The sequence below is a fragment of the Coptis chinensis genome, chromosome 3, assembly GCF_015680905.1.
Source record: "Coptis chinensis isolate HL-2020 chromosome 3, ASM1568090v1, whole genome shotgun sequence".
In the NCBI taxonomy this organism is placed as follows: domain Eukaryota; kingdom Viridiplantae; phylum Streptophyta; class Magnoliopsida; order Ranunculales; family Ranunculaceae; genus Coptis; species Coptis chinensis.
In genome coordinates, this window is record NC_141458.1 from 47,157,000 (window position 1) to 47,229,088 (window position 72,089).

At 37.3% G+C, this 72,089-nt stretch overlaps 1 protein-coding gene across 1 annotated transcript; it reads left to right on the forward strand.

The window, feature by feature from the left end:
- Window positions 1–29,670: 29,670 nt before the first annotated feature.
- LOC147509827 (uncharacterized) lies at window positions 29,671–30,771 on the forward strand. The gene is made up of 2 exons (XM_086597928.1): window positions 29,671–30,251; window positions 30,360–30,771. Exons 1-2 carry the CDS (start codon window positions 29,671–29,673, stop codon window positions 30,769–30,771), a joined length of 993 nt encoding a protein of 330 aa, XP_086454054.1.
- Window positions 30,772–72,089: the final 41,318 nt, after the last annotated feature.

Sequence of the window (72,089 nt, forward strand, 5' to 3'; positions counted from 1 at the left end):
TTTGTTAAAGCGTGATTGAGTCGTCTCGAAGGAGGGGGCTTGAACCTTGGAAGTTGTTAATGGCGGGTTCGCCCTAAACACTCCGGTAAAGAGGTGTTAACTGTTTTTGGTTGTGTGGTGGTGGTGGGATGGAACCGGTGGTTGGGCTGTTTTCTTGTTTAATTGGAGTGTGGGGTTATATGTTAGACTCCCCTTGAGTGAGTCTTTGTTGGCGGTTTGAAGCTCGAACATCCGGCCAATGGCGTTATCGCCATTTTTAGCGTTCTGGAGGATTTGGTTGGATTTTAAATTGTTTAAACTGTGTTTTGTATGGTGGGTTGATGGGATGATGTTTGGTGGTAGTGGGGATGGTCATTGTCGATTTGAGCTTGGAGCAAGCTCTAATGGTGGCGAAATTCGTGATCTAGATTTAGGAATAGTTTTTTGGATTGTATGATTTGGAGTTTTTGCCTTTGTTAAAGATTGGAGAGGGTTTTCTTGATGAGTAAAACCGATGGGTTGAAAGGGGTGGTTGTGGTGGAGGTTGGTGGACGGTTGATTTCTTGTTGGTGGAGGGATGATGAACAGTAATTTCAATTTCGATTTGGGCTTGGGCACTGGTCGGTTTCCTTGGGCCAAAACTCAAATTTGATGTGGGCCGGTTCTATTTTTATGTTGGGCCAGTTCATTTCTATTTTGTTTGGGCCCAATTCTATTATTTTGTTTGGGCCCGGTTTGTTTTAGTTGTTTGGGCCAACCCCTTATTTGTTTTGTTGGGCCGGTTTCAGTTAAATTTTCGGGCCGAACTCAGTTGTATTTTGGGCCGAACCCATGTGTATCTTTGGACCAGTTTAATTAAGTTTAGTTTGGGCCCAGTTTAAGTAAGTTTTGGGACCAGTTCTAATATTAGTCTATGGCCCGTTTCATTTGTATTTTTGGACCGAACTCAGTTGTGTTTTGGGCCAGTTCAGTATACGTTTTTGGGCCCGTATCTAATATTGCTTGGGACCAGTCCGTAGGACTTAAAATAGATCTACATGGGTCTTTCACTGTTTAGACTTTCGGGTTCTAAGGTTTGGGGCAGCCGGTTAAGGTCCGAACCGTGATCTTGGTCATGAGCCTATGAGCCATGCACCTTTGACCTTAGCCATGAACCATGGCTATGACCCTAGACTTGTCGAACACGAAAACGACAGTTTGACTTTGACCAGGACCTGTTGACTTTGACCAGGACCGGTTGACTTTGACCAGGACAGTTTGACTTTGACCAGGACCTGTTGACTTTGACTTTGACTTTGACCAGGACATGTGGACTTTGACTTTGACTTTGACCAGGACATGTGGAGTTTGACCTTGACCATGAGGTGTTGACTTTTGACCGTTGACTTTGACGGTTGACCGTTGACTTTGACCGTTGACTGTGAATGTTGACTTTTCCAGTTTTTCATATGTTTGTTTATATGGATATATATAGTAATAAAATACTGTCGGATATTGTATAACTTGGTTGGTAAATTATCTAATTTAGATTTGGCGTGAGTAGTGTGTAAAGCATATTGGGCTTTGATTGTGGGCGGATTGAATTTGTTTAATTGTACTTCACGTTTTATGTGTATATTATATGGACACATATAGTAATAAAATCTTTGTGGAAGCTAGTATATATTTGGTGGTCATTATCTAAGAAAGATTTGACCTTGATGTTGTGTATTTTTGACCGCGTGATGATATTGAGATGTTAGGAGACATTATATTCCTAATCGTTATAATAAATAATGTATGCGATCACGTGGAAGCATTGTGACATGACATGATATAATACGTTATAATATATTGATGCAATATCTTGGAGAAATGTATATACACTCCATTATTTTATATGTGAGATGCTAGTATAGCCTCGGTGAATATTTGCCGGGAGTGTGGCGTTGTGCAATAATATATTGCACGTGAAAAGCGAAAGTGACTATGAGATATAATTGAGATGTTTCTAGATATTATGGCTTAGTGCAATAAGGTAATTGACACCCGCATGATATAGTAGAAATGTTTATGAGTCATTAATGTATGACACTGAATAAATTACATAACGAAAATCCTAGAACGACTACCCAACTCGTGTGATTGGCCCTTACGGCGTTTGAGTTAATCTCTTGGCGATTTTACGGGCGTTCGATTAAAATTTGAATGGGCCCGGTGACCTCCTCTGGCGTGGCCGAATAATTAACTTGATTATTCCGTTCGCAAAATAGAACGATGATGCATAATATTTTATGCCGAATAGTGGCGGTGCTTACATAGATTTGGCTTCCGTGTGAGGATTTACGGTGTCGCGGCATCCCGCCGGGGTGGTGGTTCGCCGAGTGGCTCATTATGTAAGGGAGGCATGTGGATGTACATGTTCCGGGTTTTGCGATTGTGGTAGCCGAGGAAACTAGGTAAGACATAGATATCTGACGTGATTTTAGGGACACACAAAGAAAGTCTAAACTAATATAATTATGGTAATATGTTGGTAAATAATATATCTCTAGATAGATGATTGTATATGTTTGGCTGGTTAGTAGTTTAGTTATATCCTAAGGAGCCTCGTGGAGGAACTAAATGCCTTATTGATGATGCGTATAGTTTGTTGTGTGGTTAGTGGGAAGTTAAGACGCCTCAGTGGAGGAACTACCTGCCTAGATTATTGAACTTAAGGATGTTATATTAGTCGTTGAAAGTTAAAGGCTTCCGGTGGAGGAACTAAGCGCCTTATGGATTTGTGTATATATTTGTATAATTATATGTTGTATTTTAGGGCTACTCACAAAGCATTGTTTATAATCTTCGACCCGATATCATGTTTGCTTATCGGGTGTGTTCGATAAATGAACATAGTTGATAAGTCTTGACAGTTTAGTGTTGAAGAAGATCGGTTCTTTGCTTGTGGTTTCGTTAGCATTGCATCTCAGTGTGTTTTGTTTTCCCTTGAGGTGATATAGATTTTCGGTTGAGATAATATTATTTGCATTTTCATTTGTAAATTGTTTTATAATGAAGAGGACTTTGTTTAAGTTAAAATTTTTATTGGTTTTAATTATCCGCATATTTTAAAACTGTTTATGGGTTTTTGGAGTGGAAGTCGTCACACCTCTGAATCGAAGAGTCGGGGACAAATAATGTTTTCCGAAATTCGAGGTGTAATGATTTGGTATCAGAGCATTTGGTTAGCTTAGACTAGGGTGAGTCTAGGTGATTCTCGGATTGTGGTTTATGGGTAGTGTTTAAGGAGTTTTATTTTCAAAAACTATTTCCGCTAGTTGTTTTATTTTTACAAAGAAAATAAAATAGATATAGAAATAAAGAGAGTTAATATTTTTCTTGATTTGTTTGTACGTGTGATGTGTATATTTATATTAGTTACACTTGTGGAGTGGATATGAAATGATTTTTATTTTTCTTATCATATGAGGAGTGGTTATATGTGTAATATGTTAATTATTAACGGATTTGATCAAAATGATGTGTGTTGTTATAATATTGTTTTATTGTTGGTGTTCATTTTCACGTGGAGTATTGATTAAGTATGACAACCTGTTTGTGAACTTTGTATTTGAGTGTTATGTTATTAGTTAAGAAACAATGATATATTTTGATCTATATTGAATGAGTTGTATTATCTGATGGTTTTGTGACGTACTGAGTAAGGAACTATCTCGCCTCACTCGTACACTTTAATGGATGAATATTATTTTGAAGTATAAGAGATTAATCTGTTAGAGGTGATTAGTTAGAAATAGATTGAATATAATAATAAAATATACGTGTATTCTTTTTGAGACGTGTATACTAGCGTATACCGATGTATTTTTTGAGATGTGTATCTTTTTATATAGTATACACGCGTGTATTCTTTGAGAGGTGTATACTTGTCGTATATACATTTTTATATTATTGTATATAAGTGAACTATTACCGTGCGTATATGATTGATTAATATCGTTAAATTAGTTTCACATGATTTTGGCATATTCGAGTATTTATTCATAATTGTTTGGTTTCAGTATATATGATTTTTATACATGAATATGAAAAATTATTTTTTTGATACGTGCTATATTTGATCCAGTTGCAAGCATGAATTAGGATTCAAGGGTTGTTTTAAAATTTAATATTTCTGAGAGCATGACTAAAGTAATATAAAGTTTATTGTAGTATCAATGACATGAGTGATTTTTATTTTTAAGTGTATCAGGACACTAATTTTTCTTTTATGCATGATAATAAAAGACTCCATAATGTTGTATGCATGGATGAACTTATCCCATATGATTTATTAGTTTAAGTATAATATTAATTTTTCGTAGAGTTTGCTACGTGTCGAGAAACTGCATGCTAATGAGAAATGATATGTTTATCTTGCGTTTAAGTGACAGTAATAATGTGTTTTAATATAGACAGTTAAACTGTAACAGGTTTTGTAATGGCATGAGGATATATATTCTGGAATTATTAAAATAATTAATACCAATATCTTGCTTAAGTTTAATCAACGTGCATTCTTGTATAGGTTCTAAGTTAATAACCAACGTTTTTGTTCGTATAGCTTTACTTCCGAATCTCGGGACGAGATTCTTTTGAGATGTGTATAGCTGTAACGCCCGTATTTTTAAATACGTATTTTTCTATTTATTAATTAATTAATTATTTATTTATTTCCAAAATTCGTCGGACTGGACTCGGGATACGTGGGCCTGGTTTTGGGCCGAAGTCGGTGTTGGGCTTGGGTTTGGACCCAAGTATATAAACACATTTTTTCTAGAAAATAGGGTTCCGGAGAATAGAATAATGAAAAATGGAAGCGCAGAGAATTTGGTTTTTACGGAGGGTGGGGCCTGACTATTTCGGACTCGGAGAAATAAATTGGGATTTCATTAAGACACGTGAGTAGATTAGTTTTCTATCTCCGCATTATAATTATCTTGTTCAAAGTTTTCGTTCATTATTCGGTTATTGTTATTAGATCCGTAGTTGTTACATTGGTTAAACTGTATTTTTGAAACACCGTGATACTCGAACTTAAAACGGTCAAAGCTCGTAAAAGCTTTGCACCGGTTCCTTAATGGCAACAAGGCATTATCGATTTTTTTATATACATTGATTGTTGTGTTGTTTGTTTTGTTAAACCGTGATTGAGTCGTCGAAGAAGGAGAGTCTTTGAACCTTGGAAGTTGTTAATGGCGGCTCTCCCTAAACACTCCGGTAAAGAGGTGTTAACCTGTTTTTCGGTTGTGTGTGTGGTGGTGGGATGGAACCGGTGGTTGGGCTGTTTTCTTGTTTAATTGGAGTGTGGGGTTATATGTTAGACTAGTGTATTGTTGTGGTGTGAGTCTTTGGGTGGTTTGAAGCTCGAGAACATCCGTCAATGGCGCATCGCCATTCTTGCGTTTACGGAGGATTTGGTTGGATCGTTTTTAAATTGTTTAAACTGTGTTTTGTATGGTGGGTTGATGGGATGATGTTTGGTGGTAGTGGGGATGGTTGGGGTTGTCGATTTGAGCTTGGAGCAAGCTCTAATGGTGGCCGAAATTCGGATCTAGATTTAGGAATAGTTTTTGGATTGTATGATTTGGAGTTTTTGCCTTTGTTAAAGTTGGAGGGTTTTCTTGATGAGTAAAACCGATGGGTTGAAAGGGGTGGTTGTGTGGAGGTTGGTGGTGGCGGATTTAATTTTCTTTGTTGGTGGAGGGATGATGAGCAGTAATTTCAATTTCGATTTGGGCTTGGGCACGGGTCGGTTTCCTTGGGCCAAAACTCAAATTTGATGTGGGCGGTTCTATTTTTATGTTGGGCGGTTCATTTCTATTTTGTTTGGGCCCAATTCTATTATTTTGTTTGGGCGGTTTTGTTTTAGTTGTTTGGGCCAACCCCTTATTTGTTTTGTTGGGCGGTTTGAGGTTAAATTTTGGGCGAACTTCGGTTGTATTTTGGGCGAACCCATGTGTATCTTTGGACCGGTTTAATTAAGTTTAGTTTGGGCCCGGTTTAAGTAAGTTTTGGGACCCGGTTCTAATATTAGTCTATGGCCCGTTTCATTTGTATTTTTTTGGGCCCGAACTTCGGTTGTGTTTTGGGCGATTCAAGATAATTTTGGGCCGTGATCTAATATTGCTTGGGACCGATCCGTAGGACTTAAAATAGATCTACATGGGTCTTTCAAATCGTTTAGACTTTTTCGGGTTAAGGTTTGGGGCTTGGCGGTTAGGTCCGGCATTGATCTTGAGTCATGAGCCTATGAGCCATGCACCTTTGATATGAACCACTACTATGACCTGGAAACTTGTCGAACACTTAAAAACGACGGTTTGACTTTGACCGGGACACATTGACTTTGACCAGGACCGGTTGACTTTGACCAGGACAGTTTGACTTTGACCAGGACCTGTTGACTTTGACTTTGACTTTGACCAGGACATGTGGACTTTGACTTTGACTTTGACCAGGACATGTGGAGTTTGACCTTGACCATGAGGTGTTGACTTTTGACCGTTGACTTTGATGGTTGACCGTTGACTTTGACCGGTTGACCGGTGAATGTTGACTTTCCAGTTTTTCATATGTTTGTTTATATGGATATATATAGTAATAAAATACTGTCGGATATTGTATAACTTGGTTGGTAAATTATCTAATTTAGATTTGACGTGAGTAGTGTGTAAAGCATATTGGGCTTTGATTGTGGACTTTTGAATTTGTTTTAATTGTATCTACGTTTTATGTGTATATTATATGGACACATATAGTAATAAAATCGTGGAAGCTAGTATATATTTGGTGGTCATTATCTAAGAAAGATTTGACCTTGATGTTGTGTATTTTTGACACGTGATGATATTGAGATGTTAGGAGACATTATATTCCTAATACGTTATAATAAATAATGTATGCGATACGTGGAAGCATTGTGACATGACATGATATAATACGTTATAATATATTGATGCAATATCTTGGAGAAATGTATATACACTCCATTATTTTATATGTGAGATGCTAGTATAGCACTGGTGAATATTTGCCCACGGGAGTGTGGCGTTGTGCAATAATATATTGGCACGTGAAAGAACGAAAGTGACTATGAGATATAATTGAGATGTTTCTAGATATTATGGCTTAGTGCAATAAGGTAATTGACATGCACGTGATATAGTAGAAATGTTTATGAGTCATTAATGTATGACACCTGAATAAATTACATAACGAAAATCCTAGAACCTGACTACCACAACTCGTGTGATTGGCCCTTACGGCGTTTCAGTTAATCGACCGACCCTTACGGCGTTCGAGTTAAAATTTGAATTCGGGTTCCTCCGGAAAATAACCGAATAATTGGTTTGATTATTCCGTTCGCAAAATAGAACGATGATGCTAATATTTTATGCCGAATAGTGGCGGTTTACATAGATTTGGCTTCCGTGTGAGGATTTACGGTGTCGCGGCATCCATTTCGAGGTGGTTACGCCGCGGGTGGCTCATTATGTAAAGGGAGGCATGTGGATGTACATGTTAAGTTGGGTTTTGCGATTGTGGTAGCCGAGGGAAACTAGGTAAGACATAGATCTGACGTGATTTTAGGGACACACAAAGAAAGTCTAAACTAATATAATTATGGTAATATGTTGGTAAATAATATATCTCTAGATAGATGATTGTATATGTTTTGGTTAGTAGTTTAGTTATATCCTAAAAGCCCCGTGGAGGAACTAAATGCCTTATTGATGATGCGTATAGTTTGTTGTGTGGTTAGTGGGAAGTTAAAAAGCCTCGATTGGAGGAACTACCGCCTAGATTATTGAACTTAAGGATGTTATATTAGTCGTTGAAAGTTAAAGGCGCCACCGATTGGAGGAACTAAGCGCCTTATGGATTGTGTATATATTTGTATAATTATATGTTGTATTTTAGGGCTACTCACACCCGGCATTGTTTATAATCTTTGACCCGATATCATGTTTGCTTATCGGGTGTGTTCGATAAATGAACATAGTTGATAAGTCTTGACAGGTTTAGTGTTGAAGAAGATCGGTTGCTGCTTGTGGTTTGCGTTAGCATTGCATCTCAGGCTGTGTTTTGTTTTCCCTTGAGGTGATATAGATTTTCAGTTGAGATAATATTATTTGCATTTTCATTTGTAAATTGTTTTATAATGAAGAGGACTTTGTTTAAGTTAAAAATTTTTATTGGTTTTAATTATCCGCATATTTTAAAACTGTTTATGGGTTTTTGGGAGTGGAGAGTGCGTCACACCTCGGAAATCGAAGAGTCGGGGACAAATAATGTTTTTCCGAATTCTGTCGAAATTCGGGGTGTGACAGACATCCTTATGTAGCAATATGTGCCGCCTTCTACCACAAATGTTGTTTTCTCCTGATCTGGCCCGTACATTGCAACCTGATTGTACCCGATCGACACATCCATAAATGAGAATATTTTAAATCTTGCTGTCCTATCCACCAATTCATCCACCCGCAGCATGGGGTAACTGTCCTTCGGGCATTCGGCATTCACATCTGTGAAATCCACGCACATCCGCACCTTGCCATTCTTTTTCGGTACCGCCACCACATTGGATAACCAGTCCGTGAACTCTACTTCTCGTATTATTCTGGCTCCCTTCAACCGCGCCACTTCCTCGCGAATGTCCGCTGCATACTTCGGTCTAATACTCCACATCTTTTGCCTTACCGGCTTTGCCTCCTACCTCATGTGTAACCGATGGCAGGCGAAATCCGGGTCTAACCCCGTAACCTCTTCAATGGTCCAAGCAAACACGTCTTGGTTTTCTGACAAGAACTGGATCAATTCTCTCTTCCATTCATCCATCAAACTAGACCCTATCGCGGTAAACCTCTCCTCTTTCCCTCCAACATTTACCACTTCAATCTCATCCAGCGTCTTCGGACCTATTGCCGCCTCCCCCTTCTCTTCAACCGCGGCGTTCTGTAATTGCTATGCCTGCCTCTTCCTCAGATTTGAGTCCTCCTCGTCCGGCCCTCGGATCAACCGTTTAGCTGTACCCCTATGACTGTTTTTGGCCGTCACTTGGTCTCCCCGAAGTTCATACATACCCGTGGGAGAGGGAAACCGTATCACCTGATAGTAAGTTGACGGGACGACCTTCATCTCATGAATCCACCGCCTTCCTAGAATAGCATTGTACTGGGAGGACGAGTCCACCACCATGAACCAGCCGTCGCGAACACGATCCGCGGGGGCCTGTGGTTACTGGTAATAAGAGCTCTCCCATTGGCTCAGTCATGCTCCCATTGAATCCATATAAGTTGGTCCGCGGCGGCCTCAATTGTCTATGATCAATCCCCATCTCCTCCAGCGCCCCTTTGAACAACAGGTCCACGGCACTGCCGCAATCCACCAATACCCGTTTCACCCTATAATTGCCCATCGCCACCGTGATGACCAATGCGTCTTCATTGGGGGCATCCACCGCCTGCAAATCCGCACTGCTAAAGACGATCCTATCTCTATCCTCCACTTTCATTTCTTTGCTTTCGCGATCTATCGGCCCGCCGTTAATATCTTTGAATGCTCGCAGTTCTTTACACTTTGTCCCTATGGGCATTATGGCTTAACACTTCTCCATTGAAGATCACGTTGATGGTTCCTAGGATTCGATCTTGTCGCGGTACCACCTCCCCATTCTGTCCTCTTCCCCTTATAAACTCTCTCATCCTTCCTTTTTCTACCAAAAGTTAAACCATCTATCCATTTTAATGCATAACAGTCGTCGGTCTCATGATTGTGTATCTGACGATAAGCGCAGAAAGGTTTACCCGGCAACTCTCCAGGTGTGTTCCTGCGCCCCTCATATCCCTGCATGTTCTTTATCAGCGGTAATATTTCGCTCAAGGACCTATTCAGCGGTGTAACTTCCACCTCACGGTATGGTTTCCTCTCTCTATTCTCCCTTCTAATCCCTTCGCGGTTTCTCTCGGTCCGTGCCAGTGGTGGGTATCCGCGGTATCCCTCCCTTCCTTTCTCAGTCGCATCCGCCTTCCTAGGTTCCCTGTCTTTCTCCAAAGATAGCACTGCCTTTCCGGATCTCTTGGATTCCTTCTGCATACTATCCTCATATCGGATATATTTCTCTACCTGCGGATACAGCTCGTGCAATGTTGCAATCTCGTTCTTCGCCACCGACTGGTGTACTCCTGTCCCTGGCCGCAGTCCCCTTTCAAATGCAATCACGGCGGTCCTTTCATCCAGGTTTTCAACCTTCAATGTCTCAGCTTTGAACCGACAGGAATTCCCTCACAGACTCGGTGGATCTTTGTCAAACGTTGAATAATGCCGCAATATCACAACCCGCTTTTTCTGATGAATGAAATGGTCTATAAACGCCTGTTCCAGTTCTTGAAAGCTCCATATACCTCCGCCGGTAGCCGATAATACCAGTCCGACGCCCCCCCTTTCAGGCTAGTCGGGAACATCATACATCGCAATCCGTCATATCTAGCCTCTTGCCAGAGTGGCATTTGCTGCCGAAAATGGAGGATGTGGTTTGCTGGATCGCCTTTTCCGTCGTACCTCTCGAATCTAGGCTGGTTGAACCGCTTTGGGACTTTCGTAGCCCAAATACTATCTGCCAATGGGTTGCGACTTCGGCCCGCCATCACGACTAGTTTGCTCCCCCCGACCCCTTCAATTTTGCCGGTTAGCCTCACTGTCGTTGTTTATAATTTCTTGCACCTGCTCAACCGTCAAACCGGTTACCGGATTTTCCACCAGATTCGACTCATTGTTCTCTTCCTCTTCCGTATCCTCACCTGCCTCTTCCTCTATCTCTTCTTCTTCCCTTTCCATTTCCCTTTTTAATTTATCATTCTCCTCTCTTAACCTCCCTATCTCTTCTCTCATGAGCCGCATCTCTTCCGCTTTCTGTTCCTCTTTTCTATCTCCTTCTTCCCCTATCACTACCTTGGGCATCGGTTCCTGTGTAGCCACCTTCTTCGGTCTCCCTACCTGTTTCTTAGGTGCCATCTCTTTCTTGCTTGGTCCCCATAGACAGCGCCAAATGTAAGAACCTCAAATAAGTCACAAGAATAAAACAGAATCAAAGTAAATACACTAAAGACTCAATTCTTTCCCTCTCTTTTCTTCTCTTTTTCTCCTCCCTTTCTCTCTTGAGCGGCCTCCGCTTTCTATCCTCATCCTCTTCTTTATATACCCATTCCTCCTCCATCTAGACCCTCCATGGATCCCTCTATCTGACGACCTTCCTTCGTCCTACATACCTCGGCCATGTCTGCCCTTAGAGTTTCGCAGCACGATTCTGCTACTCCCTAACCTACCCGCTTACCTTGTCTTACCTCGTCATCCTTGACTTAGTCCTGTGGCATATAATGCGCCACTACAATTAATATCATCAGTACGTTAGAATTTAGATAACTTCAGATAAATTTAGATAAGTTAGAATTTAAATAAGTTAGATAAGTTTCATAAATTCTAGATAAGTTAGTAGTAAGGAAAAATGGATGTTTTGTACCATGAACTTTGTTGGTTTTATTACTTTGGGCCAATAACTTTTTTTTTTAGCAAATTGGGCCATGACCTTTCTTTTTTTTTTATCAAGTTAGGCAACTAGCGTATTTCCGTTACTTCAAATGCTTATGTGTACTAACGGATGTCAATGTCGCTTAACAGCAGCTAATGTGGCGCTATTGGAATAGACACCTAGGAGATGTTGCCACGTGTAAACTCAGTCACTACCCGAAACAGACTCTTCCCCCAGTTCTCTCCTCAAATCTCTCATTCTATGCGCCCACCATCATTACTGTCGATAAGAAGAAGAAGACCACCGTCATTAGAAGCATTTTTAGCTCAAGTTCATTTAATTGATATTACACTAGTGAAGACACTAGCTACAATATCGTCGGAGTTGATTTCGTCGTTTTCGGACTATTCGTTTGCGTTTCAGAAGAGAAATTCGAGATCTTTGATTAGAAAAATCGAGATATTTGTAATTTTGTTTGAGTTTTTAAGTGATTGTGGGAAATTTAGACTGCCTAAATCAGCTATGTTATGGTTTAAAGAGATGTATTTACTTTTGTATCGGTCCAAGATGCTACTTGATTATTGCTCTCAGTCGAGCAAGTTATGGTTGCTGTTACAGAATTCTTCGATTTTGGGTCATTTTCATGATCTTAAGCAAGAAATTTCTACACTTCTTGATGTTTTTCCATTGAGGGAGCTTGATTTAAGTCAAGATGTTCGCGAGCAGATTGAGCTTTTGAGGAAACAGTGTATGAGGACTAAGTTGTTTATTGACCAAAGGGATGAGACGTTGAGGGTTGGGCTGTTTTCGTTTCTTGATGAATTTGAGATAGGATGGATACCGGATAGGGGGGAACTTCAGATTTTTTTTGTGGACAAGTTGGGGATTAGAGATGCTAGAATTTGTAGAAGCGAGATTGAGTTTCTCGAAGAACAAATTTATAATCATGAAGGAGATGTGGAACCAACGGCTTCGGTACTCAATGGATTTGTTGCTCTTACTAGATATTGTAGATTTTTGCTTTTCGGGATTAAGGAAGAAGAGGAAGAAATGAGGTACTAGATGTGAATTTGGAAAAGATGAACTCTTTCTTAATGGAAGGAGAAGTATTCCTCTGGTTTCATTCGGAAAGGTAGCGGATAAATAACGAAGATGAACAAGGACGGTCAGATTAGATTAAGTGTTGATGGCCACATTAGTTGGTGGCATTTTAGAAATAAAAAGGCATGGGTTTTTTCGTCACTTTCTTCTAGTAACAAAAAATAAATAGTAAAAATAGTTGGCTTATTAGGTGTGCACTTCAACAGTGCAACATGAGCATTTGGTTGGACACCTATATATCCGCACGCATGTGAAGTAACGGAATGGTAACGGTGGCCTAACTTGATAAAAAAAATAAAGGTCATGCCCCAATTTGCTAAAAAAAAAAGGTTTTTGCCCAAACTGATAAAACCAACAAAGTTCATGGTACAAAACATTCATTTTTTCTAAGTAGTAATTTCTTTGAGTACGTTTTCATAAATATTGTTTCCTAATTTGAATCAATTTACTCTTTAATTGTGCCGGTCTACCGTTAGATGTACTGATTGTATTAACTATTAGTCATCCGATATAGGCTTCAGACAAACCACTTAAAAACCAAGCTGTTTTATTATATAAACTAGAATTTAACCCGTGGCTACGTCACTAGAGTTATTATGAAATGAACACACATAAATTTAGTATTTTACAATCTACACTAACTTTTACAACAGAGTTACCCATGTTTTCTAACATTTAAATTGAACGCGTTCGTGTCATTATGATACCCTCGAGTCCTTAACTAATCCGTGGTGTAACTCGAGTCATTATGGGTAACTTTAGTGATATAAAGGTAAAATTCGTAAGAGTTTTCAATTTTTATCATTAATTTTGTTTTTTCACATTTAGACAAAACTTGGAAAAATAGAGTTAGCATTTTGATTAAAACATGAGCACCATAGCACCACATCTAACAAATTTATTTTTCCATATACAATATAAACATTGTACCTTCGACACATATAACACCTTTAGAAAATATAAGAGCTAAATATTTGGGAAAAAAGAAAAGAAAAAAAAAAACACATTCAACAGGAGCATCTTCTATGGTTCATAATATTTATTATAACAAAAATATAGTTATTGTCTCAATATATGACCCAAAAATCAGGTTATCATCGTTGGCAGAATTGGCAAGATGTGTACATTGGGTGCTCTTTCATAAAATCTGTCACTCAAGTGCTTATAAAAAAAAGAACTATTTATTAGAAATCAATTATACAACACTCAAAACCTCCAAACTATATAAAAAGGAACCCTTTTCTTAATTACTTCAACAATTGGTTTATTGATGATTTTTGGTATATATAGACCAAACTTCTTTCTAGCAGAAATCTAGTAACAAAGTGTAATGCGGATAAACTAAACAAGTGTAAATTGTCTAAGTAAAAAGCTATGACAACACAAATATTGGAACCACAGAGTACCGAATAGAGAAAGACTTCGGTACTTTAGAATTTCATAAAATCGTGAGGTAGAGCCAACTAATACACACAACCTTTCTTTCATCTTAAGCACCAATGAACTCTTAAGCTCTTACTCATACTACTTCATCCACTCTCTACCACCCCGATACACTTGGTAACAATCTACATTTATCTCAGGAGCCAATCATTTACTTCAAGCTCGTATATTTCACTGGCCTCAATTGGCAAGAAAGGAAGTGATGCGATAATAAATAGGACATGTTTATAAATAGTAGTAAAGATGGTAACACTTCATAAAGTAGAATACACAATACAAATCAATATCTCGAATTGACAATTGGTCCATACCATAGTCATCGTTGAAGTTAATGCTTTTACCGATGTCATCTACATTCATCATATATATACCAAAAAAATTATTGAGTCATGCATTAACTCAACATCAAGAAAAAAATAATAATAAGCTTAATAACTCACAATACTTAGGGCTAACTCGCAGAAATGGAGATTTATAATACCTTTCAATTTAACCACCTTTATTTCCTTGGTCTATTAACAATGCCATTGGGAAAGAAAGCTTCATTAAGTGGAAAAAAATAATTTCAGCAAGCAAGTGTGGGACTCATGCCTTGGCTCTCATGCTTGGTGTTTGTATGTTTTTAAGAAATTTCACTTTATGGTGGTTGAAACCCTCTTACTGCACATTCATGAGCTGACTCGCACATATTTGAGCTTTAAAAAATATTGCATGTGCAAAAAATCGCAATCGGAGACAAATATTACCTGGGTGGTTTTATGACACCATTGAAATAAATAAATAAAGAAAAACAAAATGAAATAGTTTACCTACTTGGAGTTAAATGGTTTGAGCTGACAAATGGTTAACCTTAAAAAGCAATAAAGAAGAGTAAGGGGGTTTTTTCTTTGAAGTTCTAAACTTTGAGGCATATAGTTGGGAGGTGGCTTGGTACTAATGGGAAGTGTCAACATGTCAGAATCCCATTTTTTCGGTTCCAATTACATGCAGTAAGGGAAAGATACAATAAAACTACTATATTTACCTGAAAATTTTAATGAAGTACCTGATCCAAGATAATTTAATGCGACTGGAACACTGAAATGGAAACACAAAGTTAACAAAAATGAAAAAAAAACAAAAAAGCTTAGGGAACCAAAAGCTAATAAATTAGCAAGCAAAGGGGAAGTAATAAAGTAAATCTTCCTCTGATCTATATTTCTTTAGCTATGACATATGAGGCATAAACAATACTTAAACATTCCATTGATTAGTTCAATCTTGCAAAAGAAGTGTTGAAGTCTCTGCACTCTGTACATACCGAAATGAATGTAGATTCTTTGTTGTTCTATGCATAGAAATAAATTTGAACAATTAGAAAGAAATGACGTTAAAATGTACTTGCCTTCACAACTGTCGTTTAATCCCGAGGAATCTTATTCAATTGAAAAGATTTATTCACTGATATTTTACTACTCCAAAGGTCCATTTTGTACTCAAGTCAGTATTTTCAACCACAAATTCAACCTCAGATTTTATGTAAGTTTTTTAACAAATTAATCCCATATATAAACTTGAACACGTTCACTTAATGAAAGATCTATACCTTTAACACAAATGTTCAAAAAACAAACAAATGAATAAACCCTAATAATGAAGTAAATACCCACCAGGCGTCCATTCCATTATTAAAACTCTATAGATCATTGCCATTTTTAAAAAGGTCAACCATAAAGGCTTTCCCTTAGTAAAAAGAAAAAGGGGCATTAATCATAGTGTAGTTTAACTGTTTAAGAACATATTTAAGGGTAGAAAAATTGAGAATCTCATTTCGATGTAACTAAGAACTAATTTACGTCATACTTGAGAAAGGGAAGACAGAATAAAGCAATGGTAACAAAGTTTGCTTCATGCCCATTACTTGACAGAAAAGAGAGTTCTAGCAATCTGTTACACTTTAACCATCCAGGCTTCACAAACTATGGTAACTCCAAAAATCCATATGTCGTCATAGCAGCTATAGAGTCTTATTCCACCTGCTGTTGTCTCATGTACCCTTTCTTGACGCCCTCCTCTACACCTTCTAAAATCACCTAACACTCGGCCAAATAGCTTGCTAACACCAATATTCATGCATAGCACTTGAAGTATGGCACTACAGTTACACAGTAATAAGTGTGTTTTCAAAATTCTGATATCTGAGTCCTTTTCTCTCTCATGCCCCCATGATTTTAATAAAACAAAATGGAGAGTGAAAGGATCTTTAATTAGGATTGAAACGTTCCTACTTGGTATACCATTCGTTCGTAATAGTGTGACTTTTGATTTTTTATTCTTTTTTCCCCCTTAGATTGCAGCTTCCTAACCATTTTAATACTACCATCTTGGCACTGTAGTCTCCCAGTAATAAGTGCAAATGGAAAAAATTAAACAGATTAATCTATCTAGATAAGAAATCTAAAAATGATCACAATGACCATACCCATATACACTGATTAAATGGTTCTGGATAGGGATATCATTATATAGTTACCATTACTGTTAATCAAAGCAAACAAGAAATCAACTCAAATTGCAAAAAAATAGACCAACCTTAGATAATCACCTTATTTATAGATGATAAATTTGATCACTTCTGTGTTTTAGAAATAGAGCAGTCGTGTATCACTCAAGTGGATCTTTTGGAAAAAATCAACTAATAATCGTATTAAGTCATGTTATGATATTTGCACTGGAAATACTTTAATTGGTTCCTTGTAGATTTGTATTTGGAGTGGTGGAGAGAACAATGTGTCACAAAAATTAAAATCATTAAAAAGAACGAAGAACAGAGAGGGTACCAGTTATCGCCAGTTAGTGAATAGCAGTTGAAGTCGGAGTATTTGCTTGGGAGTATTTTTGTTTTATTTTTGTGTGAAGAAAAGGGTTATTTTTATGGTGCAAAGAGAAGGAAAAGGCAGGGGTGAAGAAAAGCTTTTCTTTGTTTCGGTGGTTTAGTTTTGTTTTTGTGGTTTAGTTTTTTGGGTGTCTTTGGTAAAAATTTTATTGTAAGTAGGATTCTTAGACTAATGTGGTGTAGTTTGTTTATCGTTAGATCATCCCAAAACTGTTTTCTCCCTGACTGCTTGATTTTTTTTTTTTTTTTTTTTTTTTTTTTTTTTTTTTTTTTTTTTTTTTTTTTAAATAATCTAGAGATTATGGTGACCTCAACCTGTATTAGAAGAAAAACGGGGATACATAGTTCCTATTCTATCTGCCTCTATGATACGATGTAACTTCTCGTCTAGAGGAGGAGAGAATACAACATCACCATCTTCTGGCGATCTATACAATTTTGAAAGATAGTCAGCTGCTTGATTTCCTTCTCGAAAGGTATGGCTAAAAGAGCATTTAGCAAAGGAGCAAGTAATACTTCTAATGTAGGCTACCGTATTAGCACAAGCTGTTTTATTATATAGATATTGATAATAGTTGTCATTCTTTACAACATAACAAACATATCCAAATAATTTAGCTACGAAAATATTGAAACCAATTGAACGGTCCACATAGGTGCCTTCATTTATTTGTTCTTGGATTTAAATTACAGTTCAAACTTCAAAATATATACACCATGTCATGACAACATTTAAATTTTGCCCAAAAAAATATAAACAAAACTTTTGGATTAATTTATCACTAAGAATATAAGAGTGGGGGACTTAAAGTAAGAGTGAAGACATAAATTACATAAAAAATAACAAAAGTGCAACAGAATTTTAATTATTATATATTTTTTTTGGAGCCGAATTTTTTAATCGAATTTTTGAAAAAATCGCCAAAAACCGTATTATACGTTCTAAGGCAAAAAATTGTGAATTATTCCAAATCTTTCAAACATTTGGAAGTATTATACGTATTACCCTTCAAAAGTTCGATTCGCAAATAATACGGCGAATTGCTAACAAGGGATTAACCTTGTTTACATTACAATCAAAATTTGGTCTTCTTTGAGTTTTCCAAAGGAACTTTTGGCTTACGTCAGAGGCTTAAAGGTTAATTTGTTGAAAAAATTTGTTTCCTTATTGCTACTGAATCTAATGATGGTAAACTGGAAAGACACGTCTCACTCGTACTTATTTTATTGTCATAGACATAATGACCTAAAAATACAATGTACTTTATTATTTAGGCCTGGGCTATCCTGTGGATATCCTCATAGGGATGAGGGTCCGCGGACCGTTGGATGTGTGATCTAAGGGTGTGAAAATCAAAAGCAAAAAGGATGAGAGAGAAAATGAGATGATTTTATATTTCTAAACCATTGGATCACACATCCAACGGTCGCCGACCTCGTCCCTATGAGAATATTCTCGGGGTAGACGAACTCTATTATTTATTACATTAAATACAATATATTTTTTTTCTTGCCTAAAAATACACTGTACTTTCATTTTTTTTTACAATCCGTTAAATCTGATTGGACGACATGTGAATTAGTCGTTAAAAAAAAGTTACGTGAGTTGCATCCCCAACTCTCTTACCCTATTTGAGCACTTCTTTTCAAATATGACTAAAATGCCCTAACAGAGAAATACAAGATTGCAACTACAAAAGTGTGATGATACTTTGTTTCATAGTGATTCGCGACCACAAATTGATTCAATTGTGCAAAATTCAAAGAACTTTCTCTTTTGCTTTTTCATTTATGAAATTTTCAACAATTTTGTTTGGATTTTTAAGTTGATAAGATGAGGGCATTGGGTAATTTTACTGATCAGGGTTGTACACTAAAGAATTTGCAGGCTCTTATGATTCAAATTAGTAGTGTTCTTACATCTAAATGAAAGGAGGGTGTTGAATATTGATATCGTTTATGGGTATTTCCCAAATTCGATTACGCGTCTGTGAATTGTGAATTGAAAAAGGCGATGAGCAATTGATTTTTAGGGATGACTTTGTTGGATATATTAGAAGTTGTTGTTGTTGACCTCATTATTGTTTCCTTCATTGAAAATTACGCTCGAATCGCCATCGGGATGATCCATCTTTAAGGTCTCTGTACAATACAGTGAAGCCTCAATCACATTGTCATTTTTGTGGCAATCTTGATTTGGATCAGTGTTCTAAGTGTTTACTAGCATAGCAGTAGATAAATTTTTGTGATCAAAAGCTTGGATTTTCAGATCCTGGAATCAAGATCACCAATTAATTTCTTCTAAGAAACAAATCTAGTTTTTATCATATTGATGAATTGCTAAAGGAGTCTGTTAAAGAGTTAGACCGTTCAACTACTTTTTAATGTTTCCATTTGTGGTAGTACAATTTCATTTTGTGAGAGGAGATACTAGTTTTCTATTCTGGTGCATAATGAAAATTTGATTTGTATTCAAGGGTATTTTGGTCATACAAGTAAAATGAGAAAGGGATGGAGCTCAGGTCATAGTACAAAATATCCCGATATATCCCGATTTCAGAAAAAGATATATAAATATCACGATATGTTAAGAGATATATACGACTGCAAATATCGGTGATATTTTGACGATATTTGCAATATTTGTGATATTTTGCGATATTTAGCGATATTTTGTGTATATAACAATTTTATTTAATATTTACTATTATATTTTAAATAAATATAAATAATGTATCATGATATATCAAGAAATATCCACAATATCCATGATATTTGTCGATATTTTAGATATATTCACGATATTTGTATGTGAAACAATGTCAAATATCCCTAAAGAGAAGGATATATCCACGATACATATCAGAAATTGAGTATCGATAAATACCCATATCCTGATATTTTGTACTATGACTCACATAACCTTTTTTAACGGCTAATTCACATGTTGTGCAATCAAATTTAACGGATTGTATTGATTGTAAAAAATTGAAAGTACAACAAAATATTATATTTAATGTAAAAAAACAACAAAATACATTGTAATTTTAGGTCATTATGTCTTATAGTTATGTTTCCATCCTAGGTGTTTCTTTTTCCAAACTGTTCATTGATGTTCAATTTGAAGTTTTTCACCTAACTTCAGAACTCAAAACTGTTCATCTCCTGAATTGGGATTTTTGTATACGGGTTTGTTTGTGATGACGCTATGTAATTGCAGGTCTAAATGCTCAGTAGTGATCAATCTAACTTGTTCACTTGCTCAGCTGATTGACTTAACTGGTGATTAGAAGAGTAGTAGACAATTTGCAAAAACAAAAAGGCACTAGTCCTGCGAGCTTCAACATGTACCTCAAGCTCTAGAAATAACGTCTGTTAGTTGTTACTAACGGGAATGAGCACCAAGGAAGAAGTATCTATATAGAGGATCTTATATACTGTATTCACTATCTTATATATATGGCGGTAGTAAATTCTATCCGTGTATGGATGCGAGATGCTTAGCTTAAGAAGCTAGAGATTAGTAGATTACAAAGAAGAAAATCCTTTTACTTTTGCTTATTGTTTAAGACTTCCATACTTGAGCGAATCTAATTAAACAGAGATTAATGGTGCTGGTTGGGAGTTGGCCCTTGGGAGAGAGTACGGTGAGAAAATGAATTCGAATGGGTCCTGTATTGGGCACCACTGGAATTCGATCGGGCAGCCTCCAGCCCAAGCCCAACATTGATAGCCCAATACACACCCCCTCCCTCCCCTCAACGCACGCATACCGGATACCATTTTTTCAAACTGTTTTAGCCGGTATCATCTCTCTCGCGAGACTGAGCCCCAAAAAAAAAGAAAAAAAAAAGAGTTTTCTATCGTGTTTATACTCCGAGTGTTGAGTTGTGAATCAACAATGGAAATTGAAGTTGGCGACTTCACCCAATTCGAATCGTGTTTTTTTAAAGTAAACTTCGAATAAATTCGACCTTCATTGCTAATTGACTTGTTTGAGATTGTGTTTTTTAAAGTAAACTTCGAGTAAAATTCAATTAATTGACCTTCACTTCGAGTAAGCTTCATCACCCACTGACTTGTTTGAGATTGTGTTTGGAATTGATTGTTTTTAGTCCAAACGATTCAGCCATGTCGCCCAAGAGAGTCCCCAAACGACCCCACCATGTCGTCCTGGAGACTGCCCAAACGACCTAGTCATATCGTCTAGCTAAAAACCCGAGAGCTTTGTCTCAAACGACACGCACAGACTGTTTGAGTGTACATTGAAATGACATGGCGAGACCGTTTGAGTGTACACTCAAACGATATGGCGAGACCATTTGAGTATATACTGCAACGACATGGCGAGACAGTTTGAGTGTACACTCAAATGACCCGGGGGGTTCGTTATGGCGAGACATTTTGAATTGGTTGTTGGGCTTGGGCTTTAATGGCAAACTTGTAATATGACAAATGATAGGAATTTAGTCGACCTAAATTAACAGGCTAATTAAATCCTATTTTACTTATACTAATATTCGCATGCGCACGAAGTCTATCGTAATAGGTGCGCAAGAACGAGGTCGATCCCACAGGGATTGCTATTTAGGGACAATTGAATACTAAAATATTACTTATCCTAATTCGAACAATGTTGTTTTATAGAAGTTTAAATTACTATTAACTAAAACTAATTAATTACTACGAAAGCAATAAAAATATAGATTAACTATCAATTAAGAAAACACTAAGACTTTCGAATCCACCCTAGACCGTTGTAGATTATTTTAATTTAATTAATTTGAAATTTTTTTTTTTTTTTTTAGTAGCATGAGGGAAATGCAACCCTTGCTTTCGAAGCTTATACTAATATTATGCGAAGTAATGTGAGCGTGATAATTCTTAAACAATGAATCTAAAAAATCTTATCCTAATTAATGTTGTTTTATAGAAGTTTAAATTACTATTAATAAAACTAATTAAACCCGAAAAGCAATAAAAATATAGATTAACTATCAATTAAGAAAACACTAAGGCTTTGAATCCACCTAGACCGTTGTAGATTATTTTAAAATAATTTGAAAGTTTTTTTTTTTAGAAGCATGAGGGAAATGCAATCTCGAAGATGTGAACTTAATTTTAAACAATTCTAATTGTTATTAATTGAAGTCAAATAAATATAAAAGCAAAAATTGTCTTTTTTATAAAGACAATTTGGAGAGGTTTAAATAGACTTTAGAACCGATGCTTCGATCTCAACAGAAACTTAATCAAACAATCGTATTAATCAATGATAGAATTTCTACAGAAATCAGAGAATTTAATTAATTATTTACTGTAAAACTTAAGTCAAAGAACAATAACCCAATTAAACATAGAAAAACCTAAGCAAGTCTAGCGTTTCATCTAAGCTCTAGCTTTGAATTTAGCTAGACATTATAATTTGCAACATGAAAATACAAGAAAAATAAATCATCGACAAAACCGTAATCCCGCTTTGATATCTTCTTCTCCACTTCATCTGCTGCTCTCAGCTCTAATTTTCGGCGGTGTTTTGTTCTCTGTTCTGGATATTCTTGAGTTCTCTCTCTTTTCGGTTCGACTTCCCTTTATAGGTTTGATTCGATTAGGGTATTCATTTATTCAAGGAAAGATTCCCAATTGGAATTGTCCAATTCGGTGACAGTGTTTCGGTTTCGATCGGTATTCTATTTTGATCGCCAGAATTATGGGGATGTTTTCATATATTCCTTCTGTGCGTGAGTGAAAGATAATAAAAGGTAGTGATCGGGTGGTCCAATTGTATGGTGGGTTATAGTGGTGTGGCTTTGTTATTGGGTTGCACATGGGCTGGCCCGAATGTAACTTGAGTGTCGGTCATAACAAAAGCATAAGATTTCACTTTGAATACTAGTCACTTGGGTGTACTTAAGCCCATAAGCCATGGGCCCATTTCCATTAATTCTTCAATAGCCCATCCAAATAAACCAAGCCATATCTAAATACAAATAGTGAATTCACCAATGACCTCTGCTGAACTGTAAAATCAATGAGCACACTGATATCCCAAATCTCTGGAGTTTCACCACTTTCAACCAATTAACTCCAATTACTGCAAAATTATCAAAAACACACTAACTAAATCCAACAAATTAATTAAACGAACTAACTAATATAAAATTAGATAGAAATAATATAACATTTACGTGCTTATCAGCAAATTTGTAATATTTCTTTTTGTTTGGGGGGTTGCCCAATCTAATTTGATGAGTGCCCAATTAAATCACCATCCGAAGTTGTTCACCATCAAATTTGCGGGTAAAAACTACCAACGCTCCTAGTGGCTCACCGTGTGCTAATAAAATTCTCATTTTTCTTTTCTTTTTTCTTTTTAGCGAAATTAATTAAAAAAATTTACCCAATAAACTAATGGGTTTTTTTGACATAGGCCCCCAATTGGATTTCTCATTTGATATAGACCCCCAATTTTTTGGGCTTTTGTTTTGGACCAATCTTTTACTTCGTGACCAAAATACCTTTATGAGGTTTTAATATCGAAAATGCCACCAGTTATAGTTGTAGTTTTATCACTACGTGGTTACATCTGAACCAATCATCAATTACTGTAGAAGTAAAGCAATCTATGGTGGAGAGGCAACATGCACTTCATGTCAAATCAAATACATTTTTTTCTCTCTCTCAACTCACATCATTTGGACAAAAGAATGTGTAGAGTGGTTTTCTCTCACCCACAGTAAAGGAGGGACTTTATGCTATATTAACTCCAATCGAAGTGTTTTTCTTTTTTTTTTTTTTTTTTTTTTTTTTTTTTTTTTTTTTTTTTTTTTTTTTTTTTTTTTTTTTTTTTGTTTTGGGATTTGTTATAGTAGAAATAAAAATGGCGATTAACTTTAATCAAGTATTTTCAAAGTACAAAAAGGTAAAACTTTTATTGGTTTCGTTGTATATTATGTTCGTTTATGAAGAAAATAAGTCGTTTTTTTTTTTTTTTTTCAAAGAACTTATTTTGGTGGCCTTTTTTTTTTTTTTTTTTTTTTTTTTTTTTTTTTATACAGATAATGGTTTCTTATGAAAAAAGAGATTTTGTGATACATTATGGGGGCCCGGTTTAAAAGGGCTACACTAAGTGATGGAACTGTGGGATTTTCGGTTGATAAGTACGTTAATGGTAAAACCACTAAATTGCTTAACGTTGATGGTGACTGTGATTTTTTTCTCAATTTTGTTAGTTCTGTAGCTACCTTAGTGTCATGCCCTTCTAATGCATTTCAAAAGATAGTTTATCTGTTGGGTGGGGTTACGATAACTTGTTCTAGTGACGAAGATGCCATGTTGATGTGGAAAGGTCTTGAGGTTGATCCGTATGGATTTTCACACAAATTTGCTAGTTGGGATGATGTGGAGATTATATCAACCCCTTGTGCTTTACCACCTCCTAGATCTATAATGGTAGTTGACGATGATGAGATCCTGGTAACTGTAGTTGAAGATGATGATTTTCCGATAGTGGCAGTTGAAGAAGCTAGCAACAGAAAGAGAATGAGAGAGACTAGTGTTAAGCTGGCTGTTGAACTCATTTTGGACTCTACACCTCAGCATCGAAGGGGTAGTTGGGTTAAAATGGAAGAGGTTGACATTAATAACATCGACGCAGAAGAAGAGTATCACAACAATAACTCCTCCGAAGGTGAGTCGGATGATGAGTTTGTCCCACCTCAAGGTGGAGGTTTCTCAAAAGATGCAGACAATGTTTTTGCTAATGAAGATAGTAACAATGAAGACACTAGATTAAATGCAGAAAATGTTTTACATGTTGGGATGCAGTGGCCAACCATTTTAGCATGTAGAAAGTTTTTGAAGAATTATTACATAAAAAACAAGTTTGTTGTTAAATATAAAAAAAATGAGCGTTATAGAATCAGGGTGAAGTGTAAGGCTGATGGTTGTCCTTGGTTTGCTAATTTTGGAGGGTTAGCTTTTGATAAGCACACAATTGAATGCAAGAAAATGTGCAGTGACCATGTATGTATTGCCGATGAAAACAACAAAAATCCAATGGTTGATTGCAATTGCAATTGGATAATGGAAGTTGTGGAAGATGGAATCAAGAATCATCAAAAGTCATACAAGCCATTTGACATTCAAGAAGATTTGTGGCGGAGTTTTGGTGTGAAGGTTAGTTATTGGAGTGCATGGCATGCAAGAGCTAAGGCACTCCAGAACTTGTTTGGGAGTTATGAAGATAGCTATAATTTGGTACTTGAGCTTTGTAACCAAGTCTTGATCAGTAACCCTGGGTCCATTACGAAATACTGTTGTAGTGATGATGGTCGTTTCTTGGGGTTTGTGTGTTACTTTTAAAGCCTCATTGGATGGATTTGTTAATACTTGCAAACCCATTATTGGGTTAGATGGCTTCTTTTTGAAAGGAAAATTTGGTGGTTAATGCCTCAGCATCATTGGGTTGGATGGTGATAATGGATTATTCCTTATAGCTGTGTACATTTGCAAGAGTGAGAGTACTGAAAGTTGGACTTCATTTCTCAAGCATTTAGCCCCATATCTTAATATGCACCCTTTACCACTCACGATCATTTTTAACAGACAGAAAGGACTTGTGGGAGCAGTTGCAGATGTTCTACTAGAGGCCTCGCATAGGATGTTGATAAGAGCCCAAAACTATAGTTTTAACCCTTGTAACAGTCATACTTTTAGACCAATTATGTGAGTAATAATTAAGAGTTAATACTGATTATGTGTTTTTATGCATTTCAGGCTTCAAAGTCCATTATGTGCAGAAATGTGCCAGTTTAGTGAGATAAAGGAGCAAAAGTCGGTTGCTAAGGAGTTCTGTGATTAAAGGCCAAGATTCAAGAAGACAAAGCCTTTCTAAAGCCCGGTCAAAAGCTGAAAAGTCGACGTGGGCAGAAACATCACACAAAGTCAGCAGAACTTCCGAAGGCCGTATCTTTGGACTCAAACCTTGGAATTGGGCCTACCTTATGTCAAAACGACCGGCTCGGAAAGAGCTTTCCAATGGTCTAAGCCTTGATCCAATCAGAGAAGCAGAAGTGGACAAAAAGTCTGTTGAAGCCAACTACAGCTGAAGAGGCCTTTTGGATTGAAAGAATTGGGTTTTGGGCCTGATTCTCTGGCCCAAAACATAGATCCAAGCCCATGCACGATTTTTGGATCTGAAAGTATAAAAACAAAAGCTTAGCTCTTTGTTAATGGTAGATAGGGTAGATAGTTAATGGTAGCTAGTTAGACCTAAAACAATAGATAATTCTAGATCTATTTTTCATTAATTAAATTAAGTTTAGTTTAAATTCAATTCTTGTTTTAGATTAAACTCTTAGAATCATTGTTCTTAATTAGTTTGATAAATAAAATAGCTAGTTTGTCAATTTCGATTCTTGTCATTTACAATTGTTTAGATCTAAATTCCCTTATTACGTAGATAGCTAGACCTAGATTAGTTAGATTATTAATTTAGTATTTGAATCATTGTTTTATTATTCATTAGATTAATAAAATAGTGTTCTCCATAATCTAGTTTCATTTCCATTGATTGTTTAGTTTCAATTCGTAGATTCAATTATTTGTCAGTATTAGTTTAATTCAATTATTGCATGAGTAGTTTTGAATTGAGTTTAAACAAGTAAAGTTCAAATCTTTATATCATGTCTTGTTTGAATTCCATTGGGAATGATAGCGTGATGATTCTCGGCTAAACCTCCATTTGAGGGGGTTGAGAAGCCTTGATGAAAGCTTGATCCCGATTATTGTAGAGTCGTCGTAATTTCCTTTCCACTCTAGAAATGATTAGTTCACCATGAGAATGGGTGTAATCATTCACATGCTAGTTATGAATTGGTAGAAATGCCATGTGTAATTAGGGATTAGGAGTAACCAGATTGTTCTGCGAAGCAGTTCAATTTGGATTATGACGATTCTTCGTTAGTAGGTTTAAGTCGAGTTAATGTGGAATCAATCCCCCTCAACTGCTTATCATAGAATCGACGTAGCATTCCCATAGTTGTTCTAATAGTCGACTAGTTGCATCTTGTGGGTAGTTGCATCGTAGTCTAGTTGCCATTTCGTAAATCTCTCATTAGACTTAGAGTAGAGTAATTAGACTAGAAAATACAGCATGCGGAAGGACTAGGAGTGGAACGAATCATCTACTCCACTATATCTCATAGGATTGAGAGTAGAAATCTTTGATAAATATAGGCACGTATTAAGTTTTAGTTTACTTACGTTTTGAGTTTTATCGTTCATTTCGTAGGTAAACTATCATTTTTATGTTTTATCAGATGTGTTTCAGACACATGTATCAAAACTTTAAGAATTGAAGGAACACAAGGGTAGTCATCTGGAAAATTTAGCTTGGACGCTGCGAGGGCATATAAATTGACAGATTTCGATAGAGCCATGGAAAAGCTTAAGGTTGATGACAAAGATGCAAAAGCTTGGTTAGACAACGCGGAGCCTGTGCAGGCATGGGCTTGGTCACAGTTTGACCATACATCTAAGAGTGATCACATAACAAACAACTTCTCGAGATCATTCAACAAATGGATTTTGGAGTTGAGGGACAAACCGATCGTGAGTTTCATTGATGGGTTGCATATTGCATTTATTAAAAACATTTATGACATGAAATAGGTTGCAAATGAATTGGGAGAGAATGAGGTTCTTCCAAGGGTGAAGAAACTTTTTGCCAAGTATGTCAAGTTGATTAACAATTACATTGTTCGAGGATCATCAACTGATTATGTGTAGGTGAGGACTCAGTATGGAACTAGGTGGGAGGTAAATTTGGTGACCAAAGAATGCAGCTGTATTAAATGGCAATTGTCAGGACTCCCTTGTGTACATGAAGTGGCTGTCTTACATCCCATGAGGTGTGATTGGGTAGACTACACTCATCCATATATGAGTGTCAGAGCATACAAGGAAACTTATGCTGGTTATATTAGACCAATGGCTGATCTCAATGACTAGGATAAAAATGTAAGTATTTCTTATATCTATATATTTTATTTTATAGTTGTTGAAAGATTTTTCACATGTATTTAAAATATTGGTCATATTTATTTTTTGAGTTACTTTTTATGTTATCAGCCTAAATTTCCAGAAGGTTATCCCCAAGGGGAACATATTATAGTTCTACCACCACCCTTTGTTAGAGGCATTAGCAGACCTAAGAAAAATAGGAAGAGTGTCCTGGATGAACCTGCACCTACTGGAAAAGCAAGCCATTGTAAACGTTGCAATGGAACTAACCACAATTCAAGGACATGTAAATTAAGGTGTTCCTGCTCTTAAAAAGAAATATACAAAGAAAGGTACATTTGATTATTACCCTAAAACTAATTTGTATTGTAAGTTATATATCATTGTTACTCATTTATTGTATTTGTGCAATGCTTATAGGTAAAAAGGGCGCCTCCACTAGTAGCAATGAACTAACACCTATAAGCAAAGACATCAGCAACAACAACCAAAAAACAACAACAAAGCAAAGTAAACAACCAACAACCCATAGCAAAGACAACAAGCATCAGCCCCCAAAGCAAAGAAGAACGGAAAGCAATGCAATAGCATCACGGCGTCACAACAGTAACAACGTGGAGCAACAACACAGCAGAAGCCCATAACACCAATGCAACAGCAGCCCAGAGCACCAGTGCATCACCACTTCAGAGCACCGGTGCATCAGCACTTCAGACCCCCACTAATTTAGCAACAGTTTGCACCACCATATCAGCAGTAGTTTAGAGCCCTTGCACCACCTCAATACTTCAGAGCTCTAGTTCATACTCCTCAGCAACACTTCATTACACCAGCTGGAATGCAACAGTCTAGGAATCCAACATTGAGGCCCTTGTTTGTTGTGAGGCCAACTTCAAATGCAAAGGCACCTTGGAGATGAACTCAAGTACTATGTATTATGGGTTTGGGGGTTTATTACGTCTAATATTTTGATTTTTGGACACATGTTCTTTGCTATCAAAATGCAAAGGCACTTTCAAGATGAACTCAAGTACTATGTATTATTGTCGGGGTTTATGGGGTCTAATATTTTAGTTTTTTGGACACATGTTCTTAGCTATCTAATTAATGAAAGGATCTCTTATTTTGAATCTTGTTTTGCACATATTTGCAACATGAAAGCAACTTTGGTATGTTAATTACAACTAAATTTATCATATAAAAATAAAAGTTCATTCATCATTGATCTCTTATTTTGAATCTTATTTTGAACGTATTTGCAACATGAAAACAACTTTGGTATGTTAAGTACAACTAAATTTATCATGTAAAAATAAAACTTCTTTCATCATCGGAAAATAAAGTACTTCATTCATTCATCACCTCCACAAGTGCAATGATCACTTGGGTATGTTTACTACAAGTTTTGTTTCAAAACCATCAGAAATATCATCAACATTGACCTCAACAGTGTATTTCACAACAATTTTCCCCCTTACACTATCTCCATTTGCTTCCATCTTTGCATCTTTAAGCCACTGAAAACCATCGCACTGTCAACACTTCAAGAACTTTTGTCCATATGTTTTTTCAGTACGAGAAGTAAGGAGTGCCCTCCTTACCTTATAAAACTTTTGTCCATAGTATTTGTGCCCGTTTCATCTGGAGTAGAGCAGAGTTATCAGGGAAGATGCATCAGGCCAGCTGGGAAAAGATGTGTCTATCCAAAGAGGAAGGGGGTTTGAACTTGAAAAACCTACACAGGTGGAATCAAGCAGCTTATTGTGGAATAGTGTTTAGTATTGTGGCCAAAGAGCAAACTATTTGGGTCCAATGGGTGTATGAGCAACATCTTCACGGGAAACATTTTTGGTCGATGCCATGTCCAGTAGACTGTTCTTGGGTATGGAGAAAGGTCCTTGCTACTAGATCCATTGCAGCTCAATTTATAAGGAGTCGAATTGCAAATGGCTCCAACACACTTATATGGCATGATCTTTGGTGCTCAGACATACCTTTGAGTCAAAACATGCATGCACATGATGCCTGGAATGAGATCCTCCCATCTGAGGCCAAAGTAAGTGACCTTATTACAAATGGCAGATGGAATGACCACATTGAACTTCTCCACGATTATGCATTGCGAGAACACATCAGGAGTATACACATCCACTCGAATCTTCATGAAGATGAAGTGATATGGACTCCATCTCATACAGGAAGATACACGTCGAGCTCAGCATATACAACCCTTAATAGGGAATCCCCAACAGTCCGCTGGGCATCATTAGTATGGTGAAGATGGGTCCACTCGAGACAAGCCTTCTGCACCTGGCAATTGTTCTCAGGGAGTTTGCAAACACAAGACAGGGAATGGTCCAGCATTTTTTGATTGTGTGAAAGGAAGAAAGCCTTGGCAGACATTTATCGGGCATTCATTTGTGCTACGGTACATGAGATTTGGGCTGAGCGGAATAGGAGAAGGTTCCAGTCTGTCCCTCACCTCCAAGCTAAGGAGCTGGTTAAACTCATTGTAAAAGATACTAGACTCTATCTACAGGTAGAAATTAAGGACATTGTCAGTATTTCTGAGATCAAACAACTCTTACAAACATTCCAGTTGCAAGTGAATTTAAAGGAGAACACCGAAATTCCATGCTACTGGACTAAACCTGATGAGGGAGTTGTGAAATTAAACACAGATGGTGCAGTGAATAGTCGAGGTGCAAGCTCAGGAGGAATCATCCGTGACAGCAATGGAGATACAGTGGTGGCTTACATACGCAGTAGCTTGAACAGCTCAGTACTATATTAGGAGTTAAATGCAATACACTAAGGGTTGGAGATATGTATGCGACTTGAAATCCCAAAAGTGTTAGTGGCGTCTGATTCATTAAGAGCAGTTCATGCTATAATGAAGATAGAAGCTCCTCTATGGCAGATGGTAGATATGGTAGTATCCATCCAGAGAATGGGAGTGGCTTTTGAGTTCATAGAGTTTAAACATGCTTTTAGGGAAACCAATAAGGCAGCGGATCATTTGGCATCCTTGGCTGACCATTCAGAGTTGATAGATGACTCTTGTATAATCTTCACCCCTCCTCTGTCTGAAAAGTTGCGAGACTATTGTAAAGGATGATATGGAGGGAAAGATGTATATGAGGATTAATTAATGCAGGTTAGGGGTAGGCGTAACCCCGGTTTATTGTTAAAAAATATATATATATATATATATATATATATATATATATATATATATATATATATATATATATATATAAGTGAAAATGGTGAATATTACGTGAATAACACAAACAAAACATCACCTTTACAGATTTGTTAAACGAATTACCACCCATCTTCTCCTCTAGAGTGATTGTGTAAAGATCTAAATTTATTTCTTTTGATCTTCTCCTTCTTTTAATTTGAATTTTTTTCCTTCGATATCACTTCGCTAGTTAGAGCTATGTGATAAGTGCTCAAAAGTAATGATTTATATCCCTAATTATGTATATGTTAGTCTCTATTTTATATTTAAATATTCTAATATGATGCAATTTAAGTTTTTACATGTCAAAAAACCTAAATGTGAAATATATAGGGAAAAGAAGTCAAAGAAGTAAAAAAGGAGTCACTGGGAATTACACCTAAAGGCCTATGGCAAAAACATCATATTTGTCTCCATAAGTGCCAAGCCTAATGAGACTCTAAAAGAGGATAATAATTGAGTTAGAAGAGTCTTAAATCTATCTCAAAGTCTTAATTTCAACTTCATAGGAAGAGGAGATCAACATGGAAAAAAATTCAGAGTTTCACAATAATTAGGAAACTGAAAGCTGTCAGAAGCTGCAACTTGGGAAATAGCCTGCAGGGTAAAGTGGGCCACGTCTAATGTTTGTCCAACCAAATTCACCTATTTCAGGATTTCTTCTAAAAATATTCTAGAGAGTTTGACACCAAATAAACGTAGGATTCGAGTCTCTATCCAAATTAGCATGTAAGCCAATATATAAACCACAAACCCTAGATTCTTTTCTTCTAGTTTTTAGTGTTCTAGTGTGATGATTGGATTCTTTATGATACCTCCATTAGTTGTATGGTTAATGCCACATATGGATTTTCCATGACACCTAGAGTTGTATATTGATTGCCACTTAAAGCACAATTTGGTTAGATAGAAGATATCAATAGAGATTGAAGAAGTACTTGGTGGTATGGTAGAAAATACGTTAAAATCCAAATACTAACATCATGGCTATGGGCATAAGGTTTGTAGGTATGGTGAGTTTCTATTGGTGATTTATATTAAACATGATTGATTAATTATTAAACTAATTCTATAATTTTGGTGGATTCATCTCTCCCAAGATATTCTCTCTCTTGATTCATATTCATATATTTAATTTAGTTTAGTTTATGCATAGTTTAAATCTCAAATCAAATCAACCATATATTCATTATTACTCAGCCACACCTTTTACTTGTATCCATTAAAGTAATTTAGATTAGAAATTTCTATTATCATCAACTAATTATTTAGAGTATTATAGGATTGATATCTTGCTAGCCACTATACTAATTAATATTTAATAGGCTTAGTAAGATTTGCAAAAGAATCGTAACGCAAACAACGACATAAATAATTACGTTTATGTGTTTCTTTTAAATGGCGTCGCTGCCTGCTCTTAATTGATTAGGTGATAGAATATTTAATTTAGATTACTTTAATTTAGGAATTCATATAGTATAAATTGCATATTTAGCATAATTAGATTAATTTAGCATAATTAAATTAGAATTGTATAGTAGAAAGTATTTTCATAAAGTTTAGTGTTTGTTTGACAGAAAAGAACAGTACAAAAAACGTATTTATAAATTTCAAAAAATTCTGAAATTTTACAGAGTTAATCTATAAAGTATTGGTAATTTACTGGAATTTTTTCGAATGTTCATACTTGTCTTACCTGGTTAACTAACATTGTCTTTGCAGTACCCCATTTTCAGTTTCCAGGACACAAGCATCTGTAAAAACTGTCGAGCAGAGTTATTTGCACATTATAAAAAATTCTAAATTTTTTACAGAAGGAACCTCGATTTGTCAGGAGGTTCCAGGAAAAATTTGGGTATTGTTTGACCTGGTTTGACCACATAACTAGTTGCTTGTTTTCAGGGTGTTGCTGCAGTTTTTCAGGACCAAGGTCTCTTGAAGAACAGTTGAGAAGAAGGATCTGTAAAACTCAAAATAATCCAAAATTTTTACAGGATCATTCCTGACATGTCAGAAGACTCCAGTTAAAATTTTGTGATTTTTTAATTCTGTTTTATTTATTTAACCTATCGATTGTTCACAGTGTGTGCAGAAAACGTCTTCACTGGACTCTACAGGATTAAACAGTACATAAGAGAGACTTTGCAAGCTCCGATTGCTTTGAAATTTTATAGGCTACTTTCTGGATGTATCAGGTAGCTGCTGTAAAATTTTCAAAATTTTTGGATTTGTTTTTCTTTCTATAACAGTAAGTACTTCTCTTCCACTGTGAATCCTCTGTTACCGGTTTCATAATAATAGTCAGTCTAATATAGTTTGATAATATAATTTAGTTAATTAAGTGCATATTAGGTTAGTTTATATAGCTTTAATTGTCTAGTGCATGAAAACTTGGTTTCGTGATTCACCTCGTAAACGTTTAATCAGAAGATTCTTGTAACAATCTTCCAATTTTGATTTTGGAGGAGACTACACCATCGAACTCAGGATCTGATTATGAATCTGAGACACACACACACCACTAGTAGACTTAGTTACACCATCTACAACATCTACACAAGTAGAGGATACACCAGAGAGAGTACCATTAGCCGCCATGGCTGATCAAAGAACTCTTAGCACCTTGTTTCAACCTATTGCGGTTAAACCAACGAACTGCATAGTGATGCCCGACAATAACAATAACTATGATATTAAGCCCACCATTCTTAATATGTTGCCAAGATATTATGGTAAAACAAATGAAGAACCGTATAATCATCTAAGTAAGTTCTTGAGCATATTAAGTACTTTTAAAGCACCTAATCTTTCCCCTAAAGAAACTAGATTAAGGTTGTTCCCCTTGACTTTTGAGGATGCCGCACTACATTGGTATAAACAATATTACCCTTTACGTAAAACTGAAGCCATGTAATTGGCTATTTCAACCTTCAAAAGAAAACCTAATGAAGAGTTTCATACAACATGGGATAAATTTAATAATTTACTTGTCCGTTGTCCACATCATGGTTTTGACATACTTAATATAGTACATTACTTTATAAAAGGTCTTTTGCCTATGAACCGTTAGTTAATTGAATCAATGAATGGAGGAAGATTGGGCTGATCTAGTTGTTGAAGAGGAGTTCGATGAAGATGATGAGGAAGGTGAAGAACCTACATGTTCTCCCACAAGAAATCTTGTTAGCATTGAATCTAAAAGATTGCTGAGCTCTGTGAATTGGGCTGATTACACTAAAGAGGGAGATTGGCAGGTTCAGAAGAAGAGAGGAAGCAAGTCCAAGGCGAAAGTTATGGATCCGATTCCACTTCCTCCAAGGGCTAAAAACATTCCTACAAGATATAAATGAAGTACATCTACTTCAAAGTGGGAACTTAATCCAGCTCAGGTGGTGCTTAACCGTTATATTGTACTTTTATTATTATTATTAATATAATATTCGCAATTTCATGCAAAAAATAAAAGAATGGAGGAAGATTTACTAGTCTTACTCCTGATGAAGCCTACACTTTTTTGCAAAACTTTTATGAGATTTCTAAGGATTGGACCAATGGTAGTGACCACGAGGACATGGCACGGGTAGATAGGGGGATAAATTTTAGTAAACTAGGTATGTATGAGGTTAAAAACGAACTCAATGAGAAACTTGGAGGTGCCATTGCTAGTTTATCTAGAGGAATTGAAACTTTAAACAAGAAGTTTGATTCATTTACTTTAAATTCCAAGGAATAACTAACCTCAACAAGCAATGAGTGTAAATCAATTTTGTGAAAGTTGTTTCGTAACAGACCATGATACACTAGTTTGTCCAATATTTGTTACCTATAAATTTAGTAACAACTATAACCAAGATCCACGAAATAATTATCAATGGAGACAGAATATGTCTCCACAACAAAACCAATATGGTTTTCAGGGTTATCAAGAGAACAATAGGTAACAATACATTAATAGAGGCACAGTAGTACCTTCTCCACAACAACAACAACAACAACAACAACAACAACAACAACCAAACATGAACAGAGAATTAGCCATAGACCATAGCTAATTACCAAACCCAACCCAACACTACAGATGAAACCATGAGAGCTTTAGCCACCAAAACCGAGAATGAATTCAAAAGAATCGACAAAAAATTTGATATTATGGCTCAACAAGTAACACAACAAATTTCTCAGGTAACTCAACAAATAACTCAATAGATGAGCCAACAATTAAATCAGATACTAGCTAGTCTAGCAGACAGAACTAGGGGAACCTTACCAAGCCACCCGGAACAAAACCCAAAAGGTAGAAATGTTTATCAAGTTGGAACCACCCCTTCATCCGCACCTAGATATCTACCTTAGGTCAGGAAAGAAAGTAGATAACAAAGTTGACACCCTTGATTCTAATGAAGTTATTATAACAAAAGATAAGGAAAAGCCAGTTGAAACTGAGAAAACCAAATAGCAGGTAACCGAAAAAATTCCACCAGCACCATTCCCCTCTAGGTTAAAAGATAACAAAAAGGAAGCACAATATAGTAAGATCATGACTATTTTTAAAAATCTACATATCAATATTCCTTTTCTAAGTGCAAATAAACAAATACCTTCATACACTAAATTTATAAAAGACCTAGTAAAGAAGAAAACAAATATTCCTAAGGACTCTTTTGTTGCACAAAGTTGTTTATCCTTTCTACAGAACAAAGCCGTAGTAAAACATAAGGACCCGATACTCTTATAGTTATGTGTAGAATAGGAGAGGACTACACTGATAAAACATTATTGGATTTAGGTGCTAGTGTGAATTTATTACGATACTCAGTTTGTAAACAACTAGGGTTAAAAGACTTGAAACCAACAAATGTTAGACTACAGTTAGCTGATAGATCTATTAAGATTCCACGAGGGGTAATAAAGGATGTGATTATCAAGGTCTCTGATTTTTATTACCCCATTGATTTTATAGTTCTTGACACTTGACCTACAAATGGAAACCAAATTCCTATCATCTTGGGTAAACCATTCTTAGCTACAACATAAGCTTTAATTAATTATAGGAATGAGAACATGTCCATCACTTTTGGGAATATGAGATTAGAAGTAAACATCTTTCCATTATTTAGAAACCTTGACGATGATACGGAAAAGATGGATGATCTATGTGCAGTAGACACAATAACTAATAAAAGTTTTAGGAACACTCACTACAAAGATCCATTTTTATCATGTTTATCACAATTGGGCACAAATTATAATAGTGATAGTGTTATACACCAAATTAATACAATTCTAGATGCAACCCATCCACTAGACACTGGTCAACCTCAAGCAAAAATAGAAGACATTCGAACATCTTTATGTTACGCTAGCTTTAATCGTAAATTTATAAAAGATTTAATTAAGATGGTTCGCTCTCTACTAATATTTATAGGTCATGCATGAAAAAGGAGGAAGATAAAAAGAAAAAAAATGGATTACAAACAAGTTTTAAGTCTAGGGAATCTTACTATAAAAGATCCATAAATTTATAAAATTATTTACCTAAGCTAGTTAGGGGGGTAACCTTAGGGTGGTTGAAGCTTTAGTATTGGTGGAAGTATACTTCAAAAGAGTTTAGAAGTTGAGGTTCATCCTAAATTGTTTAGAGTTTGAGTGAGGGAGATAGAAGAAGAAAGGTAGACTCTTGAATCTTAGAATGGTTCTAAGCTACTGAACTTGAAAGCTTTAATTGTAGATTAAACTGACTTAAAATTATGAAATGAAGATTGATTAAAACATTAAAATAAAGATTGAGTAAAACATTGAAATGAAACAAGCAAACAAGATGAAGATTGAAACAAAGAACAAGTAACAAGTTGATTGAAATAAAAGAAATGAAATAACAAGTTGATTGAAATAAAGAAAATGAAATAACAAGAAATTAAAAACATGAAATTAAAAAAAAGACAAGAAAATAAACAAACCGAAATGGTTTGGATCCTAAGACATGGATGAGTTCTCTCTCCTTTGTTTTTTGTTTATATATGCATACTTTTGCCATTTACAGATTTGGTCTCATCCATTCTACACTAGACACATCACCCCTTTCACTTTTGCTTTATGGGTGCCTTCTTGATCAAGATAGGTTTAGTGATAAGTCTTCATAATTTGAGATAAAGGCCTCTATCTTTGGTCCTCCGATTTGAGTCTTTTGACCGTTGACTTTGACCGGTTGACTTGACTTTTTTCAGCACTTTTCCATAGTAGCTACTGGTTTTCACAATAAGTGTAATTAATGCTCCTTTTGGTGCTAAGACCAACTTTTATGATAATTGGTCTGAAATACTCCTTAACCTGGAAAATGCAGTAAAAGCTATGAGTTGTCTTTTCGTTAAGCGTAATAGGGACTGTAATGCAGTAAATATAAGGGTAATAAAACGCACATTTGGGAGCTGATCACCACCCCCAAATAGCATCTTGCTTGTCCTCAAGCAAGGATGATAAAAAAAACTAAGATCATAAATGAGTGATTTATTATCAGTTATGCTTATCTCGTTTTGCAAAGTGTGATTGCATTGACCATATGCAACAAGGCCTTAAACCACTAGGAATTCCCTAGTGGATGAGTTTTAAGCCTCGTGAGAGTTTTCCAGTGAAGGTACTCACAAACTTCTTCTATTTAGTACAATGGGTCTTGTTTCCTTATTTATTCTCAGAAGTTCATACACCTCATTAGCGATGAATAATGACAAGCTGCTTTGAACTCAGAATAACATATGTATTGTAATTTAAGCATCTAAAGATAATTATACAAAATATGAGCAATGAAATGTAAAAGCAGAGTTGTTTCTGAGGCTTTTGGAGAGCTTCCTTAAGTTGAGTTCTCACAGGGGTGTGTTGCAATCACAACTCTCTGATAGATTCACTTAAGGTTCGTTCTCTCAAGTGCAGTGGACACTTATATTCATCGCATACTCAAATGACTTCAGAAGGAACCATGGTCGATTGATCACGCTTGCCACTGACTATCACACCATCCTATTCCTAATCGAGCTAGAGGTCTTTTATTAGGAGTTACGAGGCTAGGGTGATGGTTTAGAAAGAAAAAGGAAGGGAAAAACAAAATCTTAGAAGATGAGAAACTGGGTCTTCAAGATATTTGTTACCAGAGAAGAATCTCATTTTGTTATTTTGCTTCCAAATTGTGATACATTCTTATAACCCTTTGGCTTTGTGACTCCATATGATTTTGAATTTTGGGAGTTCTAACTTTGCTTTGGTTTCTTTTTATTTTTGATATCGTCTCCTTTTGCTTTTGAACTTTTGGGAGATTCAATTTTTTACTCCTTTGGATTTTTGGAGTTTTGGTTTTTGATGGGTCTTTCTTTTCTTTTTCTTTTGAAGCAAATAACTGTTCTGTTTTTGTACAAGGTCTTCTCTTCGTTTTTTCTGGTAATCATCCAGTTCTCAACTCATCAGCTGGGTAAGCTTTTTATTGTGTGTTGTTGAAGAATAAAAGGATTTTAGAAATTAGGTTGGTGGGAATAGAGGAAAAAGGTTTATTTTTAGATCCAAAAAGGGCCTAAAGGATATGGCGTGGGACATCCATGTGGTCTTTCTATCCGGACATCCAATCTTTCAATAATCATTCAGATGAGGCTTTTGGCTAGATTCTCATAGTATATGAAACTTAATTGTTCTAATCTTGGCTTCAGAAACTCACTACTATATACAAACAAATGTTGATGCATGTCATTCATGAAAATATGCATAAACTATTGTATGTATATTAGTCTAAGTACGAAGAACAAGTCCTTACTCAATTGCTATAATGAGACATCTAAACTTTTTATTCATCATAGAAAAAGGAAACAAGACTTTTTAATAATAAACGGAAAAATATTTTTGGTCTTTTTTGAATTTTTTTTTTTGGGAAAAGAAGAAATATACTATTATATATACTATATAGAAAATGTCTAGTTTTTGCAAAATTTTACTATACCAACTCTATGATAGAACTATGTTTGTCTTCAAAGTATGAAGAATAAGGAAAAGATTACCATAGAAATATGAGCAAAAACGGCGATAAACCTGTATTATGTTCTTCATGATAAAAATACACCATCCCCAAATAAGTTTGGGGCGTGGGTTGTTTGGTATATTACGAGAAATACATGGTTTATTATACTAGGGATATTTATTTTACTATAAGACCTTTTTGGATTTTTGTATTTTTTTGAAAACATATATAAAATGCATGAAGAAAATGGAAATTTTTTGCATGATGTATCTATTTTACTTTCTACTCATAAACCAAATTCCAGAAGAAAAATAAAATAAAACAAACAGATAATATTAAACATAAAATTAAACTTATACTACGTCATACATGTTAAAAAGAAACATAAAAATAAATAGATCCAACTATACGGACACTAAGAATCCTAGTTAGAATCTATGCGTGATTTGTCTCGACGTTTAGAAGATCCTTCTCCTTGCTGACGTCGAGGCTTGGCATGTCTATCACTACGCGGGAGCACGTCTCTGATGCTCTGCAATGTTCTAGTGACACTGTGTTGAAAACGTCGCTACTCCTGTTGGAAGGTCTGCTCCTTTCTAAGGGTATGTTGTTCTTCTCTGATATTCCGTTATTCTGTTATGATGTTACCCTGAGTTTCCCTGAGTTGGTGGAGATATGAGTGTAGAATCCTCTAGCCTCCATGGAGGAAGTAAATTCCATCCATGGGCTGAGTGAACTATAGAGTGGCATCTTCAGCGAAGTAATCCACCTTCTCAGTCAGGTGTGCTTGCTCAATGAATTTGGCTTCAGGTGGACGCCATGACTTCTGGACGCAGTGGGCATAGATAGGACCTGTGGTAGCATCCTTGACCTCCACTAGGGTGTCTGGTGCTTGGAACCCTCAGTGCTACATGATCTTGGTGACCAGCATTGGTAGAGGGGCAAACGTCTTCTTTGGTTTGCAGAGCTGCTCGAAGATAAAGGAGACAATGCCAAAACTGTTCTTCTACTCTTGAAGAATCCATAAAATATGAAGCATCGCCTTACCTATATCCGAAGGCTTGGCCGAGCCTAGCAGGTTGTATGCTGTCTATTGAGATACTGCTAGCTGGTTCCTTCGTAGCGAACTCTGATAAGCACAGTGAAACTTGGGGTTTTTAACCCCTCAAGAAGTGTCTCTATTATCATCACGTCGATGGTCTTTCCGTCTGGAGACTGTTTCGTCTGAACATAAGCTTTCAGAGGAATCCCCAAAACACTACTCACCACATCCTTGGTGAGCTTTAGTGAGCGGCCATCCTTAACAACCGTAATGCGGTCATCCTACACTCTAATTATGCAATTATAAAATGAAAGAGTAAGAGAGGGAGAATATACCACATCTTCCAACAAAACCAAGGGTTCCCATCCTCTTCTTTTGATCTCAGCCTTGAAGTGCACTTCTAACAGATCGGAATAGAAGAGGTCTTGAAAATTTTGCTCCGGCACGATTTTGAGAACTCAAGCCATTTAGAGTAGGGATTTGAGAAATTGGGGTTTTGAGTTGGAATAGGGGTTGAATTTGGGGAAGGTTGTGAAAAAATTATATAGTGGTGTGTTGGGGTGAGGTCGCGACCGCGAGTCGAGTAAGGGGCGAGCACGAGCTAAGTGGGGTGATAGAGTTGGGAAATTTTGGGATGGAGAAGAAAGGAAGTGGGGATCTCATGGGGTTAAGGGTTTGATGGCACGTGCCTCTTTCAAGAAATTAAAATTTTGGCCCAAGCCCAAATGAATCAGGAAATTCGATCTTGTCCTCAGTGCCTTGCCAACTTCTAGAGCCGATCCATGCTTTGTTATTTGTCCGATCTTGACCCGTGAGGTACCAAAACGATCAGTATCAAAAATGCAAGGTAACGATATATGATACACTCACATCCAACGGTGGATGAAAAACAGATGATGGAAAGAACTGTACAGGAATTGTAGAAAAATATATACAAATAACAAAAAGAAAATTTTAATTAATTTTTTTGGGTTTTGAATAAGTTTTACATAAATTTTAAAAAGGTGGGTCGTTTAAAGTCAGATCCCCAAGACTTGGAAGTTTTTGAAAACTTGAGTCAATCCTAACCAGATGGCTGAATTACTCTCTTAGACCGAGCGTAATGCATTAGGGGATAACACATGTAGACTTTGTAAATAGAATTATTATGAGGTTAAAGACTGAGGAAAGTTGGTGTCTGACAATTCAAGCACCAGCCTTCTCTCTTAGCTCGTCTCTTACATGTGTATAAACTCTTACCTAAACCAGGGATGATTTTTGGTATATGTGTCCATATCTTAAGCTGTAGTTCTCTAGGAAGTGCTTGTATACGATCATTAAAACTGATCCATCTAGTCTTGCTAGGTGGAGGGTTTTTGTTACCTACAGAAGACATCTAGAGAGATTTAGAAGGGGAAAAGGTTTAAACGAGAGGGGAAATATTTTTAAGAAAGTAAATTTTTGAAAATTTTGAAAATTTTTTTTGAGTATTTTAAGGTCAGATTCTGGAGACAAAATAGAGAGGTGGAGGCAAAAAGATAGAATTAAACAGAGAATAGTATCACTTTGGGTTACTCTATTTATTTAATTCTCGTTTGGAGACGCTTCATTTTTTTTTAGTTTGTTTTCTCATTCAAAATATATCTCTATCCATATAGAGGATTTTGCCAAGAAGATAAAATTATACGTTACTCCGGTATCATTTTGGTTACTCCGGACGTATAACTTTCATTTTTTATATCTTCTGGTTTTGAAAACTATGGTGAGATGTTTTAAGAAACTCGTACTAAAAAATAGTGCTTCTAGATGTTACTACTTTAAAACAAATCATAATAGATATTCATAGGCAACTTTCGTGTCGGCTATGTGGCGAACCCAATCTAGACATACAGAGCTTCAGCTATGTGAGTTGGGGGATTTACTGCGCAAGACATGAAATGTCTTAACCCAGGCGAATAACTCGGTGATATAGACGACCGTTAGTAAGCAAAGCTGATTTCAATCTCCCCCTAGATTGCGTAGTTCTAGGGGTTGGTGTGTGTAAAATCCATTACCCATTTTGAAAAAATCACCTAACTATTGATGTATTGAGAATCTATCATTAATAGCACAAAGAAATCAAACATTTTTGAAAAAGAAGTGTAAAATAAAGAAAGAAAAATTGTATATGTACTCACTCCACAGGTTTACACTTACTCCAACGAAAAGTAAAAAAGTGTTTTACAAAGAATATGCGAGATATACTGTGGACTAAGGCTCCGATACTTACAACCACACCCTCCAAGTGGAGAGGTCCGATTACCTTATTGATGTATCCCCTTAAAGCAAAAGGTGGAATGGAATGGGAAAGGAATACATCGGAACAGAGGATTCAATCCTTATAGATAGGATGATTAAGAAAGAGTTTTTAGCGCTCCAGCTTCGTTCACGTCACTGGTTTCTTTAAAGGCTGTGTTTGTTGGTTTAGGATTAGGAATAGGAATAGCTTGACCTGGGAACACACCTTTTTGGGTTTTATCTTGGGCTAACAAGTTCAGAGATTATTGCATAGATGCCAGGATTTGGGTATACTGTTGCATGACATATAGATTTTTTTAAGTGGGCTTATCTGTTTGGACACTAGTTGATGGTGTAACGGGGACTATGTCTCTTTAGTTGTTGATAGGTTGGTTTTGAAACTGGTTAAAATGGGATGGAACCAATGCTCTGTTCTGATTGTTATAGGTACCTTGTCCTTGTCCTTGTCCTTGTCGAAGGTATTTGTTGGTTTGTTGAAACCTGGTGGTGTTTGGTTTTATGGAATGTTAGTCCATGCGAAGTTTGGATGTCGTCTCCATGGTGCATTAGGTACATTGAAAGCACATACTTTTTCTGGCTGAAATGATGATAGGTTTGTGATCAAGAGACAGGTGGCATCCATATAATTTAAGCTTAGATAGAAATTGCATGGTAAGGTATTTACGTTCATGACAGAATGAGAGTTTTGGTCTTTTTGTTTGGTTGTGAGGGCATCTATCTTTCTTGTGAAGGTTTCTATTAGGGTTTTGATTTCTCGATCTGATTTCACCTCAAAAATACCACTAGCCTTAGATGGACTGGGTTGGGCTGTTCTGGAATTGTTTATGTCGCCCCAATGGGTACTCTTTTTAGCTTGGTTTTCAAGAAAGACTAAAGCTTTAGTTACACCTCTATCCAAAAAATTACCATTACTCATGATGTCGAGGGTTACTTTGTGTTATGGGAGAAGCCTTTGAAGAAACATTAGACAAGAGTGAATTTTTCTAGTTTATGGTGAGGACATGAATGGAGTAGGTCAAAGAATCTATCCCATGCTTCAGAAAATGTCTCACTTGGACTATATCTGAAGAATTGTATCTTGCTTCTTATCTCTTCTGTTTTCTTCGGCGGAAAGTACTTCTTCATGAAGGAGAACACAATATTTTCCCATGTATCGAAAGAGTCAACCTTCTGTGAGAGGAGCCAAGCATGACTCTTGCCAGTTGGAGTGAAAGGAAACACTCGTAGCTTAACCTAATCGTCGTTGACGCTCGGATGATGAAAGGTATTACATACTTCATGTATTTGGCGTAGATGCTCGTACGGTAACTCGTGTTCTAACCCGTGGAAGATAGGTAGAAGATTGAACACGTTCGGTGGAATCCTAAAATCGCTCGTAAGCTGTGTGAGTCGTATACAAGATGGAGGTCCATCTTGCAACGGTGTGTAGAAGTTGGAGAGAGGCTCTTCAGCTTGCACTACTTTGTTAGCCATCTTAAGATATGGAGGACTAGAAACAGGAGATTGTCTAGGTCGATGAACTCTTCTATGTGAGTAAGTTTTATTCTTGCTAATACTAGAAGTGCCTGAACGTAGTATCATACACTTTTAGCAAGACCCCAAAACTATCCTAACATGCGCAAACGGTGCAATGTATGCCCAAGAAATCGAAATTCGTTTTTGTAGGTATGAAGTTTTGAAAACTTTGCTTTTGGTCTATATTTTACTATGCCATATTCAGAGGAACAGTTGGGCGCGTAACTAGGATGGCTATACTACACATCTCATAAGAGTAGGCAGTCACTTCACCAAGTTGATTGATTTTAATTATATCTTTTTCTAGAATAGCATGACTACTTGGGCTCTAGTTGATTGATTTTAATTAATTTTTTTGGTCTAGGGCTTTCAAGAATCAAGTAATGTCCAATTTATCTACATTGGGTAATGACTTCCCAATGGTTGTTATGGCTCGGGTTTAGCCTTATGCGCGAATGTAAATTGTAGTGCGGAAAGTAAATTTCAAACAGTCACGTAAGCATGCTTGAACACACAAGTATCCTCTTACTTATACTTCGAGGAGGTTTAGAAGTTACCTCTCAAGCCGTGCTTACACACTGCTTGAGGAGAAGGCAATGTCGGTTGGCGCTTGATCTGAGAATCAGGCCCAACCTTTCGAGCTTTACCCTATTTTAAGTTACAAATAAAGACCCACTTAAAAAGCCTACAAGTTGGATTTTTGACACTTTATACAACTTTGCCTTCAAGGGATCAAACTTAAAGCTAAACTAAGATTATACTAATATAATTAACTAGTTTTAAATTAATCTCCTAGATTACCTAGAGTCAATTGGACTAGTGTTGATTACCAAGTTGATTCAAAGTGTGTGAGCTATGATCTACAACTTGCCTCACACACTTGAACTTCCCAAGACAATTAAAACTTTAATCCCTTGGTAAGTATTAAACTTAAACCAAATTTAACTCCTGCTCATCATAAGAAATCAATAAAAAACCAAGATTTTTTTTTTGTTTTTCTTTTTATCACTAACTATTACGAACAAGTTCCACTGTTTTCTACTACTCTATTATAAAATCCGGGCTCGAAGTACAACTTTGTGTCACAAATGAACTGGACCTCGAAAACATTTCACGCACTTCTATGGAAGTGAACCAGCGATCACTCTCGCGCTGCTCGTGCGTTTGCAGACTGGCGCCGATGGACGGTGGTTGTCTTTCTCCTGTTTGATCAGCTCGTCTCCACCTTTGTTGTCCCGCAACCTATTTTGCAAAAAAGTATCTCAGTACAGAGAAACAATAAAAATAAAAATAAAAAATAGAAATGGAGAGGTGAGAATGATGCTCCCTTCGACTAATCACTCTTACTCCTTCAATCTATGGCGGCGGTGCCATTTGAAGTTTTAGTATTGGTGGAAGTATACTTTACAAGAGTTTAGAAGTTGAGGTTCATCCTAAATTGTTTAGAGTTTGAGTGAGGGAGATAGAAGAAGAAAAGTAGACTCTTGAATCTTAGAATGGTTCTAAGCTAATGAACTTGAAAGCATTGATTGTAGATTAAAATGACTTGAAAACATGTAATGAAGATTGATTAAAACATTGAAATGAAGATTGATTAATACATTGAAATGAAACAAGCAAACAAGATGAAGATTGAAACAAAGAACAAGTAACAAGTTGATTGAAATAAAAGAAATGAAATAACAAATTGATTGAAATAAAGGAAATGAAATAGCAAGAAATTAAAAACAAGACAAGAAAATAAACAAACCAAATGGTTTGGATCCTAAGACATGGATGAGTTCTCTCACCATTGCTTTTTGTTCATATACCATGATAAATGATATTTGACTAGTTTACCTACGAAATGAACGATGAACTCAAAACGTAAGTAAACTAAAACTATTTACGTGTCTATATTTATCAAAGTTTCTACTCTCAATTCTATCGAAATAGAGTGGAGTACCAAATTCATTCCACTCCTAGTTCTCTAGCATGGAATGTTTTCTAGTCTAATTAATCGGTCTTAAGTCTAATGAGAGCTTTACGAAGGGTGTTATACTACGATACAATATGAAATTGATTATGTTGAATTTAAACTACGAATGCTATGGAAATATGATTGTTTTTGAATCTAGATAAAAGATTAGAGGGGAATTGAATCCACCTCGAATCCAACTTAATAACCTAGCATAGATTCTTGTATCTCGATTCTCACGTTCTTACGACAAGAATTTCGAGTTCTAATCCCTAGTGTTCATGGCATTTCTACCAAATACTAACTAGCATGTGAGGTCGTCCACCCATTCTCATGGCGAATCACGACCTTCTAGAGTGGAATAGATTCTACAATGCTTCTACACTATACCACTAAGTTTTCATCAAAGCTTCATCAACCCTCTAATGGAGGTTTTAGCCTTGAGTCATCAACCCATCATTTCCCATTGAATTATAACTACACATCATATTAAAATTCTAACTTAACTAATTTAACTAACAATGTTTCAAGCAATGTCTCAGACTTATTCTAGATTGGGTAGGTTGATTTTATTTTTATTTTGTTTTATTTTGTAACAGGGTAAAGGATTTGGGGGTTATGAAAGGCTAAAGAAAGGCTCAGAGGGGCGACTAGCAGAAAAATAATTCATAGGTTTGAAATTTTGGCTATATCGATCCGAAGAGGGCCTAAATTCTCGCTTAGGATATGGCATAGTGATCAAGCAAGTGGACGTGTGATTTCTCTATCCGGATTTTACTTCTCCCTTGTGTCATTTCTCAAATGTTTCGCTCATATAAGGCTTTAGGCTATATTCTCACAGGATTTGTAGAATAAGTACTCTAGCCTAGCTTTCAGAAACTTACTGCTAACAATCATAGATACTCATGTAATATATTTATAGATAGATGCAAAGATTATTACCTACATATTAACCTAAGTTTCTAACAATTATTTTGATGCAAAAGCTACGTGAGACTTCTAGATTGTTAAGAGCATAGAGAAAGAAAACAATACCAATATTCCTAAGTGTATAGCATAAACTTATTTATTTATATTTTTGAAAATTTTTAACTTGAAAACAAATGCATATTATACATTTCTATATCCTAACAGATGCCTTAATTACACGTGTTTCTATGCCCCCCCAAACAAGAAGCATGCTTTGTCCTCAAAGCATTTAAATAAAGAGGGTAGAAAAATACCATGGAAACGCGTGAAATTCTAGGACATCTGCAAAACAAGGTTAGAACATACTAAAATAGGGAAAAATAAAAATCTTGTATAACTCTATAAGAGTTCCACCCATTATGGGGCTAACAGAATTAATTTGCTTGGGACATAAGCAGACAATAACAAAACTAAAAACTTACCTTATCTCCCGCTTAAACATCCTCCTCCTCAGTAAAGAGATGAGGTTCCTTCGCATCCTGCCAGTCCATTATAACTTGCAAAGCTTGCCGCCATTTATCATCTATTAATGCTAACCTGTTAAGTGTTATTATGTCTAATGGGATGTACGGGGCGACCAAATGAGGCTGCACATGCCATCCCGGCCAAGTCATTATTCGCAATGAGCGAACCACCCAATTGGTGGGTCTCATGACTTCAACCCTTTTCCAATCTGTGAATTGTTCACGAATCTGAGTAAACAAACAACCACGATGATGTGGCTTACCAAAACAGGCATAAGAAGATACTTACGCCTCATGCTTTGGGCTCTCTTAAGACTAGTGACTAAAACTCGGGGAATGTCATATCGGCGACGTCCCTCGCCTAAAGCGAGGAAAATGTCACCCGCAAAGATCTTGTTTGCATAAATGAACGCCATTCCCCAAAATATTCATCAGGATGAATAACATGGTGGTGCCTACGTTTAGGGAAACGCTAACAAAGGCAATGCTATATCGCCCCTGGTCCATTACTCGAAATACCCTCCCCCATAATACTCATGGAAATATGTATAATCATAAAGGTATGCATTATCGTTCATATATGCCCATGTGTGAACAGGATCAGGTATTGGTAATCCTGAAACTAAAGCGATTACATTTTTATTGAATTTATGTGTCGTGTCATCGACTACGATGGAGAATTCTTGTTCTCCATCCTGATTACAATAGAATTTAACGTGGTCGTAGAAATAAGTAGTAAGCTGTGGTGAATATGAATCGTCATCACTTTACGGTAGATGGCGCCATCCTAACTCGCGAGGATCACGTAGCCGGAACCAATGTCCATAGGTCTCGGTTCCCAACACGCGTCTTCGAAAACTGTTCAGGTATGACTATAGGAGATGTTATCTCAGCGACTCCTTGAACAGTTCAAAATCCTAGAATGACCCTAAAAAAATTGGAATTTCCGTGTTCACGGATGGCGGTGGAGTGCTTCGCTTTGGGTGTGGGTCGCGCTCGTGGGTTTTTAGAATTACAGAGTTTTGCTGGTCGGGCTCAATGAGGGCTGGTTGCGCTCGAGTTTTAGAATTACAGAGTTTGGGCGGGTCGTGGCCTCGACTAAACTTTGTGAAAGTGTCTGCAGGCCTTGGCGGCGCTCGACGGCCAGCCTTGGCGCTTCGTAATTTGAAACAAGAGTTTAGAGGAAAAAGAAGGAAAAACTTGGAGTGAAAGGTGAGGGATGATGGCGGGGTGTAGTGTGGTTTGTTATTGTAGAATGAAGGGGGTTTAAATAGGTTCTATGCTTCCAAAACGAATCGGCAAGTTGCCAAATTGTTTAAAGGCAATTTCGAAAATAGAAAGATTCCCAAACCCAAAGCGGAAACAAACCATCTTCTTGATTTTCTAAAAATCACGGTATCTTTTATCTTTGGATTTAGAATAGTAACTTCTAAACTCTCCTACATTTCATGCTACCACCACACAATTCATAGATATGCCGATATCGGCCAAATTCTCAACTTTCCTCCAAGACAAATTTATAGCAGATGATCATATAACGAATTATATTAAAACTTAAATTTAAAACCACACAACATAAAACAAACACCTTAATATTTAAATTTAACAACTGAATTAAAATCTAACTAATAAAACAAAATCATGAAATAACAGCGAACACAAACCGATGGTGAACACCTAGTTATGTGATGAAGATGGACCACGAGATGGAGATTGGCCCAGGATGGAGAATGGCTTGAACCATCGTCGCCCGGCGGCGACGGCTCATGCTGTCGGACTTCGGCTGAAAGCGAGTCCTCCACGGGTGGCATGCGTTGTAGCATCTCTATTCAAACAAGCTGTGCTTCCCTTTCGATCCCGAGTAATACATACTGGGCTTGTTGATGCTGGTGGAAAGTCTCCATGTTAGACAAGATATCATCCTGAACCTTTTGGAGCATTTCAAGTCTCGTCTGAAGGTTCGTTTGCTTTTTTCGAACTACAATCTATCTATCTCGGATATCTTCACAAATACCATAAACTTAGCGCAAAGCGGTTTGCAACACTTGCATGCGTTCTAAATTAGAACTACAATTATCTAATGCATTGTCATCGGACATGTCATATCCTCCCTTTCATCCTCCGACTCAACAACCTTTCCTTCGGATAGCGACCCGTCTCTTGGATGCAATCCATTATAGATACTTGCATTAGAATGCAATTTGATCTTAATAGGAGTAGATTTTGCGACAGCTCTAAAGGAGAGCATGATCTTAGTGATCAATACGGGGAAAGAAGCCAAGGTCTTTCCCACTCCTCTAATCACATTAAACATTAAGTCGAGGATGCAGAAATTATACTTATTTGTTTGCAAAATTCAGAGAACGTCGCGGACATTGCGGGCCAATATCGACTTTGTCTTTCAGGGGCGTTCCCTACCAATCCACCGAGCTCTGACCCGGTTGATTGGTTCTCGTGGAATTGATGGCGGACGAATGAGATGTCGGATTGTATTCACCCTCCACGACAATATCTTTCATCAAAGCGGGAACTCCAATTATCTTGGGATTCCTGAATTGTCGCTACGAGGTTGCTTTCAAAGCGTAATTCCTATGATTCGACCAACAATTGTCTCGTTACTTTCCTCCCGTTTTTGCTACCTTTATAAAAATCCTATCCCTCCAATTCTCGCTTTTTATAAAAGCTGTTCTACCACATCATAGTGATAGAACTCCTCGATCGAAAGTACCATAGTCCGTTCAATCCCTCCTAATCATCTCCGGCGTCGTAAAAATGAAGGCACATTGGCAAAGAAAGCGTGCTCGGCAAAATTCTTCGTCGTAAGCGCCATTGAAGTTTTCGAGACAACTAATGGTTTTGTAGAATGGGGGGGCGAGTTTGAAGAAAAACAACTAAAAACAACGGTGGTGGCGGTGGTTACTTGAATTGGTGGCTGTTTTTCGGAGTTAGGTTGTTGGTGGTAATGGTTTGGAGAGGATTTTAGTTGGATTTGAATTTCTTGGCGTGGGTGTAATTAGGTTTCCTCTTTTTTTTTTTTTTAAATTTTTTTTTTTTTTGTTTAAGGTTTGTTTTAAACCTTGGTAACCGGCGGGATTGAAAAGGAAAGAACGTGCATTTTGGGAAGGAAGGAGACGCAGGGCGATGCGTCGCGGTTTGGGCCCAAGCCCAATTTGAATTCCGAAATTTTCTGATTTTTCGCGCAATTTCAAATTCAATTTGCCGCTTCGTTACTGGCCCGATTTTGGCGAATGAGTTATGGAAATGATCAGTAGAGAATTTCCAATCCAATGATCCATAAAACACTCAATTCCAGCCATGGGTGACGTATAAGAAGGTGGAAAAATTCCTCGAAGTGTGTGTGTGACGTAAGTTATGCGAACGAAGAAAATCTAAGTTTTAGATTACATCAACCCAATTGAACTATAAGTAATGGGCCTAAGCAACACAAATGGAAAGTTCGAGCAATCCAGATGGAAAGAACGATTGCCCACCCCCAAACAACGTGGGTCGTTTAAAGTCAGATTCCCAAGACTTGTTGGAATGCTATTTCTATGATTAAGACTTTTTTATTATTATTTATTTATTTATTTTTTTTATTATTTTATTATAAGAAAAACGAAAAACAATAAATACATAATTCACCCCATAGAGGAACATGACTCCAAAACCGAGAAAACATGCAAAAGTGGAAAACGTGAATTATGTTAACCGTGGACTTAGGTTCCGGTATTTACATGACCACACACTCCATAGGGAGGGCCGGTTACTGAATGGTGCTCTTACCACTATATGGAAGTGAAAGGAAGTACACCAATGACAAAGGTCAATCCTCATAGGCGAGGGGTCTGTAAAAGGACTTCCCTCTACATCGGGACGAAGTTCATGAAAATGTTTTAACCGTTGACCATTAACTTGAAAGGTACTGTTGTCATTGGGATTTACCAAGGTGATTGCCCCGTAAGGGGTGACTTCAGTAACTAGAAAAGGACCAGACCAACGAGTTTTTAGTTTCCCTGGGAAAATATGTAGACGGGAGTTGTAAAGCAAGACCTTTTGACCGACCACAAACTCTTTGCGCAAGATTTGCTTATCATGAACACGTTTCATGTTAGCTTTATAATCCTTCGCGAGATCGTAAGAATCGCTACGGATTTCTTCAAGCTCATTCAATTACAATTTGCATTTGACACCTGCCTCATTAATATTGAAGTTAAGGCTTTTTATAGCCCACAGAGCATGATGCTCTAATTTAACGGGCAAATGACATGGTTTCCCAAATACAAGTCTAAAGGGAGACATACCTATAGGAGTTTTGAAAGCAGTTCTATACGCCCATAAGGCATCCGATAGGCGCCGACCGATCTTTCCTATCGGGGTTTGATTGTTTCTAAAATCTTTTTGATTTCCCTATTAGAAACTTCTACTTGTCCGCTAGTTTGTAGATGATACGGAGTTGCTACTTTGTGTGTAACTCCATACTTTTTCACTAGGGATGTAACAACTCTGTTGCAAAAATGTGTTCCACCATCACTAATGATGGCTTTAGGAATGCCAAACCGACAGAAAATATATTCTTTAATAAAAAATACAATGGTCTTATGGTCATTGCTACGGCAAGCTAGGGCCTCTATCCATTTAGACACGTAGTCCACGGCAACTAGAATATAAATGAAACTGTAGGAAACAGGGAAGGGACCCATGAAATCAATGCCCCAAACGTCAAAAATTTCTACTATCAAGATTGGATTTAATGGCATCACATTACGTTTCGTGATTCGCCCAAGTTGTTGGCAACGAATACACGTCTTGCAATGCACTTGGGCATTCTTAAAAAGGGTAGGCCAATAAAATCCACATTGAAGAACTTTAGCGGCTGTTTTCATCCCACTAAAATGGCCACCACACTCTTTGTCATGGCAGAACGATAGGACTTCATTATATTCCCACTGGGGAATACAACGACGAATAATCGATCCGCGACAATACTTAAAAGGTATGGCTCATCCCAGTAGTATAACTTAACTCTAGCCAAGAACTTCTTACGTTCATTTCTTGACCAATTATAAGGCATAACATCAGCCGCTAAATAATTTACAATGTCAGCATACCATGGTGCTGAAAAAATCGCATACAGATGCTCATCAGGAAAAGAGTCCGATATGGACTCAGAATCACTCTGATCGTCGTTTGTGAGTCTAGATAAATGGTCGGCAACTACGTTTTTGACCCTTCTTTTGTCCTTTATTTCTAATGTGAACTCTTGCAGGAGAAGGATCCATCGAATTAATCTCTGCTTAGCATCCTTCTTTGCAAGAAGGTACTTAAGGGCTGCATGGTCCGTGTAAACTAAAGTTCTAGAACCAACCAAATAAGGATGAAACTTATCTAAACCATAAATGACAGCTAAGAATTCTTTTTCGGTAGTTGAATAATTCCGTTGAGCATCGTTTAAGGTTTTACTAGCATAATAAATAACAGTGGACTTATTATCTAGTTTTTGTCCTAAGACTGCACCAACTGCATAGTCACTAGCATCACACATGAGTTCGAAAGGTTTAGACCAATCGGGAGGCTATATAATTGGCGCAGAGGTTAGGGCGGCTTTTAAAGTTTCAAAAGCCTGTGTACAGTTAAAATTAAAATCAAAGATTGCATCTTTCAAAAGTAGATTAGTTAAAGGCCTAGCTATTTTCGAGAAGTCTTTAATAAACCGCCTAAAAAAACCTGCATGGCCTAGAAAGGCCCTAATATCACGGACAGTCCGTGGTTTAGGTAGGGTCGCTATCTTATCTAGTTTGGCCTTATATACTTTTATGCCATCACTAGATACGATGTGACCTAGTACTATGCCCTTTTTCACCATGAAATGACACTTTTCCCGGTTTAAAAGCGAGGCTCTTTTCTCTTCGCGACCGTGTCAAAACCTTAGACAAGGTTAGACAAAGCGATCTGTGAAGGAGTCTCCATAGATAGAAAAATCATCCATGAAAACTTCCATAAAGCGCTCTACCATGTCACTAAATATATGAAGCATACACCTCTGGAAAGTACTAGGAGCATTACAAAGGCCAAAAGGCATTCGTTTATAGGCTTATCGTTCCAAAGGGACATGTGAAGGTAGTCTTTTCTTGGTCATCAATATCAATAATAATCTGAAAATAGCACGAGTAGCCATCCAGAAAATAATAAAAAGCATGACTAGCTAGGGTTCGAAAGCATTTGATTTATAAAAGGTAAAGGAAAGTGATCCTTTCGTGTCATAGCATTTAAACGCGTCTGTAATCAATAGATCCTCCATTTCATAGGACCTTGTGTGACAACATAGTCACCCTTTCCGTTCTGAACCATGGTAACTCCCGATTTCTTAGGAACTACATGAATGGGGCTTACCCATTCGCTATCTGAGATTGGGTATATGATACCCGCATCGAGTAATCGTAAGACTTCTTCCCTAACCACCTCTTTCATGGCAGGGTTCAAGCGATCTTTGAGGTTCACGAGAAGTCTTCGCGTTATCCTCCAAATGGATACGATGAGTGCAAACATTAGGGTCAATTCCCATAATGTCGGCTAGGGACCAACCAATCGCCGACCGATGTTCCCTAATCACCCGGATTAAACGTGTCTCTTCATTTTTAGATAATGAGAGAAGATATAATTACCGGATGACTACCATCGGATCAAGTTGAATATATTTTAACTCCGGGGGAAGAGGTTTAAGCACTGGGGTGGAAGGAAAATCAATAGATGTTTCGTCGGGGTCCTCATTTTGCATAATGAATACTTGCTTAGGTAGCAAGTCTTCATACTTAATATATGGAGCAAACCGGGGGTCTACAATTGGTGTGGACTCAAGGATGGTGTTGACTTCCTCTAAGTAGGAGTCATTTACAAAATCTGAAATTCCAAAAGAAAGGAATTTGTACATATTGTTTTTGGGAAGCGTGTTGTTAAAATAATCTTGAGCTAAGCTCTCGATCATGCTAACCTCCCAATCTATAGGCGAATCTGGTAAGCTGTTTCATCATTTTAAAAACATTTACCTCAACCGTAAGATGGCAAAAAAGATAAGGACATCTTACCATCGCACAAATTTATAAGTCGTTGGCGGTTGCCAAGAAGGAGCCCTAAGATGATCGGTCTGAGTCGTTAGCGACTTTTTTGTATCGAGGATAACAAAATCAGCGGGATAGTAAAAATCCGAACCTTAACAAGCACGTTTTCCACTACACCCTTAGGGTACTTAATTGACTGTTCGCTAATTGCAACGTTATTTTTGTAGGTTGCATTTCCTGTAGACCTATTTGTTTTTATACAAATATCACGGGGAGTAAGTTAACACTTCGCCCCGTGTCTAATAAAGTGGTCGCCGTGTGGGAATCTCCTAAGGTGCATTTTGATGGGGACGATCGGGGTCCTTGTACTTAACAATTCCATTATTTTCGGATAAAGTTGGGAACCTGCTGTTCGGTTAGAAAAGCGTCTTTAGGTATGTTGGTCTCTTCGCCTAGTAGTGCACAACTCTTTAAGAAACTTAGCGTGGTTAGGGAGCTTTTTAATAGCCGAGAAAAGGAAGGTTTATCGTTAGATTCTTAAAAACGTTCCTAATCTCCTCAAAGTTTGTATCCCCGGGTTAGCATGGCTAACTTATGAGGGAATGGTGGTTTAAGCTCTATATTTAGCGTATGGCTCGACTTGATGTGTTACCTTGGCTTTCGTTTCTTAGTTTGTTGTTTAACCGGTACCTCTACGGTGGTAGGCTCTTGGTTTCTCTTGCGGTATCTAGTTCAATATCCGGTGTAGGGAATCTTGATGGGGTAACTATAGGCATAGTTACTTTGTTATCAACCACTCTTCCAGGCGGAGAGTGGTGATGGCATTAAGGTCACCTATGATTGTAGTTTCCGTACTAGTATTACCGTTTACCTCAAAATTTTGTGTTCTTTGTTTTAGGGTTTGGTATCGCTTGTCCGGAAACGCCTTTTGGTTGGGCTTTTCTCTTAGGCTAACTGTTGTATGCCCCGATTTATGGATTGTAAGATCTGTTGGTTTGATTGAGTCATTGATTGGAAAAGTTGTTGGGTAACCTGTATAAAGGCATCTATACGATCCGGATGTGATGGTGTAGTAGTCATAGGTGGTGCGACTGGAACTATCTCACGTTGATTATTTATGGGTGGGTTGTGATAGTTACTATTGTTAACCGAAACGATACCTCTATTGGTATTATAACTATTATAATTACCACGACCTTGTGCTAAACCTTGTGGTGGTTCGCGCTTTGGTTGTTATAATTATTATAATTTCCCTGACTTTGTCCCTGTCCTTGCCTAGGTGGAGCTTGATTATAGTTGTTTGCTTGCCTAACATTTTGGTTATTAAACCCTGGACGTGAAACTTGTTGATTGTTTCGCCAACTAAAGTTGGGATGTTGTCTTCATGGAGCATTAGGAATAAGATAGCTATTAATGGAGCAAACATTGTCTTGCTCTAATTGTTGTTGTTCATAGGCGAGAGGACAATAGGATTCAGGGGTTCTCGGGACTCAAACAGACATTACATGGGTTGGAGTTAACATTCATGACGGGGATAGGCTTTTGTTGCACAGAAATAGCCTCAACCTTTTTAGTTCGAGATTCGATTAAATTTTTAAGTTCTAGATCGGGTTTCATCTCAAACATACCGGCGGCCATAACTGTTGAAGAAGAACTAACAGAGCGGGGGATATCATCACTACCCCCCAATTGTTATTACGTTTAGTTTGATCTTCTAAAAATTTGTAAGCCTCCCAGGCTCCTTTACTTAGGAAAACCCCCATTCATTATGTCAAGGACTTTTTTATGGTGATGTTGAAGTCCTTTGAAAAAGGCACGAACTAACGTGTCTTTTGCTAGGTTATGGTGTGGACACTCTATAAGCAGATCGGTGAAACGATTCCAAGCCTCAGAAAATGATTCATGAGGATTTTGTCGGAAAAAATGAATCTTGGAAAGCATCTCATCCGTCTTTAGGGGTGGGTAAAATGTTCCATAAATAGTGAACAAGTTTAGCCCACGAGTCCACAGAGTTAGCGCCAGGCGTTAACCAAAGGTATTTGCTTTATCGGCTAAGGTGAAGGGAAATACCCTCAGTTTAATTTGTTCCGTACCAACCGTAGGATGATGGAATGTTGTAAGGACTTGTTCAATCCTACGCATGTGTTAATAACGTTTTTCATGATCTAAACCATGGAAAACGGGTAACAAATTAAATATGTTTGGGGGAATTCAAAATCCCCCACTGGGTCTGCTAGAACGATGCAAGATTTAGGGCTATCGCTCAAGGCTTTGTAAAAGTCGGAGAGAGGAGTCTCTCTTTCTTCAGCCATTATGTCCGGTGTGGTTGGTGGAATAGTAGCTAGAGGTGTAGTGATTGGTATACTCGATAGATTTTTTGTTGGCCACGGTTAATTACGTTCGTTGTTTTTCTCCGACAAGATCTTAATCTCATGCAAGTCTAAGTCTAAACACGACAACACTCCAAACAATCTTGATATTTTAGTATAAACCTCTAACTGGAGATGTGAGGTATGGAAGAAAGGAATACCTGATAGCGTCCTTGCTTCGCTTTATGAATAGCGTCTTGTTTGCGTGTTGATGTAAATAACAAGTTATAACACTGAAAAACTTAAAAATTGAAGTTGAAACAAACTGTAGAAAACCGGAAAATTTAGCTTTAGTGGTCGTGCTCGTGTAACTTGAAGTTACATTGTTTTAGTATGGTGGTCGGTTATTCTGATCTTTTGGCCCTGTGCGCGGCTTAGGGGCGTGGTCCTCCGTGTATATTTTTCTTGAACTTTCAACGGTTGAAACGGACAACCACGCGGTATGAATCAAACAAGGGTGGGTGGGTTTAATGGGACTTAAAAATGACTAATTATACTATGAAAACAATGCTAAAGTGAAACTAAGATGGCAGCGGCGCCATTTGATAAATGATATTTGACTAGTTTACCTAAGGAATGAACGATGAACTCAAAACGTAAGTAAACTAAAACTATTTACGTGTCTATATTTATCAAAGTTTCTACTCTCAATTCTATCGAAATAGAGTGGAGTAACAAATTTGTTCCACTCCTAGTTCTCTAGCATGGAATGTTTTCTAGTCTAATTAATCGGTCTTAAGTCTAATGAGAGCTTTACGAAGGGTGTTATACTACGATATAATATGAAATTGATTATGTTGAATTTAAACTACGAATGCTATGGAAATATGATTGTTTTTGAATCTAGATAAAAGATTAGAGGGGAATTGAATCCACCTCGAATCCAACTTAATAACCTAGCATAGATTCTTGTATCTCGATTCTCACGTTCTTACGGCAAGAATTTCGAGTTCTAATCCCTAGTGTTCATGGCATTTCTACCAAATACTAACTAGCATGTGAGGTCGTCCACCTATTCTCATGGCGATTCACGACCTTCTAGAGTGGAATAGATTCTACAATGCTTCTACACTATACCACTAAGTTTTCATCAAAGCTTCATCAACCCCTCTAATGGAGGTTTTTGCCTTGAGTCATCAACCCATCATTTCCCATTGAATTATAACTACACATCATATTAAAATTCTAACTTTACTAATTTAACTAACAATGTTTCAATCTACTTAAACTACGAAATGATAATCAACAAGAATTAAAATTAGATTTATAAATTGAACTGACAAAAATCGAAATTGATAAAAATAACTATTTTATTTATCTAATCAATCAAGAACAATGATTCAAGACTTAATCTAAAACAAGAATTGAAATTGGAACTTAAACTTAATTACTCTTGAAAACCGGATCTAGAATTATATATATTTTTAGGTCTAACTAGCTACCATTAACAAAGAGTTAAGCTTTGGTTTTATACTTTCAGATCCAAAAATCGTGCATGGGCTTGGAGCCATGTTTTGGGCGAAGAATCGGGCCCAAAACCCAATTTTTTTCAAATCCAAAAGGCCTCTTCAGCTGCAGTTGGCTTCAACAGACTTTTCGTCCACTCCTGCTCCTCTGATTGGATTAAAGCTTAGAACATTGGAAAGCTCTTTCCGAGCCGGTCGTTTTGACATAAGGTAGGACCCATTCCGAGGTCTGAGTCCAAAAGATGACGCCCGGAAGTTCTCTCGACTTGTGTCTTTGTTTACGCCCGCGTCGACTTTTCAGCTTTTGACCGGGCTTTAGAAAGGCTTTGTCTTCTTGAATATTGGCCTTTAATCATAGAACTCCTTGGTAACCGACCTTTGCTCTTTTATCTCGCTAAAGTGGCACATTTCTGCACATAATGGACTTTGAAACCTGAAATGCATAAAAACACGTAATCAGTGTTAACTCTTAATTATTACTCACATAATTGGTCTAAAAGTATGAATGTTACAGGGTTAAAAACGACAGTTTTGGGCTCTTATCATACCCCTACATTTTCCATTTACAGATTTGCCCTCTTCCATTCTAAACTAGACACCTCACCCCTTTCACTTTTGCTTTTGCTTTATGGGTGCCTTCTTGACCAAGATAGGTTTAGGGATAAGTCTTCATAATTTGAGATAAGGGACTCCATTTTTGGTCCTCTGATTTGAGTCCTTTGACCGTTGACTTTGATCGGTTGACTTGACTTTTACAGCACTTTTCCATAGCAGCCACTGATCTTCATAATAAGCGTGATTAATGCTCCTTTTGGTGCTAAGATGCAGCTTTTATGATAATTGGTCTGAAATAATCCTTAACCTGAAAAATGTAGTAAAAGCTATGAGTTGTCTTTTCGTTAAGCATAAGAGGGACTGTAATGCAGCAATATACGGGTAATAAAACACATATTTGGGAGTTGATCAGGGATAACCTTAAGTCCCCCCCCCCTTTGTGTCGGCTGGTGACGTTAATGTAGCGCTTATGGGAGGCAACCCAAGTAGCTTAGATTAGATTGTTAGTTAGTAGCTCATGAATAACGAAATTGAACTAATTCTTAATTTAATTTCTTTACACCATGAGCTTAGTTGTTTTTAATTATTTAAATTATCAATATTTTATGAATTGAGTGATTATTTTTTATTTAAGAATAAGAATTAAATTGATATGAGTTTAGAACTGCTATATTGTGCGTATGTGTTATTGTGTGCTACTTAGACTAGTACTACGTGAATTGCTCAAGTGACTCAGTGAAGTAGAATCCTTTTATGCTCCAGACACAGGCAATACTACCACTTAAGCCTATGAACTTTCTAGAATATTCCACTTTACCCCATATACTATTTTTAGAGCGCAAACCACCTTAAACTTGTAATGAAATTCCATTTTACCTATCCGGCCCATTCCATTTATCCGACATAGTGATGTGGATGATACATGTCTTGTGTCATTGTGCTACATGTCATGTATCATTGTGATACATGTCATGTATCATTGTGTAAAAGGGTGATACATGTCATATATCATGATGATATATAACATGTATCATCCGCCACGTCACGGTGTCGGATGAAGACAAAAAACACGTAGGCGTAAAATAAGACACATAAGCAATCCGGTGCCTGAAATGGGCCGGATAGGTAAAATGGAATTTTATTACAAGTTTAAGGTGGTTTGCGCTCTAAAAAAAGTATATGGGGTAAAGTGGAATATTTTAACAAGTTCATAGGCTTAAGTGGTAGTATTGCCTCCGGACACAATTCTTAGTCAAAATACCCATATAAGTCAATTTGGGCCTGGAAGCTTAAGGTAAGCCCACCCGACTATATCATTCTATTTTTTCTTCCGCTCATCTTCCACCTCTAGCCGCACTAAACATCATCACCTTAAAACCTTCATCCAGCAATAAAAACCTCACCGTCTGTCACCACCAACCAGGAGCTCCACCACTCACCTTCATCCATCGTCTACCACTCCCTTATCGTCATCACCACTCAAAAGTTCAACCTGAACCAGACGTTGCAGCCTCGTGTCATAACTACCCAAGATGTGGAGCACTTGCAAATCAACAAGGCTTACCTCGGTCAGCTCACACAGTGTTTTAAAATTTAAAATTTGGAACTCTACATGTCTAAACAGTAGTTTTGACGTCCCCTTATCCCGATTAGCTCCTCCAAGTTTCTCCAGTTCCAGTTCTAATCGATTCTCCAATTTTTGGATTCACTTTTTAATTTATATTCTCTTGATAACATGGTGAATTTGATTTCACATTCGATAAGGAAAAGAATACCAAAAATGAGAAAGAGAATCGAGTTGTTGAAGTTTTGATTGAATTCGGGTTTCTATTTTATTTACTATCGTCAGAAGGGAGATAGGAGAACATGAAGGGTGATTAGGTTGTATTGGTTGTAAGGAAGGAATGGAAGATATTAGGTATTTGGTTTAATCTTGAGAGGATTTGGAGAGAAAGAAGGTCCTAAACCTTATGAACTTGTTCGCTATTTTGTGATTCAGTTTTGAACTTTTTTTTTTAATAAAGGTTTTGGGATTTGGCTGACCCTAACCTGTATTAAGAACAAAAATAAAATTTTCCTATTTTGTCCTCCTCAACATAACATGAGAGCACTGAACTCAAAGAGGTACAAAATAAAAACATCCATTACAAGATTCCAAGCCTACTAGATGGTCTGCTACCCTATTTGTTTCCCGAAAAACATGAGAGAAGTCTACACTAGTAAAACTAGTAGTTAGGTGAAGGATAGAATTTGCCACATTCCTACAGTACCAAGGTGCTCTCTCTTTTCTTTGTAAAATCTGTATAGCACTTAGAGAGTCTGAAGCTACTTTGACCTTGTCAATCTGTGCACTACGGTAGCCTTCTAATCCTTGTAAGATCACCTTCCGTTCCTGGAAAAGGACTGATTTCAATCCTCTGGATCCTGTGAAGCCAAAAATCACTTCTCCACATGCATCTCTAACCACTCCTCCAGTTCCCCGGCCATCTTATCTCTGAAACTGCTCCATTAGTATTCAATTTAAAAACTCCTATTTCTGGTTTCGACCAATTGCACTGAATTCTCTACTTCATCTTGTATTTGACTACCAAACCAAGTCTGTCCACCAGGACTCTATCTTGAATCTCTGCATGTACTTCGATGAGTTGTCCCTATAAATATACTTTTACTTCATTGATCAATCTGTTTTTCACATTTTCCCAAGTCTGAGTGGTGTGTTTAAACTTTTGATTGTTCATTTCCTGCCAGATATAGCTCACTAATGCACAAAGGAACACTTTGATGATCTCTGCTATCAACAATTTATTTCTACACATCCTCATGAGTTCCAACCATTCACTATTCGAATCTGATGAACTTGTGTGAACTCCCAAAACCTGCTTCGCGTTTTTCTAGATTGCTTGGTTGTACATGCATTTAAAGAGCAAATGCAATGAATTTTCTCTAGAGTTGTTGCAGAGGTAGCAGGAGGAGTGCTGAAGAAACTTCTTCTGAACCAACCTATCTTGCATTGGTAGATTGCTGGAGAGTAGTTGCTAAGATGTGAAAGTGTGTTTGGGTAACACATACTTCCCCCAAGCCAAGCTATACCATCTTACCCTTTCTATTGGAATTCTAAGTACATCATAAGCTGTCTTAGAAGAAAATGAGCCAGAAGGGTCATATGTCCATACCACATCATCTTTTGGTATGTAACAATTGATCAAAGTTTGAAGTATAACTTTTTTTAGTGGAGATGTAGTGATAACCCGTAAAAACTCAATTAGATTACTCTAACCTTATTATTACGGTATCAATTATTTATTTCCTACTCTCACATATAGATTTATACAATATATAGAGTACGAAATCGTTCCACTCCTAAACTACCAAGACATAAAGAAATCAATTAATCAACACAAGGGAACAATGGTGAGAGTAATATTTATAGAGGTGAATTTATACTATGAAACTAAATATATGAATTTAACTTATGCTAATTTAACTAAGCAATTGAATATGAATTGAATAAAATACAGAGAAGAATATGGAAGAAGAGATTAGGGAGATTTGATTTCACTTAAATAAATTCCTAATATGCTAGTGTAGATTATTGCAATCATAATCAATTAAGATTAATTGTGATCCCTAATTATTCATGGCAATCTCTGCCAACTAATAATTAGCATGTGAGGAAGTTCAACCAATTCTCATAGCGAATCAACTAATCTATGAGAGTGAACTCTTAAATGCAATAATTCTAACTAACACATCAAGTCTTCATCCAAGCTTCATAAAACCCCTCTAATGGAGGTTTAGCTAGAATTCATTAGACTATCATTAACATATGAATAATAAGAAAACATAATGAAGAACAATGACTTGACTTTTATTAATCTAATGATGAATTATCAATGATTCAATAACTAAATTAAAAACAATGTAATAAAACTAATTAATGGAGCCTAAATTAAAACAATGTAATTAAAACTAATTATCTTTATCATTCACTAATTAAAAACTAACTAAAACTAATTAACTAAGTAAAAACTAAGTTCTAAACTATATTAATGGAGTCTAACTAATTTATTTTCTAATCTAGGTCTAACCAATGAGTCTGCCTCCTTTCTTCCCTTGAAGAAGAGAAAGAGATCCCCAATTTCGTGCATAGGCTTGGAGCCATGTTTTGGGCCGAAAAATCGAGCCCAAAACCTAATTTGTTGAATCCAAGAATTCCAATTCTAGTCGTGTTACTGTAACGAAAGGTTTTACTAACTTATATTACTCTGATCGAGTCAAGGTCTAGACCATTGGAAAGAGATTTTTGAGCCGGTCAGTTTGATATAAAATTGGCCCAAGTATGAGGTCTGAGCCCAAAGATATGGTCTTTTGAAGTTCTGTTGACTTTTCTTCAGCTTCCTAATCCGGTTTGACTTTCACTTAACAACTTGACTTGGGCCTTTTAAGGGCTTTTTCTCCATGAAACTTGGGCTTTCTTCATAGAACTTTCATAGCAATCACTTTAGCTCCTTTTAGCGCCTAATTAGTAACAAATTTACATTTATTCAACTCCGAAGCCTGAAATACTCAAAAGCACGTAATTAGTAATAAACCTATATTATTAATCACATAATTGGTCTAACAGCTATATTGTTAAGGGGTTAAAACTATAGTTTTGGGTTCTTATCAAACCACCTCAAACAGCATTTTGCTTGTCCTCAAGCAAATATGAGAAATTAGAATAAGTGACCAAAAATAGAGTTCTGACTAGTCTCGTTTCGCCGAGTGCGATTGCATTGACCATATGCAACAAGACCTTAAACCACTAGGAATTCACTAGTGGACGAGTTATAGTCTCATGAGATATCTATATATACATATCTATATCGCTTCATTCATATCTAAACCTTTAGCATTGTTTTCTTTAGAATTATTAGTTTTCCAAAGTCCCATAACCCACCCACCCTTGTTTGATTCTCACTGTGGTTGTCCATTTCAGCACTGAAAATTTTCCTCGAAAAATTACACGAATGAGCGACCAGCATACTGGGTAGGCATAATTGAGAGGCGACGACTGCTGGCGCTTGGAACTCCACTCTTTGGCTGAGCGCGACCCATACCTTGCCAAGGCAAAACACGAGCGCCCCCCGCGCTGAAGCCCTTGGACCTCGAGGTTTTGCTTTAGCACTACCTGCACCCCACCAAGGTTAAATTGGAGCGCACCCTGCGCCCAAGAGCCCGGAACTCCAGGTCGAACCTGAGCGCTACCTGCGCCCTACTTAGGCCTATTTTGAGCGCTACATGCGCCCTCTGCTGAAACTGCCCAATTTCCACAGGTTTGTTTCAAATTTCCATTTCTTCATAGTTTTCAGTGTTTTAACTTGTTATACACACTGAGCACGTGTAAACAAGACGCTATTTATAAGCGAAGCAAGGAGGCATTCAGGTACTCTTTTCTTCCACACCTCGCATCTCTTGTTAGAGGTTCATACTAGCATATCAGGATTGTTTGGAGTGTTGTTGTGTTCGTTAAGATTGACTTAGCCTTGCATGAGATTAAGGTTAGGCCGAAGAAAAACGCCTAACGTAATAAACCAGCAACGTCAACAAACATGCCTTTCTATTATACCACCGACTACACCTCTAACTAATATACCACACACACCACCTGAAGTAATGGCTGAAGAAAGAGAGTCTCCTCTCTCTAACTTTTACAAAGCCTTGAACGATAGCCCTAAATCTTGCAACGTTCTATCAGACCCAGTGGGGGATTTCCGAATCCTCCCAAATATATTTAATTTGTTACCCGTTTTTCATGGGTTAGACCATGAAAAGCCTTATCAGCACATGCATAGGATTGACCAAGTCCTTACTATATTCCACCATCCTATAGTTGGTGTTGAACAAATTAAACTGAGGGTAATTCCCTTCAATTTAGCTGATAAAGCGGCGTCTTGGTTAACTGCCCAAGTGCAAAATTGTGTGGACTCGTGGGCTAAACTTGTTCAACTATTTATGGATCATTTTTACCCACCACTGAAGACCGATGAAATGCTTTCCAAGAGTCATTTCTTTCGATAGGACCCTCATGAATCATTTTCAGAGGCTTGGAATCATTTCACCGATCTACTTATAGAGTGTCCACACCATATCCTCGCGAAAGACACGCTAGTTCGTGCCTTTTTCTAGGGATTGTTACACCACCACAAAGAGGTGCTTGACATAATGAATGGGGGTAGTTTCCTAAGTAAAGGAGCCTCAGAGGTTTATAAATTTTTATAAGATCAAACTAAGCGTAATAATAACTAGGGGGGGGGGGGGGTAGTGATGATATCTCCCGCAACGCTAGTTCTTCTACAACAGTAAAGGCCGCAAGTATGTTTGAGATGAAACCCGATCTGGAACTTAAAAATTTAATCAAATCTCTAACTAAAAAGGTAGAGGCTATTTCTGTTCAACAAACGCCTATCCCTATCATGAATTTCAACTCCAATGGATGAGTCCAGAGCATCCCGACTCCTATTGTCCTTTCGCCTATGAACAACAACAATCACAACAAGATAATGTTTGTTCCATTAATAACGAACCTAACACAGCTTGGCGACTAAACCCCAACTTCGATTGGCGAAATAATCAACAGCCTCCAAGGTTGTTTAACCCAAATGTTAGGCCAACAAACAATTACAACCAAGGTACACCAAGGCAAGGACAAGGTCAAGGTAATTATAATTATAACAACCAAGCTCAACCACGACAAGGACAAGGTCAGGGTAATTATAATAATTATAGCAATAATAATTATAATACTAATAGAGGTATCGTTCGGGTAAAAAATAACTACCAAAATGCACCCATTAATAATCAGTGTGACATAGTTCCTGTCACACAACCAGTAGCAAATACTACTCCACAACCAGGTCGTTTTGATACCTTTATGCAATCTCAACAACAGATTTTACAAGCCATCCAACTTTCCTTACAGCAGTTAGCTCAAGAGAAAGTATAACCCAAAGGTACGTTTCCAGGATAAGCGATACCTAATCCAAAAACACCAAACACAGCCTTTGAGGTAAATGGTAATACTAGTAACGAAAATGCAAACATAAGTAAGATAAATTCCATCACCACTCTCCATTCAGGCAGAGTGGTGGATAAGAAAGTAACTATGTCTATAGTTACCCCACCAGTAGTCCCTACAATAGATATTACACTAGATACCGAAACAGAAACTGAAGATCCTACCCCTGTAGAGGTACCAATTAAACCACAACTTAAGAAACAGAAAACAAAGGTTAGACATCCAGTTGATCCATACGTTAAATATAGAGAGAAACCATCGTTTCCTCAGAAATTAGCTATGTTAAACAAGGATACAATTTTGACGAGATTAGGGAAGTTTTTAAAAATCTAATGATAAACTTACCTTTTCTTGAAGCGATTAAAAAGTTACCTCACCATGCTAAGTTTCTTAAAGAGTTGTGCACTACTAGGCGTAAGACAAAGATTCCTAAAGACGCCTTTTTAACAGAACAGTTTCCAACTTTAACGGAACACAATGGAATGGTTAAGTACAAGGACTCTGTTCATCCTACTATACAATGCACCTTAGGGGATACTCACATGACCACTGCTTTATTAGACCTTGGGGCAAGTGTTAACTTACTCCTTTATAATTTATATAAACAAATAGGTCTACAGGAAATGCAACCTATAACAGTGATGTTGCAACTAGCTGATAGGTCTATCAAGAATCCTAAGGGTGTAGTGGAAAACATGCTGGTTAAGGTTCAGGATTACTACTATCCTGCGGATTTTGTTATCCTCGATACAGAAGTCGCTAACGATTCTGTTCCGATCATTTTAGGACGCCCTTTCTTAGCAACTGCCAACGTGCTTATAAACTACTGCGATGGTTCGATGTCCTTGTCTTTTGGCCATCTTTCCGTTGCGGTTAACATTTTTAAGACGATCAAACAGTTGCCTTATACGAATATCGATGGAGAGGTTAGCATGATCAAGAGCTTAGCTCATGATTATTTCAAAACCACGTTTCTGAATGACCAGATGCACAAATTCCTTTCCTTTGGAAGTTCCAACTTCGACAAATACTCCTTGGACGTAGAGGAAATTGAGGAAGATTTCCTTCAACTCTTTTGCAACTCTTCCCTGCCACCTCGCGAGTCCCACCTTGCCAACATCCATTTATCCCGTGACGCTATGACGGAAGATGAATTTTTCATCCTCTATCCCAGTGATTCTTTTGACCCACCTATTGAGGAATGTATGACATATCTCAAGGCTTCTAATGATCTAGACCTGAGAGCTCTAGCTGACACTCATTTATCTTCCCTCACCAATATTCCCCACCTTCCACCCTTTCAAAGGAACCTGGAGTTTGCGCTTGACCCTTTTGTTTCTTCTATACTTAATGATTTTCTAAATCCTCTTCATACAGAAATAATTCCCAAGGGAAAGTCACTTGCCACCTTCATTTTCAGAATTGAGACAGTTCCCACCTACACCATAAATGAATTTTGTGCCAAACCTACATTCTCATTTCTTCCATTCCTTACGTCTAAAATTCATCCATATCCACCATATCTTCCACAAACATCCATTTTCTCACGATCATTCACTTGGACACCCTCTCGTTCAAAGGTGAAAAAGAAGGTGCATGTGCGGTTACATTCTACATCCATCAGATTTCGCTTTCATTTCAATAAGTTGCGTTGTAGAGAATCTTGGTGCTTGATTTTGTTTGGGGGTGCATTCTATGTTATTTATTTATGGACCCAACTCTTTAGACTGTTGATATATGAAAAACTGAAGGGTATATATATATATATATACCCAGTTATTTGTTAAAGTCTCGAGTATCTGACTATAAACGGCTCATTTTTTTTATTGGTGTACTTCCTTCCACCTCCATATATTGGTAAGTGCACCATTCAGGTAATCGGGCCCTCCTTATGGAGTGTGTGGCTGTAAGTATCGGATCCTAAGTCCACGTTAAACATAATTCACGTTTTCCACTCTTGCATATTTTCTTGGATTTTGAGTCATGTTCTTCTATGGTGTGAATTATGCATTTATTGCTTTATTGTTTTTCTTATATTAAACCTTATTCATAAAAAAATAAAAATTGTTAAAATCATAGAAAATAGTAATTTTGAAAGTCTTGGGAATCTGACTTTAAAAGACCCGTTTTTAAAACAAGTTTTCTAAACTTCGTTGCCAAAAATTTGTTTTGGGGGTGGAGTGTTCGTTTCTGTATTGGATTGTTCAACTTTCCATTTGTGTTGCTTAGGCCGTTTAATTGTATTTCGATTCAGGTTGACTTTATCTATGAAATTAGAGTACATTCATTCGCATAACTTACGTCACGCATGCACTTTGAGGCATTTTCCATTTTCTTATATGTCATCCATGGTCGGAATAGAGTGTTTTATGGATCATTGGTTTGGAAATTCTCTCCTGATCATTTCCATAGCTCATTCGCAAAAATCGAACCGGTAACGAAGCGGCAATTTTAGTTTGAAGTTGCGCGAAAACTCGACAAAAATCGAAAAATCAAATTGGGCTTGGGCCCAAACTCGCACGCATGTGCCACGCACGTGCGTCCCTTTCCTTCACAGCAACAGTTCACGATTCCATCTCCCAAACCGCCATTACCAAATTCAAAACCATAACCTAAAAAAAAAGAAAAAAAAAAGAAAGAGAAACCTAAATATAACCACGCCCAAATTCAAAACCTTAACCAAAATACTCCCACCACCATCCCCAACACCGGCAATTACATAAAAACCGAAAAGTATTTGAACTGCCGCGCCACAGCTGTCCTACCACCATCGTTTTTTTTTTATTAAGTAGGGTTGTTTAACATCATTTCCTACACCACATACAAACCCCCAAATCAGTTCAAAACTATTAATGGCACTAAGACGAAGAATCTTGCCGGAACAAGCTTTTACGGCCGACCGCTTCGCGCCGTTTTTTCGTGACGAGATGATTAGGAGGAATTGGCATAGGTTGTGGTACTCGACAAATAATTTCTACCACTCCGATTTGGTTAAACAATTCTATAAAAAGAGAGAGTTGGATGGTCGGAAAGTTTTCATGAAGATGGCTGGGGTTAGGAGAAAATTATCGAGAGAGAAGTTGGTTGAGATTCTAAGCATTACGCCTGAACGCCACCTCGACTCCACCGTGCAGGAATCCTAGTATACTGGAGTTCCTACATTGATGAACGACACTCTGATGGAAGGTCAATACAATACAAATTCTCATTGTGCTCAACAGTCATCTCTGCGAACCAACCAACTGGCTGTAGCTCAGTGGATTGGTAAGAACGTCATTGGGAAAGAGAAAGTGAGCGACATCGGTTTGACATGTATGCACATTATCTGGATATTGCAAGAGAAGAGGTATGAATTCTGTATCCTCGAGTTCTTGATAAATATGATTAGAGGAGTTGGGGAGAGTATTGCACCATTCCCTGCTTTAATTACGAAGATAATGTTGTCTTGGGGGGGGGGGGGAACCAAGAACTGAGAGGACTATGTTGAAATTGCATTTAAACGAAATTATTTATACAGAGTGTATCCAAAAGACTTGGATATTGTCGGAGGACAGGATGGTTGATTTGGATGAGGAAAGGGAGGACATGACATGTTTGGATGAAGATGCCTTGGAGAAGTGTACGTCTGATTCAGAATGCATGTCAGTGTTGCATACTGGCGTGCATTGCATTTATGCTATTTGTGAAGATATAGGAGATAGGCAGATTAAAATCGGAATGAAACAAATACCCTTCAGACAAATTTTGAAATGCTCGACAAGAGCCAGTCGGATCTCCATTATAACATGGAGACAAAGTCCCTACAAGCCGGGTTTGCGTATTATCTGAGAGATGAAGGGAGAAATGGAAGCACAGCGCCTGTTCCGAGTAGAGATTTTACGACGCATGCCACCCCTGGAGGTTTCTGTTTTAGATGAGTCTGAGAGGCATGAGCGTCGTCATCAAAGGACGAATGGCTCGGGCCCTTCTTCATCCCATGCCCAATCTCCATCTCAGGGTCCATCTTCATCACGTGGCTAGGTTTTCTAAAAATATGTGGTTTCGAGGTTATTTACTTTTTTTATTGGAAAGCGAGGTTGTTAACGAGGTCCCCTACCCCTTTTTATTAAAATAAAAGTATCATAGCTTGTTACATTCTTACATACATTTTCCCTATTGCATCATCATGAATTATTTTCTTTACATCCTCAGAAAATAAACTTGTATCTAATTGTATACAGCTAACCGTCAGTATTATACTAGCAATATCATCAGCTAATTTGTTTGCTTCTCTGTAGACATGAGTAATAGAGAATTCTTCCAATTGCTCTTTCATTCGACTAATGCTCCTCATCATGTGTTCTGCTTGCCACGGATGTTTCCCCTTATTTTTGAACAGAGATATTTGCATGTTCGAATCGGTGCAAGGCGCTTTATATGCCTAATGCCTTGCTCAATAGCCATTTTCATGCCCCTTTCGACACCTTGCAATTCTATTAGATCAATAGATTGCTTTTTGGACCTTCCCTTTCTTGCACCAATAACCCTCCCATTCTCATCTATCATTACCGCAGCCCATCCACCGATCAGCCCTTGCAAACTTCCATCTGTATTTAGATTTACTACTCCCACTTTAGCTCACTCCCATTTACAAAGTCGCTGCTGCTTCTGCTTTGAATGAACCTCAACTCTCCATGTATCTTCATAGTGTTGTTTCTCTGGACTCTCTTCCATCTTCATTGTCATTGCTTGGAGCTTTGTCCTCACATCACATAATACAAGATGCACCACCTGTTGGATATTTCACTGCTTGTTTTCAAATATTTTGTCATTGCGTGTCCTCCAAACCCAATAGTTATATCTATTCCATACTAATCTTATAGCGTCTGTTTCGCCCTTTCCCTGCTGATTTCTTTTCGAGTCCACTCGATTTCTTTCTCCACGCTTCAATTTGGTAATCTATTGTACCCCATTTTCACTAGTAAAGTCCGCCATACCGCCATGGAGAAACTGCGGTCATGAAACAAATGCTCTTCATTCTCTATCTCTCACCAAAGACAAGATCAAGTGTCGGAATCAACTTTCTTCCATTCCTTCATCTTGTTGAGTGTCTTCAGCCCTCTGTTCATCGCCATCCAACTTATAAATGACTGCCTTGGTATACGGTTAGAGAACCAAACCAGTCGATGCCATGTAACTGCCTGCCCCCTCACAAACCTTCATATGTATCTCGCAAGCTATAATCTACCTGATGCGTGGCAGTCCAGACCATTCTATCATCTCCTCCCATTATTTCTATTTCATCTGCTTTGATCAATTGCAATCTCCCTGCATATGATAGCGCCTTCCCCTTCCAGCTCTGTATTCTTTTGCTTACTTTTGAGATTAGTGGACTGCAGTCTGTGGTTCTCAGTCTTGTGGTGATCAAAGGTAGCCCCAAGTATTTCAATGGAAGCTCACCTTTTGGAAACTGTAGTACCCCTTCAATCTGCGCACAAGTCCGTTCATCTACTCCCCGCAAAGAATATCGACTTTTTGGACATTGACTTCGAGGCCGATTGCATTCCACGAAAGTGTTAAGATTCTCTCTCGGCTTTGTGGTCGTTCGGATATCTCCATGCATGAAAGCCACCGGATCATCAAAAAAAAGATAAATAGGTGATAATTGGGTTCATACATTTATGATGTAATATGTACTAATTGTTTGTGACACTATAGTTCATGATTTCGAGAATAAATCCATCACCGGGACAAATAAGTAAGGGGACATGGGGGCCTTGCCTAATCCCTCTTCGCCTTTAAAATACCCATATGGTGCTCCGTTGATCATGATAGAGTAAGAGCAGTTCCACACACATACTTTCACCCATTCAATAAATTTCGTGGCATCCCAACTCTCTTCATAGCAAATGTAACCGCTTCCCATCTAACCGTGTCGTAGGCCTTTCTTAGATCCACTTTAGTCAAGCATCTTGGAGGAGTTTCATTCCTATGGTAGTTATGCATTAGTTCATGGGAAAGCAAAATATTATCTTGGATACTTCTCCCCGTGATGAATCTTTGATTGATTCATGTTTATCACTTTTGGCATGATCTGCTTCATCCTCCGTGTCATCACTTTAGTAATGCTCTTGTACATCACTCCACAACAAGCTATAGGCCTGTAG

Coding starts and splice junctions, on each gene's coding strand:
- LOC147509827 (XM_086597928.1), top strand. CDS start 29,671: ATGTGTCTATCCAAAGAGGAAGGGGGTTTGAACTTGAAAAACCTACAC. Junction 30,252..30,359: donor CGCTGGGCATCATTAGTATG/GTGAAGATGGGT, acceptor ATTGTGTGAAAG/GAAGAAAGCCTTGGCAGACA.